The 72,089-nt window shown below is 46.5% G+C and overlaps 2 protein-coding genes and 1 pseudogene across 4 annotated transcripts in view; 1 reads left to right on the forward strand and 2 right to left on the reverse strand.

The window, feature by feature from the left end:
- Nucleotides 1-832: 832 nt before the first annotated feature.
- On the forward strand, nt 833-2,571 carry LOC144155390 (uncharacterized; annotated as a pseudogene).
- Nucleotides 2,572-18,953: 16,382 nt separating this feature from the next.
- On the reverse strand, nt 18,954-48,990 carry LOC144138454 (uncharacterized). 3 transcript variants are annotated; one of them, XM_077670740.1, is made up of 4 exons: nt 48,669-48,990; nt 43,515-43,723; nt 33,884-33,934; nt 18,954-20,356 (listed from the first exon to the last, which is right to left on the reverse strand). In XM_077670740.1, exons 1-4 carry the CDS (start codon nt 48,820-48,822, stop codon nt 19,937-19,939), a joined length of 834 nt encoding a protein of 277 aa, XP_077526866.1. In that variant the 5' UTR covers nt 48,823-48,990; the 3' UTR covers nt 18,954-19,936. The 3 variants fall into 3 exon arrangements, with proteins under 3 accessions (XP_077526866.1, XP_077526874.1, XP_077526883.1); XM_077670748.1 differs by lacking the exon at nt 48,669-48,990 and adding an exon at nt 48,071-48,500; XM_077670757.1 differs by lacking the exon at nt 33,884-33,934.
- Nucleotides 48,991-70,691: 21,701 nt separating this feature from the next.
- Nucleotides 70,692-72,089, reverse strand: part of LOC144166851 (uncharacterized) — a 3,290-nt gene continuing 1,892 nt past the window's right edge. Inside the window, exon 2 of the mRNA XM_077696322.1 lies at nt 70,692-71,816. Within this exon, the coding sequence (XP_077552448.1) occupies nt 71,496-71,816 (321 nt within the window). The 3' untranslated portion in view covers nt 70,692-71,495. The remainder of the gene's footprint in view (nt 71,817-72,089) is intronic.

Consider the following 72,089-nt stretch of genomic DNA (forward strand, 5'->3'; position numbering starts at 1 on the left):
CACAAGAAAGAGCTACACCACGAGGTGGAGAAGGAAGTCGCTGACTTTACTCAGCATCAAAGAGAGGGTGGAATGCCTGTGACTACGGAGATAATACAGGCGAAGGCTAGGAAGATCGCAGACATCCGAGGCGTCGCGCGGGCTCAGTTTAAAGCAGAGGCTGAATTAAGCGCAGCTTATTTAGTGACACTCGGCTGGGTCACTCTTTTTATGAAGGGGTTCCGGTTCAGCCTGCGAGTGAGCACTGAACATGCTGCGACAAGCACCGCAAGAAATAAAGCGCATTTTCTAATTTCGGTCCAGTGCCTTTTTTCATTCTACTTCCATTTGAGGTAAGTTTTTTTTATTTTGTGACCTTCTGAGTTTTGGGGGCCGGCCTAGATTCAAGTAAATATGGTAGTCTTTCATTATTTGAAGTCCGCGACTCAGAAGCTCGGATGTAACATGTAGATTCCCGATGCAGCTTCAGGGAAGAAAGAAATTATGGAGGTCCTTGAGGCTATTGAGAAATGGGACCGCAACCTGATTTCGACAGCTACCACCTCGAAGGGAGAAACTGTGGAAACTGTGCGTGCACTGCTTGCCAAGTTGTGTGAAAAGGAAGCAGAGGACGATGCCGACACAATCAAGTTTCTGATCAGGCAGCTCAACCTTTTGTCCGCAAAAAAGGTGCGAAGACCCTACCCACCATCGTGTTCGCTTGCCTACTTTTTACCAGTACATCCGCAGCTCTGCAGACACCATACTGCCACATCCTGTAACCATCCAGCTGATATGCTCGTCATACAAAATAAATCCTCAGCTTGAGCACCAGCCGTCTACCTTTCTGAGATACATGGCGAAGAGAATATTGGACCTGGACTATCACCAATGCCGTTGTTATGCTAATGGTGGACAAAATCCACAAAGGCGGAAACATCACTGGCATTGCACACAACCCACCACAGGCAGAAATAGCACTATCGTTTTTATGGTCCAGAGCCTCGCATTGAAATTCAAAGTAGCAGCCCACATAGCCCCTTTTCACTTCCGCAGACGGGAAGTTTTTACACGAGGTGCCAAAAGAAGTCATTTTTTGGTTTGGGGAAAATTGGCTACAAAGTTTTATGCATTGTAACCGACAACAACAAAATCAACAGGAAAGCTCGATCGACCTTCTCCACCTGGCTTGTCTTCAGAGACTAGCTTTGTTTATGAGCATCCTTGTGATCCTGCAAGGCCATGTGTCTTTTGTGATAGTGATATTTTGAAGTGCATCCGAAACAACTGGCTGAAGCGAAGAAATGACCAGTGGTGCTTTTGTTTTCCCGAGATGGATTCAGATCAGACAACCGAATGGCGCATGTTGACCACATCATTTCATATCATCAGAAATGTGTACAATGCTGAGGTTGGTCAGCTGCTGAGGCATGCTCACACGCCGACTCGGCAAGGGCTTTTTCCATCGGACATCAAAAAGCAAAATGTAAAACTTCCGCTGCAGATATTTCATAACTCCATCCCTTCTTCCCGCCCTGCGAGCCTTTGAATTGAAGCAGAACCTTCATTTTGTTGAGGGAACTCTGAATTTCATTGATATTGTATTGATGTGGCGGAGGATTGTAAATGTACAGACACCATGCAAGGGTAAAAGGCTGAGGCATCAGCTCCAAAACCCGGTGTCTTCTCTAGATGACCCACAAGAGGAAGAATCGAACTGTGCAGTACGACAGCGGGAAGTTGACCAAGGAAACTCACGCTGCTCTCCACCAAACAACTCATGGACTCGTGGAAATCGCTAGATACTGCCTCAACGAGTCCAACATGCTCTACGTCTTGTTTGAGAAGATTCAAACCGACAGCCTGGAAGACCGCTTTGGGAAATACAGGCAACTGGCGGGCTCGCAGTACTACGTGTCCATATGACAAATCTACGAGTGCGAAAACAAACTGCGTTTGCAAAGTACGCTGCCGACTGTCAATAAACCTTCCCAGCACGAGTCACAGAGACGGACAGTGGGAAGGACTTGACAGAGACGAGGGTGCGTCACGCACTGACGCAATGTAGTTGTCACGCAAGACACCTCGTCCAAAATGACGGACGTCATTCCGGCATTGGTGCACGTGGCAGGATACTCCGTTTGTGCCACTTTGAGAAGGCTGAAATGCGAGAAGTGCATGGACATTTTAACCATTGACAAGGAAGTCACTGTCTCTGTGAAGGATCCGAACTACAACCTTGTGAAGGAGCTTCACAGGGGAGGACTCGTACATCCCTCAATATTTGCTGTCAACGCCGTTGCACACAGCTACACAGTTGTTGAGGAATTGTCAAAATGAGACAACTTCTGAACGATTCCCAATCAGCATCGAGTGACGACAGGACTCACTGTGGATCTACTCACTGATGATGACCCATCTGATTTCGATGGCTGTGATGCTGGGCACACGAAGGAGATTGTCCTTAAGTACATTTTGCGGTCCAGTACGAACATTTTGCTGAAAAACTTCTGCTCCAGAATGAATGATGAGATTCGTGACGCGAGTGCAAAATCGAAGAAAAGGAAGCTTCAAACACTGAGTAACAAGTAGAATGGGTGTGGTTTTCTCCCCTGAATAAATCGTACTTGATAACCAGGTTGTTGATATCATCCGTTTGATTCCCTTGATCTCTGTGGCGGTAAAGCTAGAACATCAAACCTTTCGCAAGCCGGATGCTAAATGAGATTTTTCCCCAGATTGTTTAGTATTCGGTCTAACCTTACACGGTGAAAAATTGCAGCAACCACGAACGCAGGTGCGTTGTTTCTCCTAAAACGTGCACGAAACAGTGGTTTTCCACCGCATTCACCAGCACAACTGAGCCCCCACCCTCTGACATCACTGCGGCAGCCCTACGGCCTTGAAATCTAGGTGGTGTTGCCTGTGGTCTCAGGCGACCGTGTGCCTCCTCTGCTTGCAACGAAGCAGGCTTGATCGGGAACCTCAGCATTGCGCCCAATGATTCTGAATTTGAAGTGCTAAATCTTGCTTTTGTAACATTCACTGAATACGCTGATGCCGACGACTACGTCGCCGTCTGCAAAAAGATCTCTTCGGATCAATCCATCATGTTCTTAGCCCACCCGTTGTGTGAGACTGTCTACTAGGGCAGCATTTACCCGTACCCTGACCATGCGACACCCCAGTCATGCGACGCTTTAGCGCAGTCCCTTGAAAGTCATATTATCGGGGTTTCACTGTAATATGTTCATATATGACCACTACCAGATCTGCCTCTCTGCATTCTTGAAAAAGAAAACGAAACTGAAAGCATGATGGCTGACTGAATAGTGAGGGAAGCAGCCTGCCTCGCAGCCTGTAAAAGCTGTAGCCTGTGTTTTTAGATACGGTGAGTTCACGGAAAGCTTTGGTTTACGTTTATTTCATGCGCCCAACCACTCCAAAACTGTTCATTTCAGGAAACCATCCATAGATACTTCTCCAACGAGCCCTTGCGTTTCACGACTTTTGTGACGCCACAAACCGTAGTACCCAAAAGCGTACGAGGCGCCGTCCCCTGTCTTCACGTTTATGGCGTTTTTTCTTATTAAACAACTGCTCATCACGAGAATGGTGTATCTAGATTCTCGGCACCGTAATCTATTGATACAGGCCAACTTGTTTTTACCCTTCAGCGTCCCTTTAATGAACCAAACTTGCATTTTTTCTAAATGGCCACTTTAAACGAAAAAAAAAAAAAATGTTAACAAACTATTCCTATGCGGTGATTATAAGAGTTTTCAGTATATATAAACTAGGGAAACACGACCTGTTCAGCGTTTTTTTTTTTTTTTCCAGCTCATTTGGTGACATTTTGGGCATATAGCAGGTTCAAAAAGTGCTGTTTTGTTTTTGTGATCTTCCCCCCAGCCTGGTGACATAAGGTGCGGTGAACTGACTACGAGACCGAACCAGGTTCTCTTATCCCCACAAAGATCAGCACAGCCCACTTGCTGCCCCTGGCCTTTTCTCCACGCGGCCATCAAGAAATACTGGCTAACGAGCGTTGATGCTCTCCACACTGAAGCTGGATTTTATTAAAGTGCATTTAAAGGTGACAAAGTGCTAGCTGGCTGACCTGAAACATCAACCTTGCATTAAGGAGTGCTAATACGTATGCTAAAAATTGCTGAGAATGGCCGGAGAATTTCTAGAAACGGCGTAACTGACAAGTCACTAGCGCCACTGGAATGTCATACAAGTGGGTGACGAGAGGGCGACAGGACTAGAATGTGAGGCAAACAGAGGAATGAAGATGAAATCGGAAATGGTGCAGTAGTATTTTCAAGCATAGCCCAAGTGACTGACCAGGTGTAGTTGTAATAGCGAGTGAAGTGGACATTTGATGTGCTTACAGAAGTAAATCAAAACAGACGTGAGAGTGCAAAGTGTCACAATTAGCCAATCAGTGCGCTTTAAATGTGAAACTGCAGGACATCTGAAGAAAGCGAGGTCACTCACTTTGCTTTCGTTCATCAGTAAAGGTAGCAGACGGGAACCTATTTGACGGTTTCCCCGAGCATTACACAGAAAGGGTGCTACAAATTGCTTTCAGTGTACAGAATTTTCCATTCTTCAACTTTGCCGTATCCGTCATCTTTCTTATGTGTACATCATGTGCGATCTGATGTCTGCCAAATGAGGGTATCCTGTAGGCGGCCACAGCCGTCTTTTATCTCTTTTTTCATAAGCAAATCGATGCTTCAGCTCACTTGACCCGCAAGCGGCCAGTGGGCTAATTGACCACTGCAGAGCAGGATTGAAGATGTGTCTTTGTACATAAAGCCTGCCCACTTCAAATAAATGTCTGCAGAGAGAGCACTCTTTCAAAGAGTGCCCAAGTGAGCAAAGGCTGCTTGGTTAACTTACAGCATGCTCCAACTGAAAGCACACTCGAGCACATCAGCCTAATGCCCTCGCTGGGACATCCTACCGGACCATTTGGCTACCATACGGTATTTTGCACCTCATGCATACAGGCAGTAATGGGTGAGCCACAGTTATTGACAATCAATAAGGGGGTTGGAGCTTTGTCAAGCTGCAGTACTGCAGCTTTTCTCCAACCCCCTGATGTACTTGTACATGAAATAAACTGAATCTGAATCTGAATCTGAATGCTGAAATGGTGTCAGCGTGCCCAAAGTCACAAGTTAGAATATCCACTATTATCTGGCAAAGAACTTAAAATCCCTTACAAGTAATTTTAACATAGCCCCCCCCACCCCCCCCTCCCCACTGTTACCCTGATGATGAAAGATGTACTAAAAATCAAACTTTATGAGTTGAGTGATCCATGCGGTGAAGAGTGAAGAGTTTTGTTTGGGAAAATGACTAGCTTCGGTATCACATTTACATTGTCTTATCCTTCACGTGACAAATTGGCTGCTCAAGGCGGGGACATGGGGGGGGGGAATTGGTCAAGTTCTGGATGTGGCAGGGCTGGGGCTGGCCAACCCTCAACCATTGCGTCCAAGGTTGGGGACAATGCCGCAACCTCCACCAAACCGGTTACGCAGCGACATGAGAAGTGAGGTGATCAATGTCAGAAAATGATGTGATATATTTCCAAGTTGGCCATGGCAGCTTGATCCCCATATGTACCATACCCCACTTCTTCATTCACCCCAAAGGTAACTGAATCAAATTTCAGCACTGCTGCAGCAAGTGCTTGTGTACACTAAAAGTTGGTCCGATGCATTGTGTGTGAACACGGTAACAAACTATAGTGTTAGTTGCATTGTTTAACCCTTTGAAGGTCAAATTTTTTTGTCGAATGTGACCCCCAAGGGTCGATTTCTTTTTTTTTTTTTGTAGCTGATTTGAATTCTTCGGACGAATCCATTTTTAAGGAAAAATAATTTTTTTAGGGTGACCATAAAGTGACAAAAAATCGGTTGTCTTGTTAAATATACGTGGTTTCTTCATGAGTAATGCATAAGAAATTATACAAATTCTCCTACGACTTTTAAACAACCAATCAGTTTAGTGGGCGCAAGAAGCGGGAAGCACCCGGATGGCGCAAGAAAAAAATTTCCCGTATTTCCACAGTGTGGCAGCACATGCCAACTGAGAGAAATGATCGAAAAAGCCAGGCTTTTTAAAAAACATACAAGCGATGACGTACAGGGCCGTCCACTCTAGGTGCGAACACGGCGCAGCGTGGCCGTGCTCCACGGGGCGTCAGCGCACAAGCCGCGGCCGTGCATCAAAGCTCACCAGTGCAGGCGCACAGGGGCTCGGAGGCGGGGCTTCGTGTCGTCTGCTATACGCCTCGAGCTTCGCGATCGCTGCGCCGCCTGCCGCCGCTTCTCCGCGGCGTTGACGGGATGTGCGCTACATGGCTGATAGGGGCTCGTGCAGTGTTTTGGTTCTATTTCGCTTCTTTTCGCCTTTCTGCGCCCTCAAAAAAACTTGCTATGGTGACGTCTATAAGCAAAGAGTACGTTTAGGTCCCTTAAAGAGCAACTGCGTCTTCGTAGAGCACGCGATCGCCTGCAAAAGCTACCCGAGGAAGCGGTTCTGTGCGCATCGTCGCCGCTCTTCCGGGCGTCGGCGACGGTAGCAGCATATCACCCCTGTCACCTCCAAATGCGTGAGGCACAAATGAATTCTACTGTCGCCTCGTTTAGACCTGATACTGGCACATTGAGAGGTTGGCTTAATTTTGCGACGTGGACAACGAATGCAGCTTCGTTTCGGATATATGCGTCGCAGAAAAATGTTTCGGGGATGAGATTAGCCAATCCTGGACAATAACTGATGCCTTTTATAAGAATGTAAACCATGCGAAAATGTTAAGTATATTCCAAGCCTGTACGCCGTTAAATATGTGCCAAAACATGCCTTGTAGCAAGAACCAAGGTGATCTAATATGAAACCACGGAAAAATACATGCTGTGCAAGTGCGGAAGAAACATAATAGCTCTAACGGAAATGGAAAAAAAATACAGTGCAGCTTCTAACATGCTAAAGACGTTCGTCGAAACTTAAGCCAGGTAGGGCTCACCAGACCAACTATGCACTGCTATTTCGCGAGACATAGGTGGGGGGTAGAGGAGGCGGACGCTGTATACATATGCGGAGCGGAATCAAGCAATGAAAGTTTTAGTAATCACACACACAAATCACGCGTTTACTGTTGTTTTGTTTTTACTCTTCAACGAACAGCTGATCGTTCGGCGGTCGCATTTTTGGAAGTATACAGGGTAGGCAGTTCACAAGCGATAAAAGGTGTCGTTGGAAGAGTGTGGTATGTGATAAGGACCTCTGATTTCAGTTTCTCCTTTATTCTGCAGGCTCCCTGTGCCATGTGACGATATTTCGAAGAAGTGTTTAGTCGCGGACGCCGACTATAATCTATTCTAAGCCTGTCTGCTCGCTGCTCGCACAGGATACATGTAGCAGATGAATGTTTGCGGGCGCTCACCTCACGACAAGACAACTCTTTGTCGTGTGCTGATCCCCGAGTATAATTCTGCATTATCCATCGTACTTACGTTGAATATTAACAAATTAACACACACTGGCTAGTAAATGGTGGTGATCAATACCTGAGGTATATTAATGGCAAAAGTAACTGGCGTACTGTCAGGTATGAGTGTTCCGCTGGATATGTAAGCCCACAAAACTGATTTACATCGTATTGTATACCCGTAGTATGAATATCTGAAGAACCGGTCGTTACGGAGACACTGCTAGTAAATTCAGGGCAGTGTAACTACAATCAGGTCCATGCATACGCCGGTTCCGCGACGCTGGCCTGTGACACACACCTGGCGCTTTTACAGACCGAATATACCCCACTAAGATCGCGTCAGAAACATTTACACTCTCGTAAAAACACCCCGTTTGCGAACAGAGTGACTGCTCCACATAAACATGGATTTCCAACGCCCGCAAACGCTTGATCTCAGTCGTGAACATGCCGCAAAAGCAGCGGCGACAGTGAGGAGAGGGACGGAGACTCCCGCGCCTGCTTTCGAAACGGGCCGCTAGGGGGATTTCAGTGGCGCCCCTACAGGCCGCGCTCGAGGCGTATAGCACGGGAGCGTGCCGTGCTTGCTTTGCTGTGAAGCTCGCCTAACTCTTGGCATGCTTGTAGCGTCTCAGCGCGCCACAACGCATTGCGGGAAAGCGCACTTCGCTCCCTGCGGCGTGTTTGTAGTTTCTGCATTAGACAACTGAGCGCTTCCTTTTTTCCGTGCCACCATCCCAGTTCAATGCATGTATTGTTACAAACATTTCAGGACTGGTTTGGTTTGGTTTAATGTAGAGGAGAGCTGCGGATAATTTCGACCACCAGGATTCATTTAATGTGCACTGGCATTATGCAGCACACGAGGGTCCGTGTATTCCGCGTCCATGGAATTTCGGCAACATGTGGCTGGGTTTCGATCCTGCGACTTTGGTCTTGATATCTGTTGGCTTGTTTCAACAGCGGTGCTGTTGTTGCAGGCCATAAATGTGTGCGGTGTGCGGCGTCATCAGAAAACCTCGGGTCATGGTTACTCCCGCAGTTTACCGCTCATGTGAGCCCGCGCCTCACGATGAGCGCTCGGAGAAGTACTAAGAAAACAGTTCGCGTGCGTCCGCACCTCAACGGGGGGGAGAGGGGGACAATACAGCTTGTGCTACAGACACCCAGTTCGCGAAGGCGGTTGCCGCCGGTTTTAGCGCGTCCTGACGCATTCCACTTTGGGCGAAATGTGCAAACCTGCCGAGAAAACGTTCCGGGCCCGCCAGTCATGCATGAGGAAGAAGATGGATATGACGATGACTGCTACTACCGAAGTGAAAAGCGGCGACAGGCCATGTAAATAAACAATTTCAAAGCTAATGCAGTGCGTGGTGGTGTGTCTTTCAGTGCCTACATAGAAAGAAATCCTCCAGCTTCGCTATGGTTCAAGCCTTGTGTAACGTTGTGCAAGCTTTTTCAATTTTTTTACAAGATTATCGCCCATTGTCGAGATAGTTCAAGCAGCCGCCCAGCAAGCGGGCCTCACGCATCCAGCACGATCATCCTACTCTCCGGTAGAGTCTTGGGCTGGTCCCACTGTAGTCTGCTGCGTTATAGTTCATTAGTTGCGAAGCATATACCTGGGTAATTTTTGAGACACAGGGGCCCTACCTACCCTTTGTTGCCACCTGCTATGCACCCTTTTTTCTGTTCTGATCAGTACTTCCCCGCAATGGGCCTACGCGAGTAATGAAGCTCTGGTCACTAGTTCCATGCCCCACCATTGTGTAACAGCTTCTCCGTTCTTGCGGTCCATAACTTCTGCGTCCTTCTCTTTACCATCCCAAAACGCATGGCCTAGCCGAACGCCACGAACAGAAAAATAACCAGCATGCTTCAATATGTCTTCAATCCAATCGCAAGGATTGTGACAGCTTACTGTAGTTCATCCCCCTTCCATTCCGGCACTGCACGACACGAAATGACTGCTTTAAATCAATCCTTCTTTATGCTCAACCTACGCTCAACCTTAGCCACTATGCTTCAAATTTCTGGTGTCCCCCCTCCCCCCCACTCACCCACCCAGAAGAAGCCTGTCGCCTCACCTGCCTTCGCATTCTTGCTTCCCTAGATCGTTCTAAAGCGCGCTATGGCGGCTTGTGCTATCATGGGCATGGCAGTGTCTTATCTGCTGGCAGGTTGAAAATGATTTCTAAGCTAACTGTTGGCTTTGTCAAAGGGAAATATTGTCCCATTCTATGTGAACGCTGAAGCCACCCGACGTTTTACTCGCAGTATTTTTATTGCCTATCGTCATGCTATGAGCATTTCAGTTAAGGATTGCGCTTTTTTATTTCTTTTTGTTTCCCACACTCGTTCAGTAATAAAACGGCTGCAACCTAGCAGAGCTACACCACTTTTCCACGAACGTTTGGGAGGACAGCGATGTCGCGTGTTCCAGATGACCAAAGAAGGAAAATTGTGGATCTCAGCTTGCAAGCCTACACTCAGAGGCCGATATCCGAAATGACGAATCGGCCGCTTTCAACAGTAAACTGGATAGTCCAAGCCTACCGAAAACAGCGGCCAATTAAGGATGCTCCTCGTGCAGCACGATAACTCTCCAATACACAAGTCAAAGAAAGTTGCTGCTTTGCTGGAGAGTCGCGAAGTGGCAGTCCTCGAATGGCCTCCACAGTCGCCTGACCTCAATGTAATTGAAAAGGCCTGGGGCAACATGCATACTGCTCTGGCCCACCGACAGCTCCGTGCCCTCACAGCGGACGCGCTGTGGGCTATTGTCCAGGAGGAATGGGAGCGGCTGAGATCTAACAGCAACTACTTCCGGTCCCTGCCGAACAGAATACAGGCCGTTCTGAATGCTGGGGGGGGGGGGGAGAACCGACCCGCTACTGAGCATCGGGTACTTCCGGAAGCTCGCCCCAAACGCGATAGACATCGCACCAGTAAAGCCTCAGCAATAAAAGTTTTATAGCTAGTTGGCAGCTGTTCTTGTGGTTCTTTACGATTGTTTCCTGTGCTTTGCGCTAAATTCCGCCTGACACGAGATAGATGTGTGCTGGCGGAAAAACCTCAGCGGAGACCATGAGATTTAGCGACCCATTATAAGGTGTTTCAGCACAACGATTATAACTTCGTCGTACAGCCTGCTTAATAATGCGCGCAATGCCTTAAATATACACAAGCACGCGCATTTGCATATTTACGACAATTGTCGATTTTGATGAGTTCGTTGGGCACATTCAAAGTGACCTCGAGCCACCCACGAGCGCCTCCGAGCTGCACTGAGCATGTAAACACTCTGACAAAAAAAAGTTACCCAGACGCCATATCCAGGTAAATATGGCCATCTGCTTTGGAGGGCACATGAAGAAAGTAAAGCTTTGCTCTGTGACCCACTTCAGTTCCAGAATGTAGTCAAAACCCGAGAATGCCCCGCCGCCGCGGCTCACTGGTTATGGTGCTTGGCTGTACTGAGTCGGGAGATCCATGTTCAATCCCGGTAGCAGGAGCAGCGTTTCGTCACAGGCGAAATGCAAGAACGCGCGTTTGCTGAGCTATATCACTGCAGAGCTTCGGGTGGTTATCTGGAGTGCTACTCTACAGCGTCTCATAGCCAGAGTCGTTTTGCGGCATTAAACCCCATAATCCCAACCAAACCAGTCCTGAAATGTTTGTTGCAATACATGCATTGAACTGGGATGGTGGCACGGAAAAAAGGAAGCGCTCAGTTGTCTTACGCAGAAACTAAAAACGCGCCGCAGTGAGCGAAGTGCGCTTTCCCGCAACGCGTCGCGGCGCGCTGAGACGCCACAAGGATGCCGAGAGTTAGGCGAGCTTCACAGCGAAGCAAGCACGGCGCGCTCCCGCGCTATAGCAGACGACACGAAGCCCCACCTCCGAGCCCCTGTGTGCCTGCGCTGCTGAGCTTCGATGCGCGGCTGCGGCTTGTGTGCAGGCGCTCCGTGGAACATGGCCACGCTGCGCCGTGTTCGCACCTAGAGTGGACGGCCCTGTACATGTATGTCATTGACCATTGTTTGCTGGGAACCAACACCCTTTGTCAAAATTTTCTAGGCCAACCCTAAGCCTTCTGGACCACAAATAATTCAAAGAATAAGCTGTACCTTTAAATGAGACAAAATTATTTTATGACAGTAAGAAAGAAAGATGTTTTCTCTAGCTTTTCGGCATAAAACATTTCAGCCTCGCTCTAAACGTAAGCTTGTACATTGAATTTTTTGCGGCCTGCGCACTTTCGGCTTTGCCTAGAAAATTTTGACAAAGACTGTACATGTACGTAATTGACCCTGAAAGGGTTAAAGGGGCCATGCAGACCAAATACAAATTTGTTTTATTCAAAATATTTTGTGCTTTATAGTGCTCCCAGCACTTTTCCAGCAGCAGGTGATGCTTTATTCACTGAGAAATTAAGTTAAAATTTTGATTCTCCCGCCAAACTGTTTCTTGACGTCTGCTGCGATATCACATGTACGAATCTTCAAGCAAACTTGAAGTGCGCTTTTCAGTCTGCAGCGGACTGCGGAGCTTTGTTTACCGTCAGTCCTCCTAGATGGCGCCACCATACTGCTCCGCCCCACTATTCACCTTTGCATTGTTTTTGACTGTATTTGCATCTGGCTTGTCTTTGTTACGGTAGGTAGTACAGTTGAACCCCTTTATAAGAGACACGTACCGGGGAGCAGTTTCTGTCTCTTATACGAGATGTCTCTTATAAGCAGGGTACCAAGTTTTCACCTACTATTCAGACCCTAGTTAAGGGGGGACACTGGTCTTAAAACAACTTCTTTTATTTTCAAATAAACTCTGTGAAACTTGTCAGTCTTGCTGCTTTTTTCCCACTGATTTCAAATATGCCAGTATTTTTTCAGTTGGTCAATTAGTTACCAAGATAATTAGACATAATTAGCCATTTTGCCCCAACAATTAACAAAACAGTGTTGCTCACAAAACTGTAATCTTTATATTTTCCATTACTATGAACCCTGCTGAATGCAATCTTGGAAACAGTTTTTTGATGCACCGCTTGGAACTAATTTTACAGCTCATTAAACTTCGGTAGCACCAGTGGCAAGGAACCATTTTCAGTGCCCATTTCAAACACCGAAGTTTAATGAGCTGTAAAATTAGTTCCAAGCGATGCATCAAAAAACTGTTTCCAAGATTGCATTCAGCAGGGTTCATAGTAATGGAAAATATAAAGATTACAGTTTTGTGAGCAACACTGTTTTGTTAATTGTGGGGGCAAAAATGGCTAATTATCTCTAATTATCTTGGGAACTAATTGACCAACTGAAAAAATACTGGCATATTTGAAATCAGTGGGAAAAAAGCAGCAAGACTGACAAGTTTCACAGAGTTCACTTGAAAATTAAAAGAAATTGTTTTAAGACCAGTGTCCCCCCTTAAATGTGGGCACCGTATGACTAAAATAAGCTCAAAAGAACGCTACAGCATGTTGCAAAAGATTCATTCTAATTAATGTTTGGCCCCAGAATTTATGAAACGTTGTTTGCTTCATGACTGTATTTACACTGTTTTTTACAACCAATTCTACAAGCTTTTTTTCCTTTCCTTGTTTGTGGAAGATGAATCGTAGATGTTGAGTTCACAAGCCTGATGAATAGCCAGAGCGCACAGCTTCTTCTGCTGTGTGCTCAGGCTATTCATTACGCTTGCAGGACTCAACATCTGCGATGCTTCTTGATTGGGAGCTACGCGAGTGGGAGAGCCCGCATGTGCGATCGCGCTCCATCCAAAGATGGCAGTAAGCTTCAACCACTTCTGTCAGTTGCATTTCCATTGGCAGGGCTTCTCATTGTCATTTCATAGCTGACTGAACCACTTTGTGTTTGCTGAAGTTATAATAAATAGCGACTGCAGGTGTCTGTCGTCCACCTGTGTTTCCACAATGGAAGCAACTGCAATTAGTGACTGGTGGCACCGCATCTGAAGTTAAAATGTCTGTTACAAGCGAGATTGTTGATTGAAGTTCAAGGATGACTTGTCTCTTATAACCAATCTTCTACATCCAATGTCTGTTATAAAAGAGGTTGATTTAATGGGAAAGATAGGGCAGCCAACCATGTGGGTGAATAGTGTCTCTTATACCCATTTGTCTCTTACATCAGTGTCTCTTATAACGAGGTTCAACTGTAATCGTTTCGTGAAACGTGGCGTATGTTCAACAAATAGGGTCACGTACGATGATGCCGCTCACGCCAATAGGCCAGTGTCATCTGAGACAATCTCAAAGCGCCGCACTGCTGTGCAGCTATAACAAGCATAGTGCATGCAGGACCAACAGCAGTATGCACTGGTACTTCTATGTTTATGTGTACTTTCGTAACTTCCATTGTTTCACCCCACCATTCTTACTGCTATAAAATGTATATATATGCATTACACTCGAGCAAAAATAGCTCGTTCTGCAAGCGTATAAGCCCTGCCAACTTGCGTTTGCTTTTGCCAGCCTCAGCCAATCGCTTGGCTGCGCATATGACATCGTATATTATAGCGCGGGAAATGAGCTAGTAAGTCGCATGGCCATTCACTTTTTTCCTAATTATGTAGCTTATTTGAGCGAAGTTTACGTTAAAAGTGGAGTCAGTACGATTCTAACGAGGCAATCTTTCAAATGAACCAAACTTTTGTTTTGTCTGCATGGCCCCTATAAGTATCCACAGCTAATTCGCAGCATTTGCTCTGGGACGTCACCGCTACTGCCTAGCAAATTTCAAATTGTACTTTCAAGTATAACAAGAGAGAGTGTTTGGGCTGAGACAAAGCCACAGTGAAACCTGTCGGGCCACTGAAAATTTCCTTTTCATTTCGGATTATCTGTAACTTTGGTTTAGCATTTAAGTTTAGCAGACAGTACAAAACCACCGAACATATACAGTTGAACCCCTTTATGAGACATGTACCAGGGAGCAGTTTCTGTCTGTTATAAGCAGAGTACATACCATGTTTTCACTTACTGAACGTCCCCCAGTTAAATGTAGGTGCCCTAAGACTAAAATAAGCACAAAAATTGCTACTGCGTGTTAAAAAACATTTATCTAATTCATGTTTTGCCCCCAGAATTTATAAGTGTGACTCTTTGTTTGCTTCATGACTGTATTTACACTGTTTTTCACAGCAGCTTTTTCAAGGTTTCTCTTTTTACACTGTCTGCAGGCGAAGCATCGTAGACGTTGAGTCTGCAAGCCTGATGAGCGCACAGCTTCTTCCGATGTGTGCTTTGGCTTTTCATCATGCTTGCAGGACTCAACATCTACGATGCTTCTTGCTCGGGAGCTACGCGAGCAGGAGAGCCCATTGCGTGCTCCAGGTAGTCTTGGCTCGCGCAGAACCCCACATGTGCGGTCACAATTGTACGCTTGGCGGTAGGCTTTAACCACTTTAACCGGTAGGCTTTAACCAATGCAAATTTACCCAAAGTTGCATTTCTATTGCCGGGGCTTCTCATCGTCGTTTCATAGCTTAATAAACCACTCTGCGTTTGCTCAAGTTATAATAAATAGCGAATGCACGCATCTGTCGTCCTCCTCTATTTCCACAATGGACGCAACTGCAGTAAAGTGACTGGTGGCACCTCATAAAGTTAAAATATCTGTTACAAGGAAGATTGTTGACCAAGATTCAAGGACAACTTGTCCTTTATCACCAACTACCTTCTACATCCCATGTCTGTTATAAAAGAGGTCAATTTAATGGGAAAGATAGGGCAGCCAACCATGTGGGTGAATAGTGTCTCTTATACCCATTTATCTCTTACATCATGTCTCTTATAACGAGGTTCAGCTGTAGCACACTCTCTGTGTGGTAACACATTATACCATACAGATTGATGGTTTCACACCAAATTGTGTCCATCTGCTGATCTGAAGACACAACAGTTTGTGTCTCAACGATACCATGCGTGCCAACAGTTATCTGCACAAGTGTCTCATCTCGTTTGATTAAAATGAAACGGATGCATACTAACTCATCTATCATGAATAATCTTGTTCGTACCAGCACTAAGTGCAACCTATTCCTTAAAGCTCTAACCAGAAGCCTGCTAAAGACAACAAATTTAATAAACTCTAAGAGAATTATCCTCATGCCGTGACCAGTGCCCAAGGCTCCCCAGATGTGTAAAATGTTTTTTCAACGCGATAGCATTATTAGGCTCATTTTTCCATTTTCCCGTAGCTGCTAGCCGTCCGCTATCAGCCGTGCTCATCAGGCGTCCGCGAAAATATGTCAGCACTACCAACCAGAAGCTACGATTGAGGCAGGCAGATGTGAAAGCTCGTCTGCATCTGGAATACGCGCAGCACCAACTGATATGCGGAAAGAAGGACAACGATAATACGTCCGAGACGAAATAAAATATCCGTGCACTCCGCAAATGTCGCGCCTACGCAGAGAAGTTTGTTTTCCGCTCGGTCGGTGGTAGAATGCTCGGCGACCGACGTCAGCCGTTCCTGCAACTGACGCCACCACATCAAAGCGGCTCTCCCATCACAACTAATGCCAGCACCAACTTTGTGTCACCAGTTAAAAAAGAGGGGCAGGGTATTATCGCCAGTGTCTCACAAAACCCAGGAAGGTCTGGATTTTGAAAGCAGAAACGAACTAAAATGTCTCCTAGCAGGAAAAAGAAACCAATATATAGCGCTCAATCACAGTAATTAATTTACTTTTCGAATTTTTTGAGGTTCAGTCATCTCCGCAATGTGTGTGGGGCAAATGAGTGATGGCACCACGCGGTTAAAATAAAAAAAAAAAACACCCAAAAATATTTGAGGACGCCATCGCAGAGAAAAGTACCGCAAGAATACTTGGCATGGCCCTACTGAAAAGCAGAAAAACTGTTCTCACAATCGCCAAAATACAGAAAATCTTTAACTAATTTAATTAGGCCACATTGTAAAACGCCTAACCACGGGAACAGCAAGAGTGACACAAGGAATGATGAGACTCATGCAGGCACTGATTACGAGCCCGATATCGTATGGGCTGCCGCACCACAAACTTTTCCCGCACTGAAGAAAACCAAATAACTCATCAGCACAGAAATATACGGCAGCCCTCAACCTCCCAATTTTCATAGTCGCCGAAAAAATCCTCAAATTTGGTTTTTATAACACTTTTGAAGACAGCAGGGAAGCCACTCTCCTAGGGAAAGGAAGCAGCTGTTCAAAAAAATCGGGACGGGCTATCGGAGAAGATTCTGGGTGCCATGATTGACATGCCACTAATGGGGTGACCCCTCACAAAAGCCTCCCCAACCGAAATCATTGGATCCAAACCTACACAAGGTCAGGCAAGGAGCCAGGACAAAATTGAGGACAAACACAGTACACACCGATGCCGGAATGTGCAAAAGTACTGAGGCAACAATCGTCGCAGTGGATTACCTTGCAATCTTCAGGACTCCATGACCCTCCCCCATACACAGGAATGGAAGAAGTGGAAATTGGCGCCATCCTCTTGGCAATCCATTTAGCGAAACTACCAAATAGAAACGCAAAAATCATAGACTCTCCTTACAGCATTTCAAACATCATTACAGGAGGAATACCTAAACGCTCCGGAAAGATTCTTCCATTCACAATGAAGGAAGTTCACATTACGCAGACACCCGGACGCGAGGGTCTGGTAGAGAACGAAGCTGCTGACCAAGAAGCCCACCAACCCACATACCCTTCTTCTTGCGACCAAGACTGCCATACTCCCGTCCCCGAAAAATATGGAGAACGTCTCCTCTTTCTATGCCTAAGAACATGATCCTTCGCGTGCCACAAGGGGTTCTCAAGACTGAAAAATCACAAACTCTGCGCAGAAAAGAAAAAAAAAAAAACCTATATATCCCGAAATCTAGATGGGCGAAGACGTTTGGTAGGAAACATCCGACAGTAGCTGAGAACTGCTAAATGCGGAAGACATGCACCCTCTTCCACACAACCTAGCCATGTCCAAGGGTACTACGCTCAGGGGAGAGCAACTAAAACATTACATTTTCCACTTCTGGGAAGAAATGGGAGGCAGCTTTGAGTAGCTTATCACCTCAAGATCAGTGTGAGCTGATTGAGATGACAGAGAACGAGCGACTGCGTCCGGAGCTCTGGACTTCCGACCCTACTCAGCCCAAACTTGAGCGTGTGCAGCCACACCCAAACTTGTGAGCAGTGGGAGAGAAGGCTGTCGACCTCCGGCCTTGAAGACCACCTTCGGCTGGTGAAGAGAGCCGTTGCAGTGGTAAAATCTCAAGGAGTGTTGGACTAAGGACCCCACCCGTCTGTGTTGATTATAATGAATGTTTACACACTCTCTCTCTCTCTCTCTCTCTCTCTCTCTGAACTTCAGCCCCCCCCCCCCCCCCAAACTCCCACTATTTTTCACTGAACAAGGTATTCGCCTTTTCTCTCTCTCTCTCCAAGCAAAAACGAAAATGTTTATATTTGCCAAGACATGCGGGAATAAGCACTTTGAACCACTGAAAGCGTCGCCTTCTCGCTGAAACTGACTAACATGAAGCGGCAGGAACCTTTCACGTCCACATCTTAAGCCACACAAGCGTACAGATAGCATCTGTCTTTACTGTGCCACGGCAATTTAAAACTGGTGAGGCTAGTCTTGCTCTCTTGGCTGACCTTCGGTGCTTGGGAAGCAGAAATTGTAAACACGGCAACTCCGTTCCAAAACGCTCCTTCAGCGCCGAAGTAAAGCTATCTCGTCGTACATCTTCAGATGAAACTTAACAAGGTATAGGTTTGGGCAAGTTGGTATATCATACTTGAACATTCAATGCACAAACTACACAAAGACGAAGAAAGAAGACGAGACAATGCGCGAACTTGCAACTAAGTTTATTAGGAATAAACACGTTTTTACATACACCAAATCATCACGTCACCTTACACTATCTTCCACCCGACACTATTAGGGAACGTGTTCAGAACGTTCAGTAATTACAAACTATCCCCTTGTCTTAAAAAGAACACTCCTTTCTCGATGAGCGTGAGGGAGGGCATACTCACGCAATCATCACCAGAACGTGTGATCTCATGTGCCTCAATAACCTCCCAACGGCACAACTGGTCATTTGGCCGCCCACTGTCATGACCATGGTTGTACGACTTTGTTTGATAAGGGCAGCATTATCGCCAAACACAGGAGTCAACGGACTCGGGAGATTATTGAGGCACATGAGATCACACGTGCCGGTGATAATTGTGTGAATATGCCATCCCTCACGGTCATCGAGAAAGAAGTGTACTTTTTAAGACAAGGAGATGCTTTGTAATGACTGAATGGTCTGAACACGTTGCCCAGCAGTGTTGTGTGGAAGATAGTGTAAGGTGACGTGATGATTTGGTGTATGTAAAAACGCGTTTCTTCCTAATAAAGCTAGTTGCAAGCTTGCGCATTGTCTCGTCTTCTTTCTTCGTCTTGTGTAGTTTGCGCATTGAATGTTCAAGTCAACATCAGACCTAAGCGTAGATGTCACTAAAATTTTTTTTTTTTTTGCAACAAGAAACTTTCAAGAGTTGCACAAACTCTGAAACTGCGACACCTGGCCAAATTCACAAGGTGTGCAATTAGGTGTGAAAAATGTTTCCCACCACGCTACAAGCACAGTGAAAATGCGCAGTGCCCACTCCATTGTTAGGACTCGGAGCAACATTGCCTGGAAAGTACTCTTCCCCGTGCGACACAGACCGTACACTGCTCTTCCCTGCACAAAGACCCCGGCTCATAAAAAAAGTACAACACAACCTTCAACGAGCAAGAGGTAGAGGCCATGACAAAAGCAAAGACATGCACTCACCTCACCCACTTGCACTGAGCGAGCACTCATGACTACAGTGCTGCTGTGAAACAGCTCTTCCACTCTGGCTACAGAGCCTTTCTTTAACGCGATTAGAATTCTCGCGACAGTTTCTGGCCTGTCAGTATGTGTCTAACCGTTTTTCCGCGGCAGAGCATGGACTCAACTTTAAAACTGAAAATGTGGCGGGAACGAGGGTGCCGGGAGCAGGAGGGAGGTTTGACCTACATACTGAGGCGGGCGGAGGGAGTGGTGGGGTGGCGGAAAGGACTAGAGAGAGGGTGGGTGCGTTTAATTTAGTTCGAAACACAAACTCATCCCGCCATAACAAGAATGCTAATTGCACCACAGTGACTGCCATCCAAGACAGGTCCTGCCTTCATTTCTTTGTGCAAAGCTTTTTTTTATTCAGAAAACTCAAAATTACACTCAGAAAGAACCACCGCCCTTGCGCCTAAACTCTTATAAACTCTCATATACAAAAAACTGACCCCCCGCCTTTGGTGACCACTCCCTATGCCTCAGGTAAGCTCGCACATCACATTGGCACCCTGCATCCCGCAAACGGCGCGGCAGGAATTTTCAAATACTGCTCAGCTCCTAAACAGCTCGGACAGGGTGATGTCCACGGCATCGCTTCCGTGGCCATTGAGCGTGAGTTTGAATCGCACAAGAGCCTGGTAGGCGACCAACATGGCCAAGTCCCGGTTGGGGCCCTCGGGGATCTCACTCACACAGTTCTCCATCATGAGGCCAAAGGCCCGGCACGCACCGACTGCAGGCACGGCTGCTGCCATGCTCGAGCTGTCCTCCATTGGTGACTCGCGCCGGAAGCGGCTTCCCGCAAAGCTGCCCGAACCCGTGGAGCCGCCGACGCTCGCGCTCATGCTGGGTCCCGCACCGTTGTCGGTGAAGCACTTGCGCTTGAGGGGCACGCAGCCGCCGCCGCCGCTGGAAGGCGTGTGTGGCATCGCTGGGGATATGTCATTCTCACGCGCCTCTGGAATGTGGTCCTGCAGAGGAGACAGGAGAAGGCGGCAATGTATGCGTATACAGTAAGCACAGTTCGTCCTGTGGCCAACCTGGACAGACTCCTGGTTCTTGCCCTCTGCTTCGAAACTTGAAGAATAAATAAATAAATAATAAACTATAATTAACTAAGGGAACACTACGAAAAAGTTCAGGAATAAAATTTACTCAAACTGTGAGCAGATGGCTGGTATGTACAGGGTGTTGTGACAATAATTGGAACACTTTAATTGACACTGGGAACAATGACGGTACTGACCTGTTTATCCTGAAAATAAATAAAAACGATTTTCGCCTATGGGAAAATGGCGGCTGATTTGGACGTGCAAGCCAGTGCAAGTGGATGTTGGAACAACGGACCACCTGCAGAGTGAAACGTACGTTGGGGATTCACGTACGGAGCCAAATGGTGCAGCAGACGATTGGAAAATGCACCTAGAAATGAGCTAGCAGACGATCAGAAAACACGGTTTTCGGGCTCGCACGTCCAAATCGTTGCCATTTTCCCATAGGCAAAAATAGTTTTTATTTATTTTCAGGATAAACAGGTCAGTACCGTCATTGTTGCCGGTGTCAAACAAAATAGACCGCAAAATGCGACCTTCGTGTGGAGTTTGAGCGCGAACAGAGCGGCGGTTCGCTCAGGAAAAATTTTTAAAGTGTTCCAATTACCGTCGCAACGCACTGTATACAATAGACAAGGAGTGAAGATGACACTGCGATTCTCTGAGGCTGTTGGGGATGCAGATCAGCTGCCATCGAAGCCACCCATTGCAACCATTTATAGCAGGAGGGGGTGGATTTAGGGCGAGGAAGGACACAAAACACAGTTTGTGCTAAACACAAAAAAAAAAAACTGCATCAAATTAGTGTGCATTTCCTTAGCGCTTGTTTCCTCACCGGTCACACATGGTTACAAAGATGCCCAGTTTAGATATTTTACATGAACAAATTATGGATAACAACTGAAATGCATTTCAGTCGTTAATTGTATTGTTTGCAAACTATTTTCACTGTAATGAAGGTATTAATGATGGGCCCATCGAAATCCTCCAGGGGTGTGGGAGTGGCTGCCCCTCCCTGAGACAGGGAAAGGTGAATCAAATAGCTCTTTTAATGTCAATGGTTCATGGTAACTACACTATGCTGTACCAAGAAATGCATGTAAAAATGTGCAGCTAATGCATTCTTCAGTCTGTAATTAGATTTTCTGGGCACTTTTCAATTTTTTCTCCTACATGCCGGTTAAATATGCTCCCCGCCTATTTGCAAAAATCATACAGACACCAACGCAAAGGCCCCTATTTGCATAAAAAAACTCCTAAATCGTGACACGAAATTTACAGAGCTGCTTTTTTCACAAATGAGCAATGTGGCAAAAGCTCACGCCACTATGGCATTCTCAGGTTTCGAAGCCAAGTAGTATGCCAAACACTTAATTGAAACTTCGGGTGTCACATGAGAAATCTGGCAACAATATCACTTCCACTTCACAGTTTTCCATGCTGCAAAAAAATTTAGTCATTTCAGTGCAATGCGAGTGGCACCGCTTAGTTAATATGGGTAATGTTTTTCTTTTTTTTTTAATTTTACATGCCCGATGCCCCTGGGCATTGCCAAGTAATGCTCTTGCTCGCTCACACAGCAGTCTTTCACTCTGCGATGTTGGTTGACCGACTTCACAGTTTGACAGAACGACAGCCGCAAATCTGGGACTCCCCTCTCGCACTACCCGGTTAGAGAGTACAGCAGGGCATCTTAAATATACAACTCTCACCAAAAGAGCTTCTAACGCAACTAGTTGGTGCATACTACTTGCAAAACACTGCCCTTCCCGGCACAAAAAAAAAGAGGACCACAGAATGGAGAAACGACATGAGATGAGGAAGAGCAAGCTGTCTTCTAATTTTCATTGCACACTGACTTCCATATACGCACTGTCAGACACAAATGAAATGCAAACAAGAAAACAGGGCCAAAAAAATGTAAATACAAAGGTTGTTTCAGAAAACCAAAATGGTGCTGTATGCACGCTACCAAAAGTAGACTTCCCCTCCCCTTCACAATTAGCAATGAGCTAAGTTTACGAGTTAAAAAAAAAACAAATTTGATAGCAACTTTGGGGGAAGTACCTTTTTGAATCCGTTTGGAATACACATAACACTGAAAAAACCTTTAGAGGAATTGTTTTTAGCAGAGAATCACAAGGTACGAACTGCACTACCTTCTGGCAAACTTCTTAAAGTGTATAGAGGCTGTATGTATAGACAGTGTAAAATGCCGTAAAAAGCTTTAAAACTGAAATACACTGCAATTTGTTACCATTTGAATGTTGAAAATATCATTGTTGCATTTCATCACTGCACTGTACCAACGAGCGCAATGGCAAAAGTTGCACAAAGCGAGGTGGCGATCGTTGCACCATTTCAATCCCCAGAAAACCCGTTCACCATGATCGTAATTTGAGCAACGTGGCTATGTTAGCCACCTCGCTTTTGGCATTGTTTCTTTTCATACACACTAATTATTACTACTCGCGCAACCAGTTCTACGATCAGGCGTGCATGCCCAAACACGTCGCAGCGATGCAGCGCGCGCCGCAACCTTATTCTGAAGTGCTGATCATTCAATTCCCGAGACTCACAAGCTCACTGTCTAACACGGCAATATCTGAACGTTTTATAACATTGAATGAGTCCAAAGTTTCACTTCACGAACCCCGATCGTAGACGTACGCACCGCATTTCCCACTCAGGTATAAGCCGCGGCGAAGTCATTGACACCACATTGTTTTCAATGGACTCCTTCCGAGACGAGCAACTTCCTGTAATCTGGCCCACGTTCTCAACATTATTCCTGCGTTAGTGTCACTGTTCAGTCAGTCCGAGGTGACTTTTTGCTAGTTCCTCTTTGATTTACGCGCTCCAAGTCGCAGCGGTGCTGGGCAAGCAAACCACTCCTCCTCCTCCTCTCACTGTTTTTCCCACTGCCTCTTCCCGGCACGACTTCAGGCACGCATGCGCGACAGCGGGATAACGGTCGCCGCAGCTGCCGGAGCAACAGCGGCGGCAGTGCGCGAGAGAAGAAGCGGGGCTCGCGTGCGAGTCGTAGCATAGTGTAAATATTGTGTCAGCATTCTGAAGACCACAGAAGAGCAGTTATATGCCCCATGCACAGGGAGGAAGCGCAGCAAGAAGTGATTTTGCTTCGTGTTAGCAAAAGGTGAGACACTCCTTCGTAAAGCTTGAATTTAATCTGAACGATAGCGCTGGTGTCGTAAGCTGTACAACTATGTGTACCGTGTTCGATGTCAACTTATCCTATGCCATGTCGAACATCAGTGCTCATCACGGCACGTTGTGTTTGTGCTCGGTTGTATTTTCGTAACATGAATAAAGTGTTGAAGTGCAATTTCGGCTGCCGTCTTACTGTCTCAGCTGCGTACGTACGCCTGCATGGAGGCACGCCGGTCTCGGCGAGGCCTAGTGGTTGGCGCGAAGGGCGCGGGGCTAGCGGGGCCAGCACCGGAGCAGCGGGAAGAAGCGAGGGCAGGGTTTGTACGGGCTTCAAAAGCAAAAATTCAAGGGTTTTCAAGGACTTTCAAGGACCAGAAAACATATTTTCAAGGCCCCCATCTAATGTTTTATCTGGGATTATTTATAACTTTTTTCAACACAATGCAAAATTTTCTTATTGCCCAATACCTAGGTATTGGGCAATAGTGCACATTTAGATAGGCGCTAACGGGTTCGTGAATGCTCCCCCAGCTTTATTTTTTATTTCACAGTTGGTATTTAGAGGTCTTCCTTTTTTCTTGGTGTTTTGCTGAGGCTGTTTGATTTCAAAACTTAGTTAATGTTGCCTGCATCTCCTGCTTTGTCAGCAAGAGTATGAGCTGAAATTAAATCAGCAAGTGTTGCTGCAAGGCAGGATGAACTATGTACATGTCCACCATTTGCACATAAAAGCAAACGCAGATGGAGCGTACGAGGCACAGAAAACATGCAAGGAGCGGCCGTTCACAGACTAGATGGAACATGCAAGATAAAGCAGAGAAGCCGGCTTTCACTGGATTGTATCATGACATAGATTCTATTGAGGGGTGCTGCTCCCAATGTTGCCTCGTAATAATGACAATCCACCAAACTCATAATTTCACGCAATGCTCTGAAACTTGATTTTTACAATGTTTCTTTACATTTTTAACACCTAAAATCCACGACAAACACTTTAAATTCTTGTGAAAAGACAGGGCCATTGGTTCTCTCCAGAAAAATCAAGGGTTTTCAAGGACCATTTAAAAATTCCAGGACTTTCCAGGCCTTGAAATTGACACTTCTAAATTCAAGGGTTTTCAAAGTTTTCAAGGACCTGTGCGAACCCTGGAGGGGAGGAAAGCATCAGCACCCCCCCATTTTGCGCCTCCTCGCAGTGTTGCCATGACAATTAGTACGCCTCCAAGCTCAATACAGCGGCGACGTTGCTATGGCAATTACAACTCACTTTTGCCCGCCCAGGCTCGCCAGGGGAGGATTTGGCGCTACGACCACAATTAGCTGGGACGCTGGGTTGAAGGCTAAGATGCCGCCAACTGGTTCAGTACCACAACTTATAAAATGGCTCAACGAGAATCTAACTGACCACATAAGCTAAAACAGAGAAATGATCGGCAAAGCGCACCTAGCGCTTGAACTACGCGACAGCTGCTAAATCCAGCAGCCATGCTTTTGTTGCCCCAGCAACGCCCTGTTCTGTAGGCCTTCCTTATTCTGCCGTTTTGTGCGTTTGCAGGTGAGCAACAATCATAGCGGTGACCTGAAGGCACAAGACAAAGGTTCAGCTGACCAAGTGCTACCAAGACAATCACCCCGTCCTCGCAAAAAATAGCCCAACTTGGGCTGCTTGGAAAACCGTTGTCAATTCGGCCTTCTGCCCCTCTCCCCCGAAACTGCCTGGAGCATTGAAATCCTTGTGTCAAGGCTGTTCCAGAGCAGTTTGGCGCAATTTTCGCGAGTTTCATGCTTTTGGAGCAGCCTGGAGCAGGAAAACGGAATTGTATCAAAACTAAGCAATATGCGCAGCTGTCTCCCCCCTGACAATCTGTAACTTGTATCTCCTATTTGCAGCCCTATCGCTATTGCTGTGCAGGATTCCTACACAAACCCTGCTACTCTTCGTGCATCACGAATCCTATGCCAAGCTCCTTCCTTTCTTCATGCCTTCTATGGCACACAATATGCCCGCTATTCAACACCTTAAGGAAGTACTGACATGAAATTTTCGTGTTAAGTTTTTTCGCTCCTATGGGTGCCTACCAGCCCACTAGTCATAAATAGCACATTAGTTGGTCGCTCGCAGCACAAATAATTATTTATAGCCTCGTTTATTCGTGTCAGTTTCAGTTTCCACAAAACAAACCCTGACGGCCCCGCCATGATAGGAGGGCACTCGTGAGGTCAACATTCTTGTTGAACCACTGCCAGCCTGGACGCCCACGCGTCCAGACCGGTCGTGGACGCGTGGGCGTCCATGCACCCGTGCAGCATGACGTCAGTCCCAAAAACGCACACGGCGGAGCACCGCATGCCAACCACAACCAGTGCACTGGCCACATCACAGAAGCTCTGACGTCGTCAGTTTGAAGCCAGGAGCAAATGGTGTCATGCTGATGCTGATGTTGAACGGGTATCTGTTCTGAGGTTTCTCGTGCACGCAAAGATGAAAATGGGTTTCTAACACGTTATGCTGAACAGTTACTGTTGAAACTTGCTGAGAGATATCTCCATTTATAAAGGAAGCCTTTTACATAGTTATCTCAGCTTTCAAATTTCGTGTCAGTACTCCTTTGAAGGGACCCTGCAACACGCTTTGAGCAGTGCAAACAAACCTGCGCGATGTTTAGATTACACTGGCAGGAATAGCTGAGCCAAATATTACACAGGCTTGTGAAGCGAAAAGCTCACAATCACTGCGAAAGGCGTGGAAAAACCAACTGCGCTCTTTTCAGTTTGTCTCTTTGTCTCATTATGCACCACTGTAATTATGCCATTGCAGCGCTGGCTGTCCTATTGGCTGTTGCTGGTCAACTTCATAGTTTATTTTGCATTTCTTGTGACAATCCATTGTCATCGGCACTGTGCACCAACCCTTTGTATGCCTGAACTTGTACGAACAATTTTGGCATTTCTTTTGTGTTTTGAGTGCGCGTGGAGTTTGAGTGACACACTCAATACTTCCCTTCCAACTAGACCACTCAACAAACGTTTATTGCCCCAAAAAAACCCCACCAGCCTGAGCGCGCACTTGCGAGCTGGCATCAACGCCTGCTTTTTTGTTGCACCAGACCGGAAATAGACCCCTCCACAATGCGGATAAAAAGAGAAAATTTTTCAGCCTGTGATACATTGAAGGCCCTCAAAGAGAACCCTATGAGCCGCCCCCCTCCCCCTCTCTGGGAGAGAACGTTCAGCTTTCACATAGTCTGCGGTCGAGTTGAGAGGGAACGATTATGCATGATTTTTCATCTCGCATAGATTCGGTGATAGTGAACGAATTTTTATCATTCTTGCGGGAGGATAATGCTGGGACAATAGACTTTACCTCAAAATACATTCCGAGTAGTCGGTGGTAAGTGCTGCAGGGCCCCTTTAAAGCCCTCACCTGCTCTTCTGACCTCGCTGAATCCTATGGTACCCCAGTTAATGTCAAAGAGCTCCTCTAATAGCAGTGGCTATGCTGTCCTCGCTCGACAAAGTCATAGTGTTAAGCACTGCCAGGTTAACATTCCGGAGGCACCTTGTACGGAGCCAGAGATTCTTAGCACTGACCGCTGCATCACTGGCCTGACAGCCGCCGTAGTCACACGCTCTACAGCTGCTCGGGACTGAGGGCCAAGAGTTCAGTTTTCAGTTGACTGAGAGGCTGCCGGGGGCCAGATCCTGTGCTGGTGTGGGAGTGCTATTTGTGTCCCAGTGAGCCTGCCTAGTATGGCTGCACCTATCTAGTGTAGCCTCACTGTTATCCGGGGTGCTATTTCCTACCAAACCAGGCAGCTCACAATCCAGACATAAATAACATATTTTCGCACATATAACCCGTCCAAACAGTTGACCAACCTTAGATGGGGTGCCGGTAATAAGCAAAGGTAATTAATTTCGTCCCAAAGTACAGCTTCACCCCAATGGAAGCATCGTCATAGTCGCCATTTTATTCGTCCCTCTGCATTTTGCTTGTGAGCCTATTGCAAAAAATCAAAAATAAAGTGAAGTTATGCTGTTGAGTCCTGGAGTTTCAAGGTCAGGTGTTGCCCTGGGTAAGTGGGAGCGTTAGGATCAGATAACAGGCCCCACCCCTGGGGCTTCGTACAACCTAGTAGCTATCTATAAGTTATCAGCTCAGCTGAAGTGCCTAGCTGAACAGCAGTATGACTTTGCTTTTTCTTCTATCGAAACATAAGGGGGTTGGGGGTGTAGTGGGCTCTCAGGCACAAGTAAAAACAATTTAGGTTTTTTTGATCACTGGCACATTCCATATATGAGTAAATCGATTTAACTGTGTGGTACTCATTTTTATAAAGACTTGCAGGTTTTATTATGCAGTCAGTTCTGCGGGAATATGCAGGGACATTTTTGTTTTTCTCTTAGGGTGCAACATGGGGGTGCAGGTTATAATGAGGGGCCGGTTATGTGTGAGAAATACGGCATGTGCTATCAGCACTCAGTGTTCCTCAGGCGGTCTTCCTCGTAAGTACTACTCATAATACGAAAAGATGTTGAAGGTTTTCACGCAAAAAATACCGGATGAATTATGCCATATTTTCACACAGCAAGAGCCAACGTTCTTAGACTAGTTCAGTTTCGCAGCTCCGCTTGAAAGGCGGCCGGAACGGCGGTCGCGTGAACTAGTGGCGCTGCTGTCGAATCTTGCTCCCCAGCCTTTGGCGCGGTCGCAGTGGTCGCAGCGTGGGGCGACTGGTCGCCGGGTTGTTTGTGTTGCTACTGAGGACTGAGAACTGAGGACTGAGAACTGAGGACTGAGGACTTACTGACTGACTAACTGAGGACTGACGTCGGCTTAGGGACTCGCGCCGCTGTCGTCTGCTCCACTCCGCTTGTGAGGGGCAGCAGTGCCTGCGCTAGAAATCGCCCGCTTTGATGCTTTAGGGCATCAAAAAGCGTGTTCCTAGTAATTCAGTTATCTTTGCCAGCTTCTGACACATCTGAATAACTTCAGCCTGTATCCCCCCCAAGTTTGCAACACTTGAAGAGAGAGAGAGAGAACAACCTTCTTGAGAGCCTCGGTCAGAAGATCGTTTATAACTCGTCCTTCCTTGCTTATTCGCGGGCGGGGTTCAGCGCTCAGCGCTCAGATAAGTATCCGAAATGCATAGGCTTCCCTAATTGTTTTTGAGATGCTCTTATGAAGTGTTCCCAACTCATTAGTTTTTCTGCACCATCACAAATGTCTTAATATAGTAGGTTTGGGAATGTTTGGTAGGTGCACGAAGATTGTGTGTATATTTTCTTAAGGCTGTATGGCATACATTCCCTTTTTCACAAATTGGCTTTCGTTATGAATGCGTGCAAGAAGATTCATATCCGCAGCGTGCGTTGCCTATTCACATGCAAATACAAAGAGAAGATTTGTGCTACGCCACCGCGATCGCGCCCCAGGCAACGTTGTCCAGAGTACTCAAAGGCAGCTTTTGTGCTCCGAATTTCTCTCGTAACCATCGTTATCATAACGAACTGTCTCTCAACCCGACCAATTATGACATGATTACGGTGTTGAAGGCTTGATATACATGCTAACAAACACAATAAATAGCATGCGTGCATATATTACAAGAATCGAAACCGATGAATATTTCCTAGCAGCTCTTTATCGTTTTCCAACCCTTCCAGGTGTAAAAAATAAATCTTGGTCTACTCGGGATGACGTCCGATGGATTGAAGAGAATTACTCTTACTCTCTTGTCCTGGACTGATGACCCAGCCCACTAATCAACTCGATTTTAAAGTTAAATAAAGTTTCTCCCTCCTCCTGCTCCTCCTCTTCCACATCATCTTGAGTGCAGTTTTCCTATAACGCATATCTGAATATTGGGAAGATATGGCTGCGGGAAATGTACAGAAATAGCCCCCCCCCCCCCCCCTCCAGGTCTGAACAATAGTGTTACTGTATCTTTACCGTAGACGTGACTTGTTTTGATCAATAAACCTCCATACTGGTTGGAAGTCTGGTATAAAGCAAGCACGCGCCTGTACTTACAGAAGGTTATTTGGGACTCAATTTACATTTTTTGCGTGCCATAGCGCATGTCGGCATACTTTCATGTCATGACAACGTAAAGTGATGTGATGCAACACTTTCGAGCGTTCGGCAAGGTTGCAAAAACTGTTCTACCTTACATATGATTACCTGGAATCGCAATGCCTTCTGCCAAAGCCGACAGCCCCAAAGGCCTGGAATTTGTTTTGGTCTTGTATTTTTGTTGTTGCTGGTTACTAGCACCTGGCTGTTTTCTTTGTTAGAAAGATTGCTCAATACAGAAGCTGACGCCTAGCTCCTACTCTTCGCGCTCCGCACAGGACCGGCTTCGCAAGGAATGGGGCGACGCCGACAATGTTTCTTCCGTAGCGGTATCCAAAAGTATACTTAAACTCACGCCCTGAGCTAGTTTATGTGATTTTAAGTCTATTCTTATGATAAAAAGTTACGCACTCGTAAAATCTGGTGCGCACAAGCATCACACGTCAACTGAGCACAAAGAAATAGCGGGGAGAGCGAGCCCGAGTGAAGCAGACGATATATGCAAGAATCCCTAAGCTGACATCATGGAGGAGTGCTTCGCAGCGCCGCCCGTGGTCCAGCTCACCGCCAATACTGACAGCTTCCCCCGAGCAACTCAGTTCGCATCACTCTGACTTGCCTCAGAGGCATCTGACTGAACTTCACTCATACAAGGCAGGGTGTCTTCGAGAACCGTCATTGAGGCTTTACACAGTAGTAAAGAAGATGGAGAAAACTGTTTCCCAGACACTGAACAAGTCTTCTATGTTTGGTGACCTTTTTTGGTAAATGATAGATGAATTGGAAAAGGCTTCTCTGCCTGCTTTGGGATGTGATGAGCACTGCCAGGAAGTTAGTGCCATGATCATTAAGTTTTATGTTGTCATGCGAATGCACTTCTTTTCAAGGAAGGAAAACAGTGAAATGCTGGTCACTCAGCAAGTACAGCAAGCAAGGAAAAAGGCAAAGCTACTTTAAGCTATCTTGTTGGACTAGTGCTTCATACTCAATGATCAATATTCCTGTCGTGGATCTATTTTGTTTTATTCAAGTTGCGTGCTCAATAAAAATATTCCTGCCGTGAATCTGTTTTGTTTTATTCACTTGATAAGAACCGTACTCAGTAAAAGCTTATCAGCTTTAACGTGAGTTTTGGGTGCTGGCACTGAAATAGCGAGTGTTCAGCTACAAATACATGTAACAACGTTGCACTGCGTGGCGCTCGATTCTGGGAAGGAAGGTGGAAATCCGTACGAAAGTGCGCCAGCCAGCCTGCCACCTAATGCATCGAAAAGAAAGTAAAACAATGAGTGGGAGAAGCGAGCGTATACGACACTCAACCCCACATAATCATACACTCGGTTTTGTGAATATTCGGTTCCTGAGCCTTATTTCGCCTCGTAATCCTGTTATATCATGCGAAAAAACGCTCACATTAACCACAACGCAAAGTCACATTAGACGCATGCATTTGCAAATTTTGTAAGTTATGTTTCGACGGCGAACGCCCATTAAGCGGTCATTTTAGTCACGAACGACCTCCAGGACGCAAGAAAAAGCAATGGAAACTAATGTGACAGTTGCGAGTCAGCGCCCGTCTTGTGCACTCTTTTCTGTACTTTGTCTGTTTGCGATCTAACGCTTCCACATGGACACCCATTTGATAAATACAAAGGTGCGTCTTGATTTGTGCGACTTGAGAAGGGCGGGAGCTATCAGATGCACTCCGCACGCACTGGGGTACGTCGGCGCTTTCCCATCCTAGCAGACGACGCGCGAGCTATGAAGCAAGACTCGACGGCAGCGCCGTTAGTTCCAGCGACGACCGTCCCGGCCACGCCGAACACAGGGCGCGTATGGGAAGCTGCGAAACTGAAGTAGTCTAAGAACGTTGGCAAGAGCAACCTTGCTGCCAGAATCCCAGCTAACTCTATCATTACTGCAGGAAGTCGAACCGATTTTTAGGGGTCTCAGAAAGCATTTTTGTTTGTGCTAAACATATTGGTTAGGCATATATTGCAGGGACATAAAATTCAGATGATTAAATGCCCTTTCCAACAACACCAGTTTCAATAATGTTTTAAAAAATAATAGTCGCAAAAACTAAAAAATTTTGTCCAGACATCCAAGAAAAAAAGAAGTTGTGTATAACAAGCCATTAGTAGTACAAAAAAATAAAAAATATGCATTTTATAGGCAAACATTTTCAAAACCCGTCCTAGAAAAAAAGATTGAGTTGTGCAGAACAATTTCTCAGATATAAAAAAAATGTTAGCACGCGTGATGCCACGCCTTGTGGCTCAACCTCCATTTCAAAATGCGCTATTTTGGATGGTTCTCTGGAAAAAAGTCTGGTGGTTTGACATTATTAGAGGCACCAATCAGCCTCTACGTGATATAAAAATACCTTGTCAATGACTACGGACAGCAAAAAGATTCAGGGCACGCAAGCAATGTGAAGAAATCTGCTTGGAGTTGAAAACCAAACTCGGTGGTGGATGCTTGTTGACGTTCCGATCATCACTTCCAGAACTTTCACTTGCGGTTTGTTATAACCTTCTCACTCACTATGGTAGCCCTGCTTGCAGGAATAACGTGCGATGCACTAGAATCAGGCCCAGCAAGCTTTCACCAATCAGCTGTCACGCAACGAAAACAGTTCAGCACTACGAGCCTCCTACATTGCAGCGCCACGTTATATTTCGAAAATAAACAATATCAGTCCTCTTGGAGAATTTGTTAGACAGTCCTACTAAGAAGCGACACTAGACCTCCCGAAATACCCTCGTATGGAAACGAAACTGGCCGGTGGACAGCTGGCGGTGTTCAAGGCTGATTGGAAGCGCTCTCCTTGACACTGAACTGATATCCAGCCACTTGTTACTATCTTTTGACTTTCAGCTGGAGCTTTTATCGCAGAAGTAAAGCCTGAAGGAAGCGAAACCACGAGTGGTGCACTTTTTCAAGGAACAATGGCAGGTGAAAGAAGCGCCCTGGCAAGCTGGCTTGAAGTTGGGTAACTGCATATTAGCGCCAAATATAAATTTCACAGCGCAAAAACGAAACTGAAACTATTGGAAACTGGCTGGAAATGCCAGGTCCACTTGTGAGATATATGGGGGACCTCAAGAAATAAGCTTTGGCAGCATAAAACTACCCTTTCTCCAAACCAAAGCTCACTAGTGGATAGCTGGTGTCATTTTTGGGTAATTAAAACCTCTCAACGCTGTTGGATTACAAAGCTGACAACACAATTTGGTATTTGACTTGCTGGGAGCCTTCTGATCAAGAAAATTTGATGGTAATGCAGCATAACCATGAGCAGCACATGTTTTTGCCGAGCGCAGCAGCCACTCCTCCCTTCGCAAAAGAACGTGCACCTCAGCTCACAAAAAATGCCATAGAAAACCTTAACGTTGCCAGAATGAGAAAATTTCAACTGATTCAAAATCTGCAGTGCCTACACTAACCACGGGGGTGCATTACGTGCGCAGGAAATGACTACAACGTGTCAAAATCGGCAATATAAAGCATCGATCACCAGTGATCGATTTGAATAGGTGTGGTAACGAAAGAGTTAAACCAGCAGGTACATATCTGGCTCAACTAGGACCTCTCACTCACTGCTGCGGACAGACAGGAAGACAGTAGAAAACTATCGACAAAACTCCACACAGAATGGGACAATCAGTTAAGTAAAAAAAAATGTGATGAATTAGGTCATATTTTTACACAGATCAGAAAGAGGGTCTTTCATTGCCAGCACACAACACATGCAGATCGCTTTACTGTCCTTTCCTGCACTCAGTCGTAAAGCAATCATTATGTGCATGTTGCCATCATTGAGCAGCAAGTGCCGGACACGCAAGAAAAAGATTTTGAGACGAACAGTGCCAAAAATATTTTCAACAGTTTAAGCTTCTGCAATTCTTGATCACGTACATGACTTAAATTTAGCAGACTGATGAACCTCTGCTAAAGGATGGGCCAAAGTACTGAACATATCTAGGGAACACGCTGACTTTACAATTCACACACAGTTAGTAATTGTGACATTTCCCTTATTGTAGTGGGCTCCCAACTCACTTTAGAGATCTGAGAGAAGAAAGTGGCAAGGATTTCCCCATGTGATCAGCAAATCTAGGACTCCACAGCAAAACGCGTTAACCGCAGAACCCCATCAAACAAACAAGGCCACCGCATAAGCGTGATTACCTTACCTGCTCTGCCACTTTTTCTTGCTTCCAAGCAACGACAGGTGCACTTGTTATCTGCAAGAGTTTTTACGACTTTTGAAGCTCTGATCGATGCAAAGATCACATCCAACCATGCATTAAGTTCCCCCCTTCCTGATATGTAAACATATTCTTTGCAATGAGCTGGAACTGGTTGGGCACCGGATGTATTGCACTCGGAGCGCTTACGATTGACCACCGCAAACATGCAAGGACTCTCTCCTCCAGCGGTGACATGCTCTCCCGCAGTGCACTGGTGACATGCAACTAAACGGGAAGGGGAGGGCGCTTTCTGAGGAGAACCTCTTATCTCCTCGCCATTGGGCCAACTACAGCCTCCTCCTCGCAGGATAACGAAGACACCCTCAACCTGCCTTGGTCAACACACTCTAGATAAGAAAGCCCAGCTGCGCGCTGATATAGCCCCCCTTTTTTTTAATCAAATGATACGCAAAGGTGTGTTTTTTTTACCTTAATTATTCCTTTTCCCCTATGTAAAGTACATCGGAAAGATGGTAACTGTACCAAGCTTCTTACTCCTAGGAGGCACAATAAAGCTCTCTTCAAAAAGATTTACAGCCAATCGACGACTCTATGGAGTTGGATGACCTGCAGCCAAGCTGTATAAAATCCGCATCTCACACATGGATAGAGAATGCACTCGTATTTATATTTCTCACTATTCAGTAACGGTAGCAGCTAGTGGCTTTCTGTTTACTTAATAAAAATTGGAAGAACTACAGTTTTATCTGAGCAGACAAACACAGGGCTATCTTAGTGGACACGCTTCCCCCCTGTACAAGCCCATGTATCAGCAGCAGACTGGAATTCTGTTACGTTTACAGCTTTACTGTGAACTACTAAAGGCAAACAAGTAAACGAAACTCGGAGTAATAATAGAGTCGTCTTAGTGGTCAATTGTCATATAAATGTTTTTAGACAGTTGCATCGTTTTCTGCTCAGCAATCATGATAAAGTTGGCTTTTTTTGCAAAGATTTTTGGCACACGAGCAGAAAAAAATGCATGAAACTTTCGCCATATAAAGGTCCTCTTTTAAAGCACTGGCAAAGCTAGTTTGCGGACCTTGCACATTTGTTATCAAGCACTTGCATCAATTTCGGTCTCAACTCTTTTTATACTTGTATATCAGGCACTAGTAAATGGCTTTTGAGGAACCGATATTTCAGATTCTTGTGCATGTGGTGCAGGTATCTTTTGAGAGTGACGTTCACGAGTGATCAGTAGAGGGAAAAAGGCCTGCGAGCCAGGAGCTAAAAAGCGGGCATGCTGGCGAGGGTTTTTAAAATCAAACTAATTTTTAATGTCTTGTGCTAGAACCGACATGAACATTCATGGAACTGCCATTCACATTTATTTTCCATTAGAAAATTGTGGCAAACATATATGGCTTCTCAGACAATACAATTACACACTGAAGAACTTGCGGTTGCGGTCACCACATGAGATGAAAGTTGCCCCATATAAAGCACAATACCATCCATACTACTAAATGCAGCAGGATAGCTTTTTTTTTGTTTTATGCCACAGGAAAAATTTTTAAACTCTTTTAAATGAGCATCTTATTTCTCTATGGGCTAGTTAATTGAAATATGCTTAAAAAATTGTAAATTTAACTTTTGTTCGCAGAAATCTCTAAATATTTGCTTTGATTCCCAACCATAGAAAATCGTTGTTAGCTTCGTATTTGCTTCAAAAGAAAAACTCACTATTTGTACACCCTAAGTATTTGCACACATGGCGGGCAAGCAGCATGCTCTCTTCCCCTGTCACATGTTAAAACAAACAAACAAACAAACAAACAAACAAAAAACAACGGAACTACGCGTGTCTTTTTGTGAGAGCACCTACCGAGTCCTAAATACGTACACTTAGAAACAAAGGTACTCATGGGCTTAGACTTTGCAAGCATAGTAAACCACAAATATGCTTGAGCCAATTACACAATGCACCTCAACCTATGGGAGCCTTAAGAAAGAATGCCCTTTTGTGGTGGTTGTCTGAGCAGCAGACCGCAAATAATGCATAGCAGCCACGTTATTGGTTGTGCAGGTGTGCCTCATACACACAGCCGTCTTGTCCAATCAAGTTCCACCAGGGGCTTTAGTTCTTATAATTCAGTTCTTTCTAATCATTTGTTTCTGCCTGCAGTTTCTTCTCTGGCAGCTTCTGTACCACAGAGGCCCTGCAATGCCAGTTTGCTCTGGGTCACCATGCAACACCATGATGACGAGGAGCACATCAGCCAGGGGACTTAAGGCACCTCATCCTCATTAGAAACATTTCTTACTACAGCGAGAGCTACATGAAAGGTTCTTGAAAGGTTTACGGGGATGTTTTGAGTGACCTGAGAATGAGACATACCATGAGCTTGTATGGGAGGAGTACAGACTCTGAAAATAGCTGTAGCTCATATTCTCATGCACTACCTCGAGGCAAATTATACCCCATTTGTCCATTATGAAACCTTTATAACCGCGTCATGTTCTAGACTTCCAGATTAATGATTATTTTATAAAGGAGTTCTGATAACATTTAGGAATCCTGTTCATTTCTTAGTCTTAATCATACATGCGCTTTATCGAAGGAGTATAGCACACAAAAACTGCTGTGCCTAGCCTTTTAACTTCTGATACATGTATGTAGTTCAAAACAAATTATACAGTGGAACCCCGGTACTAATATGATTTTCAAGGGACCGCGCGAAAGCGTCGTATGACCGGCGTGTGGTATGGTCAGGGTACAGGTAAATGCTGTCCTAATACACGGTCTCACGAGGTGCTGGGCTAAGAACTTATTTAAATTACTACATTTAGCGTGTTCTCATGTAAGTTGCAAACCCCTAAATGAAATACCAAGCGTCTAAAACAAACATGCCTACTTTATGCCCCCCCCCCGTCTGCCCCTGCAGTGTCTCGCCGCCAGCCCAGTGCCTCGTGCGCACGAGATAAGCTGGGAAGGCTGTCGCAACTGACCAATACGAGAGGAAAAAGGCAACAGTGTGGGCAAGCCACAGACAAGTGATACGAGGGAGGGCAAGCGGGAGAGGAAAGTGGGAGTTCGGTCATCGCCATGGCGTACTACATGTTATCATGTTTGTCAGCTCGATGGGAGTGTCAAATTCCGGTACACCGGCCACCTGGACTTTGACTTCACACAGCTGGTACGTTGGCACTCTGCTGCTGCATGGGGCCTTCGAAGGCTCCCACCCTGCCAGCCCCCACCGCAGACTGTTCTCCTTTTTACATCAAGCAGCGTCAAACGGGGGTTAAGAAATAAAGGTCAGGATGAAGGCAGCGTAAAAAGTGGGAAAAACACCAGTTTATCCCCACCAGCATCCGTCGTATGAAGCGGACCGCATGCACCGAAGTGTTGTATCATCAGGGTTTGTAATGCATTGTTTCTATGGGGGGTTCGCTGGGACCTCAATGATCCGTCATAAGAAGCGGGTCAGTGTAAAACCGGGGGTTCCATCAGGGTTCCACTGTACCATGTTCGGCCACTAAGATAGCCCTGTAACCATACTAAATTTCGCCTTGATAGCAATCGCGGTTCTAAAATTAATTATGTAACAACACCGCTCATGCAGCTATTCTGAGAGTTCAGGAAGACAGCTAGAAAACGAGTCATAGTACAAATTTTCTAAAACAAATCCCAGCATGTTGGTCCACCAGTTGTTTAATTAACTCTTTCGGGACCGCTCCATAGGCCATCGATCACATATGATCGATGGTTTCACGAGCCTGCAGAATACAAATTTTCGCTTGATGGAACACCTAGCGACATCTAGGAGATAGTTTGAAAACTATAGTTTTCTCTTTTGTGAAGTTTCTTTTTTTTATCGCCAGGCGGCAACGCATCAGATATTTTATTCTGACGGGCAGTGGTTTCGAATGTAAACAAACATGGCGTCATACTCGCGCGAGCGCGATAAGAAAGCCGCCTCATCTCGTCTCGCATATCTTCGCCTTCTACTGTGGATTTTAACGATGAGAGTGGCAGTGAAGAGTCGGAATGCGGCTTTAGAGATCGGATTTCAGCTCGAGTGAGGATTCAGGTGTCGGTCAGCCTGGAACATCAAATCACGCTCAAAGGTGGGTGTTGGTTTCGGTTTCAATTGTCTCTGGAGTAGGTATGTGCGCTTGAAATATGTTCTGGCTGGTTTATATTTGTTCGCTAGGGTGTTAACTACCTATGGTGGTGATCTCCTGCCACCATCTCAGAAAGGGATCAAGTTTTCGCCGAGACGAAAGCCCGGCGTGTACCTGGGCGACAACGTAGCCATGGCCCTAGTGCCAAAGAGATCACGCACAAAACAAAAAACCAGTTACACCTAGCCGCATCAAACTTTCGCGATGAAGAAACAAAGCATTGTGTTAGATTTTGTATATCCTGAAATAATTTTATTCTTTTTAATATTTTTATATGTATTTACGCTTTTTTCTATCTTTTTCTGTAGTTTTTTTACAAAGTTCTTACTTTAAGATTTTTTCATGGTTCTATCGTCAGTGTTGAAGTAAAACTTGGTATTGTATGTCAAAGAACATATAATTAGCTGCATTTTGGTATATGCTAAGGTAGGATGGTGCCTTTGCTTTATGTAATAAAAAATTTGTGGCGAGACCTCACTTTTTCGGACGGTCCCGAAAGAGCTCAAAGTGTACTTGAGATGGTTATTGCGCTGCCACCATCCTGGTAGCTGATTTTAATCTTTTTTTACTTTTTTAATTTTTTGCTGTGTTGCTATGCCACTATCTGACCTTCCATAACATGTTAGTTTGAATGTACACTTAAAGGGACACTAAAGGCTGAATAAATTTTTGTTTTAACTAGAATATAACACGTTTTGTAGCTCTCCAGGCTTTTGTTCATTGGCCGATGCCTTGCTTCCTAAGAAATAAATAATTAATGCTGGCATTTCTCTCTGTCATTTCCCTTCCATTTTTTTCAAGATGTTTCACAGGACGTCACTGAAAGCCGAGAGCAAGCCGAGCTAGATATCACTCGATCATCGCCATCTTCCTGAAAGCCTGTTCTCATTGGCTTCCACTTTTGTCGCAGCCATTCAGGAAGGATCTTTTTAATGCGATTTGAATGTGGCGGCGTACAGGCAAATTTGGCCCCCAGGTTCGGCGCTGTACCGGAACTTTATGACCGGGGCTTGGCGACACCAGCAGAGCCTCACAGGAATGTCCAGGATGCACTGTCACCTGGGAGCAGGTGTCGAAAATGAATGTGCAGTTGAACAAATAAGTTGAAGGCTGTCTCGTTTCAAGTCCATTCCACTAATAGTATCTGCTTTAACCACAGGCGGTTGCATATATACGCGCTAGTGGTCAGTAGGTACAGTAGGCTCTCGCAATCACCCATATGCACGCATCTTTTGACTACGCAAATACGCAAGACAAAGTATTTCAACAAAGTTGAAATACTTTGCCATTCGAAATTGTAGGAATAGCAGCGACCAAATATCTGCCTCGATGCTAAGCCTAAAGTTCCCAACATCTGAGCAAACTAAGCCGGCTGCGACCTGTTGTGGAAGACGCTCTTCTAAAAGTTGCCACGCGCGAGCGTGTTGCGTTTGGGTTCCCCTAACTTTTGGGGGGACCCCCAATGCTCGGTTCCTCTATTTTAAAACTGCGTATATGCCGCGATCAGAAGCCTAACGTGTTCTCTACACTGACCGGCCCCGGAGCAACCCAGCACCTCCACTCGACACGGAAACCGGCTACCGCATTGCTGCAGCGTGCAAGCATGAATCAATGCAGGCCGCTGCACACAGCTTATTGCCACCTGCCCTAATGTAAAAACAAAGTTACATACGCGAGAAAGGGGATGATGAAGTGTTGAAAAATTCTGCTAGGAACTGTGAGTACCGCTCGTGGTAAAAGCGACGATCCAATATCTGCATAAGTTTCCTGCATCCAAGAAACCGAAGTTGGCTGCACCCATCTCCAATGCGAGGCGAGTTTGTGCGATCAACCTCATTCACTTATTTCTGAAGGATGAAGAAAAGGTCCCATCTCCGCTGCAAACGCCCAGAACTCTTTCCCATACCCAACATGCTCAAGGGGAACCTGTGTACATGTGACTTGTTCTCCTGTTTGGATGCACTCAATGCAACACTTTCATCGTGTTATAGAAAATATAGACTTTGCCAGGACACACCTCAGAATCTGAGAAATGGAGGACCGGCAATTACATGAGCAGAACTTCAACATCTGTACTTGGTGTTGAGAACACACTCTGTAGCTAAAGGTGTGAGTGAAAAATTGAGCACTGCAAGATGGTTGCTTTCACTCAAAACCAAGCAACAATGATTTTTTGAAGTGCAAAGCACTTCAGGGGCCTGCCTTGTCGTACCTCGTCCGCTGTCATGGTTAATACTATGACAGAGGAAAACGGGGCCACACGGCGTCACACACCAAAGCAGAGGCTTCGAAAAGATGCCCACCTGTCCCACGATTCAGCCTCCTGGCCAAGAGTTAACGGCATATCTGAACAAGTGATTTATATAGTCATAACCGTTTGAAACTCCTGAACCGCTGGCCCTGGTCATACATGTCCCTATTATTTATCACAAAGAAAATTGTAGGTACACTGGACGCAAAATATATGTAATTAACTGGCAGCCCCCGCATCCATTTAGTTTGGAACACTCGTTAGGTTGATTTTTACGATAATAAGCAAAAAAAGTGGCTGAGGAAGACAAAAATCGATGCGTTCTCAAAACTGCGCAGTAAGGCTCTGGCACATGCGAGATGAAAACAAGCACAAAAAGGACAGAACTCCCGCTCGTGCTGTTCCAGGTCAAGGGCGCGCGAGCACTGTGAAAGCGGGAAATTCGAATTTCATTGGACGAAACCTCTGTTCAATTCACCAAGAGATAAGTGAGACCAGGAGGGGAAGAGCATAAGGGGTGGTAGACAACAGCACACAGCCCCTCTGGCAAATCACTGCTCTGCACTTCCTACAGCTTTCACGTTGAGTGGAACTGCTTTAATTTTTAAGCTGCTATTAATGAAGCCTCTTGCCAATTTTTTCCTAACATCTACCGATGGAAAAACAAAAGCTCCACGGCAAAGCCAACTTCCAAGCAAACGCTAACTTCAAAGCAAAGCTAATAATTTACACTGATGCAAGTGATACTGCCCAACCAACATTTCCCTGTACGCCCCACCATGACGCGACTCCATGGCCTGGCACCAAATGTGCAAGTCGCCACGTACACAAAACAGAGCGGCACCGCATGGAAGCTGCAGGGTTATGTCAAAACGTAGCAGGAAATGAAGTCACAACTAGGGCGATGCCTCCAGTAGTGCAAAGACTGGAAGCGAATGCCCCTTACAACTATGACATCACTTCTGCTTCGAAAGAAGTTCCTGCCTGTGATCAGTGTAGAATAGTGCCATGTAGTAGCAGTGAACGGCATATAGAAAAAAGGTGCTGCTTGCAATTTAGCTCACTGCGTGCAATACACCTTCACTTGTAAGATACGAATGCAACCAGGTAGTGGTCCCAGTATTTGCTTGGCAGAGGGCGGAATAAGGACTGGGTTTAGGTGTGTGAAAAGGTGTGAGAAGCAAGGGTAATTATGCGGCAAAAAAGAAATTAACAACAAATCTCGGCTGACTACTTACGTCACCTATGAAGAGTGCATTGGTTAAACATGTGAATACGATGTCAAGGTGCATTTTTTTGCATCTTTCGCAATGCATGCTCAGTAGTCTCAAGACGCCGACGTGGCCAGGCTACAGCGGCGGTGTCCACCGCTAAGCCCGGCCGTGGCCGACACCGACAGTGTGACCAAACCCCCTCTCCCCATGCAACTAAATGGGTCTCTTTCCTTTTGTCAGACCCTGATGGCAGCACAAAACTTCGTTGGAAATGTGCTTTTTTTGTCTCCTTGGCAAAGAATAGCCATAAAGTTGGCTTTCCTGCTCCAATCAGGAGCTATGCAGTAAAGCCACACCTTAAAAAGATATCCATGAAACATCCTTCACAAGAACAAATCACTCCGCCATTACGACACGAATCAGCCCCCTCCTTTGCCCCAGCCTCTGTTCAAATGCCTCTTCCAACCATAATTAGGTGTCCAGAATGGTTCCTGGATGCATGCATTATCGAGAACAACTGGTCTATCATAATTGACCCTTATAATGACGCCACGTTCATTTTGCCAACATAAACATAATAATTCACTAGTTTTCTCAAGTTCATTTATTAAATGATTATTTCTTTAATTATACCACTACTTTTTTTTTGCCCTTCTACGTGGTCTTCCAAACTCTGGGCTGCCAGTTTATGACTGCCTGTGCTAAGCTCGTGCCACTGCCATTAGATAAAGCCAGAAAAATGCTGCGACTCGCACACAGAAATAAACATTGCTATTTAAGGTGTCCTACGAAGCTTAAAGTGACTCTGCAACGCACTTTAAGCAGCGCAAATAAACCTTCGCACCGTTTAGATTACGCTGCCAGAAATACCTCAGCCAAATATTACCCGTGCACGTGAAGCGGTAAGCTCGCAAATTGCCGTGAAAGACGTGGAAAAACCAACCACGCTTTCTTCAGCTTTCCTCATTATGTAATTACGTCACTTGTGTGGTGGCTGTCCTATTGGCTGTGGCTGGTCAACTTCACGGTTTATTTCTTGCATTTCCTGTGAAAATCCACCGTCGTCAGCGCTTTGCACCAACCTCTTCTATGCTTGAACCTGTATAAACAGTTTTGGTGTTTCCTTTGTGTTTTGAGTGCACTTAGAGTTTGAGCGATGAACTCAATACTCCCCTTTCAACCGGACCACTCAACAACAACTGTTTATTGCTTCAAAAATGCCCTACCAGCCTGAGCACGTGCTCGCGAGCAGGCATCAATGCCCGCTGTTTTGTTGCACCAGACCGGAAATAGACCACTCCACATTGCGGAGAAAAAGAGAAAACTCCCCGGTCTGTGGTATATCAAAGGCTGCCAAAGAAAACATCACGAGCCAGCCTCCCCTCCTCGAGAGAGAGCGCACACAGCTCTTCCATCACGTAGTCGCGATCGAGTTGCGAGGGAATGATTACGTGCGACTTTTTATCTCGCGTAACGCCAGTGATAGTGAAAGGGTTTTTATAATTCTTGCGGGAGGAGATTGCTGGGACAATAGACTTTATCCCCAAATTGCATTCTGAGTACTAGTCGGTGGTAAGTGCTGCAGGGGGCCCCTTTAAATATGTCCAAATCAGAAAGACAGTTTACTACACTCGGGGATTCACGTACATTAACCCTGCAACCTTTTGGCCTTCGCAAACAATACGAACGTGGAGTTTTTTGGAACGTGAAGCTGCCTCGTCCTTATTACAAGCTCTCCTTTCAAAGGCCACACGTCGTTCTGCGCATAACCAGCACCATGCCTGGTGGTACCAAGGGGGACGATCATTTACCAGGCCTCTGCAAGCAACGTATGCAGCGGCATACACCAAAGCTAAGATCGATGCTAGTCCTAGTAAGGTCAAAGCCATAGCAACTTCCGAGTGCAAATAAGACATCAAGATCCCAAACCGTGAGCCAGTCCCCTTCTGGCCCCAGCGTTTGGAAAACGACATGCACCCACCATGCTGTTGTCCGGCAAGAGTTCGGTGGACGGGTATCCGGCCGCATCCGGGGGCTCCTCCTGTCGCAGGAACTGCAGCTGCTGGTAGTGGGCCCACTTGGGCACGTACCGGTCCAGAGGGTGGCCGTTCTGTGAGGACTCCTTGATCTTGCGCACCTCACGCTGGAACTGCGACCGCAGGTTGGCCCACTTGGACTTCACCATGGACTCTGAGAAGCAGTCGGACCATGGCAAAAAACACTCAGCGCCCGGCAAAAGACGACTCCACAACAATTAAACCACTTAAACGGTTTTCTAATGAAAGAAGAAATCAAATATTCATAGGTAATACTTCCACGTTTGTGTACTTTTCTAGAACCATTTTTTATAAGCCAGCTCACCAGTATTGCTTTTTTGAACACGCCGCCATGACCTTCGAAACATCGGCATGGACAAAAAAGGCCAAAATTAAAAAAGAAAGAGACATGAAGGTTGCAAGTTCGGATCCCAGCTGGAGTGCATATTTCTAAGCTTAATTTTTCTGTTCATAACATTACGGAAATTCCCACTTCACCGACACAAAAGAAACAATCTACTTGCTATACGCCTTCCTTGGCAATCCATTCTAAGCCAACATGACATCTTTAAATGAGGCATGTGCACGGCATGCCCAAAAGGGCATGCCGTGCGCTAGAGCTTGACAGTTTGCAAGTCGTGCAGCAAAGCCAACTTTTGTTGCTCTATTATTATTCGTAAGTTTAAAATATCAGAAAACTTTGAATAGTATTTCAAACGGTAAAACTGTTCTCTAAACGAAATTGCAAACACCACTTGCTAAGTATTCCAAATTTCGAATATTCGCACACCTTTACTGAAAATGTTCTTAAAGGGGCACTGACACAAAAATTTTGCATTTTTTTTTGTTGCGATAAGTAGCTAATGACCTATTTATTACAAGTGGACACCTCATTTGCTTCAGCGCGCAACTGTTTAATTATAGACGTTTTTAATGCCAGTTCTGTGAACATAACTTCATAATTTGCGGTGCCACAAATTGCTGACTAGTGGATAATGGATTAAAGTGGCGCACCTATAATTGTACTTCCATCATTTTCTGTCTCATTAATAGTTGTTGTTGCCGAGTTCAGCGCATTTGTAAAATAGGTACACAAACCTGTCAATACAAACCAAAACAACCTGTTCCATGGGTTTAGTGTGCCTTTACAAACAAGAAAAACAAACAAAATGGGACCAAACCACTGTCATAGCCTGTGCCGAACAGGCTGATGCAACGGTTCAAAAGGTAGACTAACAGCCTTCACTGAAGTGATTAGCTTATCTGGCACTTGGCCTTGGTGTTCAGAAGCCGTGGAAGTATGATAAAGACACTCTAACACTCAACATGTGCCTAGCCTTCGGCTGCAGCGGAGTTAATACTGTAACTCAACTACCCATCCACTGCAGCTGCAGCAGAAACATGTATTTATTGCTGAGGCTCGGTTATGCGACAATATCCATGCTCTGAAATAACCCACTCTCGTGTCAAGTCGCCACAGCTTCCGCACTGCACTAATGAATTGTTCAACTAGATAAAGGAGCACAGTTGCTTTTTTCATAGCACAACGCTAAACTAGTGCAGCAGTAGAATGCACGTGCTTTTAAATGCTGTTTTTCAACCCTGGGCCAACAGGGAGTGGGAATTCTCTTTCTTTCTTTTCTTTTCCCCCAACCTTTTTCCCATCCCTCCAGCTATGAACGGATATTTCCGAGTCTCCTGAACAGGAATTGCTGGCTACACAACTCTGGGGCTGTAATGTTTGAGAGAGCTGCAGAAAAGAGAACTGCCAGAAAGCTAAACTGCCACAAGTAGACAATCAGTCAGAAAAGTCATTCAGCGAGTTGAACGGAGTTTCGAATTGCATACGTTCAATCAAGCATTCATTTGTGCATCGGTTAATTGGGCGAATGCAACAGCCACTACAGGAAAGGAGAACCCCTTTTATAAAAGTAGACAAAACTGGCAAACCCGCAGAGTGCCGAGTGCATAGTTTCTCACAATCCAGCTTTCTTTCACCTTCACCAACCTTCCCATAAAGCCTCACCAGTTTGCTGCGAGCAGTACAAACAACCTTTACGCTAGTTTTGCTTGCAATCCTTTTGATGCCATGCAAAGGATTGTGGACACAAGGGATTGCAGCCCCCCTTTTTTTTGTTGGCTGCAGCTGCCCTATTTCCTTCCTGGACCAGACTGCTACCCTTCCTACCCCTACAGGCCAACTGCTTGATATTCGCTGACTCATCAGTGAGGTTTGGGATAATAAAAGAGGGGAGGCTCAATGAATCACCTTAACCAGACATTGCAAGCCTAGTGATTCATGCTAGGGCATGTCATTTCATGCTAGGGTATGTCAACTTGGATGACTAGGCGTCTACTGCAGGGATACACTGTGCCCATAAAAAAAAAAAAAAAACCTAAGCACAAGCAAAGGCATTTTCATGGAACAACTGCAAAAAAACGAGACTTATTCTTGTTGGATACGTCCACTATAGTCGAAACTGAATCCAGTTTAGGTCACACCATGAACACCATGGGATAACATTGCTGCTTGCCCTGCCAGGACATTTATTTGAGGCCGGCAATGCCACATGCCCTCTTTGCTCCCATAGCTTGCTTGATAGGAGCATTAACATCCAATGTTTAAGCGATCATTTCAGAGAACGGTAGGCCATGCAACAAAACACAGTGCTGTACTTTTGTGTCCAATGCTTTAAAAATGACAATAAACTGGATGTTTCTCCAGTCCTCTGCGTTATCATAGCTAGTAGCTCATTTAGACAAGCACAGAAAGCTGGGCGAGAGGGTTCCAGTTGATAGCGAATACCAAACACACGACCCCTTCTTTCATCTATGTTCCTCTTGCACAGTTAATGCCCATCCACAGCTGTTCGTAGCTGCAGTACTTGCCTCATTACTTCATACATTTCATCAAGCCAACTGATGTTCATAAGCTCAAGTTCAACCACAAATTTTACTTCCCACCTGAAAACATATCTTGTGATTGTTTCATAACTGGCACCTTCATTTTTCACTTTGTTCCCGAAACACACTAGACAATAACTGGCAGCGACGGTGCTCGCTACTACCGAAACCATGCACCGTGCCTAAAGCAAACAGACTAAAGAAACTGGCACCTGCAAGGCATATGCAGTTGTGAACAACCCTACTTATTTCATCAGTTTGCCAAGTTGGCGGTCTGTTCTGTCGATGTTCTCTTTTAGTGTTGGAAGATTCACTCACCACTAGGTTACTTGTACAAGATTCCAGTATGTGTGCGTATGTCCCCAGCTCTTACCAGGAGAAAAATCATGATTCCCCTCGTCCTCTCACTTCACATGTCACTAAGGAGGATGCAGTGCTACTATCGCTACACGGGAGCCACTCATTCCTTTCTTGTGTCCCTCAAACAACTCGAGACAGGATAAAAGTGCCCTCATTCTAGTGAGGATCACCATGAAATGTTAACGTCCCTCAGATGAAAAAACATCATGCTCTTCTCCCCAAACAAACTATGACTCAGAAGGACACAAAATACTGTCATTTTCTTTCTGCCATTGCCTATAGTTCTCAAACTTGGAAACTCGTCTTAACTTGTCCGGAACCAACTAAACAAGTAGGCAATAATTATAGCTGACATGTTGGATACATGCACAATAACGGCTACATCTATACCTTCCTGAACACCTTCATTCAACTAAAAACCTATGCACGTAGCTTTGGGACCTGGGTATTTGTGACTGAGAAGTGTTTGAAGCTAGAAGGACATGATAGGAGAACAGACGAGCAGTTAGCACAGGCAATGTGGTGTGGAAAATCCACAAATTTTCTCATAAGAAAACAAATTAATTATGCTGGTGGCATGGGTTCATGAGATCTAGCACGCACAATCTATGACCATCAGTGACTATTGCCAACTTGTGCAAGCACTAACTAGACAATGTTTACAACAAAAAACAAACTGCATAGCAGTGTTATCTCTCCAACATTTCCAGGTTCTTCAGTTCATGGTTTCATATTTTTGAGGAAATTCAGGTGGAGACATATAGTATTATCTTGAAGCTGCTTTCAAGAACAAAACTTTTTTTCTATTGACTTTCAGAAATTGTGGTAGTATTTTCAGTTGAGAAAATATTCTCCGGCATCATTAATATCTGATTAAAAGCTTTGACACCGTTAATGTACACAACATAAGAACTAGTTGATGGCTAGCACAAAGATGACATCAAAATTGCACCAATGTCAGCACAGGCATTTATTTCTACATGCCGTCGCCTTCCTAATTATGACTAACAGCAACTTTCATCTGTAATTAAGAAAAACGCTAAGTGGGTACATTTACTGTACACCAATGCAACGATGCATCTAGTACACAAATTGCCCGGATGTCGGCTGTTTTTCAGCAATTCTCTTAGAACATGCACAGAAAACACTTCGAGGCAAGTTTTTGTAGCCGGCCATGAAAGGAGAAAGAATTTTGTAGTGGCTAGACAAATCACATACTGAAATAATTGGTACTAACTTGTAAGCATCCTGTCTTCGGCCCAGTCACACTCTGCTGTAGTAACTTCGTTAAGGGCAACAACCCCAGTTTGTGACCATAAATACACGATTTGAAATCGTTGCGCTGTTTTTGTTGCCCTCCAAGCCATTGTGATACAAAGACAGCTGGAGTTTTCACGAATAAATTGAGTGCGCTACAAAACAGCACACTTCGACAGCTGGTATTTAAGAAGTTTGTACTGAACAGTTACGCCAGCAGCTGCGCTATTTGTAAATAAAGACGCAGCAGTTTTTTTTTTTCTTTGTTTGTTGTTGTTTCTCAGCTGTTCCTCTCCGCTCGTCCTAAATCGATGGTTTTAAGCAATTCGACGTTCGATTTGATAATTAAGTTCATCGCAGCATAGCTTATTTTTCCACATTTGTCGGCACCGTACCGCAAAAATGCGTTCTTTCCTTACTGAGTTTAGATATTCCGCGCGAGGGTGAAGTCTACGCCGAAGACATAGATGGCGGCAGCAGTACCAGCGCCGACTTACGGCACAGTTCTTTTTTTGGTTTTCGTCACTTTGGTAACCAGTGTTACGCAAGCACATTCGGAGATGCTTGGGCATTCTCACCTGAAAATCCACCTCCCAAGTTTTCCGTAATTTCTCGCATGGCCATCTCCTTGACATGCCTGTTGTGATAGTGAACATCTTTCGAATTCCACAGGCACGGACGCTCCTCGACGAGAGCAATCAGTTCGGACTCGACGTCGTGGGTGAACTCCATCGCGACTCGCCCGATACGAGCCTATCGGTCCCTCGGCTTGGCTCTAACGGCCCCTGAATAATGGTACAGGACGCCAAACACAAAAGTTAACTACGAATATTAACAACACCGGAGAAAAAGACGACGATGTTCCGTCTCTCGTTGTCGGCAGTGGCGATAACGATTGCAGTTTGGAACATTACAGCGCTGTTGGAAAACACGTTTGATCGGTTTGCGACTTCGACCGATCGTAAAGTTGGCCTGCAAAGCTACTTTAAAGCAAGAAAAAGAAAAATCACGACCACACTTACAAGTTTTAAGCTAAATAGAGACTTGCTTGTAGAGCACACGGATTTGAGCTTCTAATCGTGCGTGTTTCTGGTTGTCCGCGATGTTGCACTGTGTGTCTGGCAACCGCGTCTGCCGACGTTGTCTGCCAGCTGTGTCTGCGTCGTCTGCTACGGAGGCGCCGTTCGCGCGCCTGCTCGACGGTGCTCGGGAGAGCTCCAGTGGCGTTTTTGAGGTGTACGCACTGCCGCGCAGGCGGCCTGACTCGCTAGTGGCATAGAGTTTCTCAGGTAATATTGAGAAACTCTATGGCTAGTGGTAAGCTGTAGGTATGCGCTGCTCTGAGAGTGTGAACACTGGGGCTATTCGATTTACAGTTTTGGACTCGTCGGTCGGGGATAGTCCGCGGGTAGTGCGAGGATTCCCCACACCATAGGGATCTATGGGAAAAACGAATGCCGGTCTGCTTCTCGGGAAATCTGCGGTGAGTGCGAGACTGTAAATCGAAGAGCCCCAATTACGAAAGCTTCCAGTACATGGCGCGCTAGAAGTGGAATGCGGGAAATTTGAACTGACTTGAGCAAAGCTCCACCTTGTTGATCGTGGGAGGAGCGAAATGGGAGGAGAGGAGCATGAGAGGTGGGCGGGAAAGACAACAGAGGGAATTTACGTGCAGGGGCGGCAAAAGAATATCGTATTTCACAACATTAGCAGCGAAGTGAGAAGATTTACACGGCCAATTTTTTTATGACAGGAGTCAAGCTAGGTGCGATAACAAATATTACTTTTGGGCCTTACAGTTGCGTACTCTAGCTTTCACATAATTCCATGATGGAAGCCATGTAAGAATTGCGGACTTTCAATCGGCACTGAAAAACCGCAGAAAATGGCGCGCGTTTTCAGATTTTTTTTTTTTTTTTTTTTTTTGCAAGGACGACGTTAACGCGCCAGCTTCAATATTTTTTTCGTGCTTTTACTACCCGTCGCTATAAGTTAAAAAAATAACTTCATATTATTTGAACTTACAGTTTAAAAGGATAGACAAGAGATTTCTGTCGAGTATATGTTATCTAGCTCACATGAAAGCCAGCGTTACTAGTGGGGTAACCAGAAGCAATACGCAAATTGGCGGAAAAACATTTTAATTTTGCGCTAATGTTTCCGAAATATGAAAGGTGGCGGTTCGTAGTGTACAAGCGTGACTGCACGTTACTGGGGACCTATTCTTTTTCGCTTTCGTCATTTGACGTTTCGTGACGTTTACTGGCAACAGCTCTAAAGTTTGCCTTATTTCTCTCAACTGAAAACGCGCGTAATTCTTGGCGGGCAATGAAAAACTAGACGAAATGCAGCGGACATGACAACGTATACCGTATTTACCCGATTCTAACACGCACTTTTTTTTTCCGAAAAAATAGGCCGAAAAATCGCATGCGCGTTAGAATCGGATGCAAAACCGAAACTGCCGAAACAGCGGAAATTTCGTCCCACCCATCGCCATCGCCATCTCAAGATGGCGCCAAAGCTTTTAGCAACGATTTTTCTGACGCAGCAAGCCTAGGCGCCTAGGCTTTTCTATCGGAGTTCACACAAATTGTCAAATCGTTTCACTTGCGCGCTTGATAACAGCAATGGCAGCAGGGGCTCCCACGCGTTCAAAACGAGTGGTCAGCTGAAGCGTGCACCTCTGGAGAAGCTCTCGGAATGGGTGTGCGAGGCGTGGGCCACGATCCCAAAGACCATGGTTGAACGTTCGTTCAAAAGTGTGGCATCGCGAACGCGCTTGGAGGCACCGAGGCCGAGATGTTGTGGGCAGCGGAGAGCGACGAGGAGTGAGATGAGTGAGATTACTTCGGGAAATAAATCGCCCATTTCTCTCGCATTCGTTTGTCTGAGTCACAAAGTCCCGTGCGCGTTACACTCAGAGGTGCAAGTTTTTTCGTTTTTTTTTTTTTTTTGCCAGGAAAATCGGGTGCGCGTTAGAATCGGGTAAATACGGTAACTAAAGTGACCAGATGCCTCAGAACCCAAAGTGGGACGGGATGAGGGGAGGGGGGGGGGGGGGGGGGGGGGGCTAAGGAAGAACGTGGCACATAGCTTGATTGATGTAGTTTTGTTTTATCTGAAAGATCATACGTTTCGTAGTTTTCTCGGCCTTTGTCCGACGAGCATGATGCGCGTTACTGGCTGAATAAGTAAATAAGTCCACCCACCACTCGTCAAACGCAAAAGCGTGTGCTGAACGGTTTGTTGGTACACTGTGGCTTCAAGAAAACAGCTCAGACATCGGAACTAAGCAAGAAACACACGACAGTTTTTTGCTTATAGTCCCGTCACGTGCGCTCTTTTCTTGAAGTTCCTCAAGCTGTTTCTTTTGGCTTTTTCATTCCTCCAGCTTTTCATTAGTAACTTGGGCTTGATACCCATTTTCCACATTTCTGGCCGAAGGCGGGACAAAACACCGCCCGCAACCTGCGGGACAGCGGAACCACAGCCGGAAAAGCGGGAAGTGTCTCGCCTAAATCGGGACGTCTGGTCACTTTACGTATACCTGTCTTTGCTATTCAACAACAATATGGTTTGTATGCACGATAGAGTTTCTCAATAACTCTATGGTATGCACGCCCTTTATTGACTAAGAAGTGCGTAATTAAAATAGTTGGCGGGAACGCTTACGTCACACAGAATGCGTAAAAGTGACGCGATGTTACGTAACAGCTTGCAAATGGGGCAAAAAATTTCACCGACCATGGTCGCCGACCTTCGGCGCCGTGAAATCCCCGTGGATTTTCAGCAGGCGCAGTTTCGCATGACGCGCGGTTTAAGGCTGTTTTAAAGAAATAATAGTTTTGACTGTTTCCAACACCGCAATCCCGGAGCATACGCATAAAGTGCCGTATTTTTTTTTTAATATTTGGCCATAAAATAAAAATTACGCCCACCTCCCCTCGCGGGAACCCTGGTGTGATGCAACGCATCTCATGGGGGTTCCATTGGCGTTTTCCATCGTATTGATTACGCTTATAGCAGGGATTCCCACGCGAAGGGGAGGTGGGCGGACGACCGTCGACTGAAGCCTGTACTACATGGAGCGATTTCGCCTGCGAATTCGCTGATGCGGCGCCGCTCGTGCGGCAAAACCACCTTTTTTCGTTGCTGCGGCAAAGTGCCAAACATTTGAAGCGGTCGAGCAAACGCCGCTCGTGCGGCGTGTGCGGCGTAGAGGGGCCGGACCTGCGGCCAATAGGAGCACAGCTCGGCACCACTTGCACGCTCGGAAACCAGATGGCGTTGCTTGTATGAGCGCGACAAAAGCGCGGGCACACCAGAACGTTTGTCTTTTCTGCTGTGTGTGCGTATATTGATAAAGAATTGGCGATTCTCATATAAAACCGCAAATAAACTTATATTTACCGCAAACCAGGCAGAAACAACTTTCCAAGAAAGTAAAATAAAACCACCCTTGTTAAAATCACAACAACTTTTGCTGGTGGCAAACTTAATTCAGTCTGCAAACAAGGCGCATCTGAAATGCGAAAATCGCGGCGTTCGCAGGCCCCATGAAGACGACAATTCCAGGCATTGCGAACTTCGCAAGTGCGAATGTTCGTTCCAGCGGATTCGCAGGCGAAATTCGCTCCATGTAGAACGGGCTTGAGACCGCCGGAGCGCGGCATGCCGCTTTATATTCACAGCGCCCGAAGGAGAGGAGAGCACGGAGAGAGAGAGAGAGAGAGAGAGTACTGCACATGCGCAGCGCGCGCAGCACCGAGCGCAGCGCCGCCCACCGGCGCCTAGCAACGGAGTGAGAGCGCGCTGCGCCAAACCGCAGCTGTTTGGGAGAGAGTGCTCGCTATCGGAGAGAGGAGAGGAGGAGAGGCGCAGCTGTGCGGACAACGCCGGACAGACGCAGGAAGGACAGAGGGGCGAGCATGAGATGCGTTGCCTCTAAAATTATTTGTTTAGCGTAACAGCAACATTAGAGGCCTAGTACACGCCTCTCCATGATAAAGAAAACCCAACGCGTGGCATTTGTCCACACTCTTCCTAGTAAGCTGGTATATCACATGATCTAACTCAAGAGAAATATAACAAAGAAAGCTTACTGTTTCATTCATTACTGCGCTGATTGAGTTCGAGCTTGACGAGTGAGTAAATCGGCGGCATCGGCACGCTCTGCCGTTATCGAGCTGTTTTGCTGTTCTTACCGCGCGTCATGCAGCTGACAGTCACAGCTGTTTTTTTTTGTTTTTTTTTTCTGTGATCACGCCATTAATTTGTAACATGGCAGCATACGATAGCGTGTCGGTGGGCGGCCGGGAAAGTGCTAAGACTACAAAGCTTGCATTGAAGCAGAGAGCTAGCTCAACTATGTTACTAAAAGGGAGTGAAAGAAATAATTAAATAGAGACGGTAAAAAAAAATTGTGTGATATTCTTTAGCTCAACACCCGCCTGTAGCTCGCTTTTGGATCACTGTCACTGGATCACCTTATGGTGTTGCCGTTGTAATTTTTATAGTACACGGGAAGCATTTTTACATCTTTTATGCACTATATTTGATAGCTTGGTTGTGATCATTATAAGCTAGGCGTCAAATTACCCTGGATGTTGTCATAGCATCACGTCACTGATTGCTTGCGTTTGCCTTACGCAAAAAAACATGGCGAATTCACCGTGAATTTATGCAGTCGAGAATAAGGCCCCTTGTCCTGTGACCTGCAAACCTTGCCGCTACTGAAACTTCTGAAACGTTTATTCACTTATTGAAAACCATTTACCACAACTATTTGTATAAATTGTATGTGTATTTTTAAACATTCTTTTGAATTTTAAAGACACGCCGCCCATCGCAGCTGAGTTAATTTCTCTCAGTGTGGCTAACTGAGCCTCCATGCCCAGAATCAACGGCAGCGTTCAGTAAACAGACCCAGTGAGGGAGCTTCCTGCTTGTGCTGTACGGTGTTTGGCGATTTTGCCTGAGTCAGTGGTGTTTCTTTCACCGAAATATTCGTTTTCAGTTTCCAAAAAACACCAACGGCAACTTAAAAAACAGAACGCGCCCGCGGAGAATCGAGCTGCCGACGTCCACAACATGAAGCCAGCATTCTACCTCTCGTCCGTCCCAATACACGGCGTCTCCGTTCAAAATAGAATGTTTCATGCTACCTAGCCATCAATACGTACAGCTGGCTGCGTCCAGTGAATAAAAATACATAAAGGAATAAGAAGGCCTGCAATTCACAGTTTTTTAGCTGGGAACAAGTCTTTAAACACCGCTTTTCATCTGGCATACAGACAAAAGTATGTCTTTTTATTTATTTACTCGTACCCACAGTGCCATTCAGGCATTACAGTGTGGGTGTGTGTGTGTGTGTGTGTGTGGGGGGGGGGTTATACAGCAAAGTTTGAACAACCTGGTAGTCTACAATATTAATCATTGTAATAACAGTAATGAAAAAATACGCCTACATTACAACAAACACCAGTGTACAATCAAGAGCACTAAGAAGCAAAAGTAGCGTATATGTGTGTTAATGTACATCACCAACATAAATTTCCTAGGTAACGACGCTGTACAAATATAAAAAAAGTTAAACTATGTAATACTAAATAAACTTTGCGTGAAATCCAAGTACGGCCGAGACAGAACGAGATTTCAAGTGGCGGATGTAAAAGCTTCGTTATCTAATATGCTAACTGTGGCAGCAGGCCACCCTGAAACTGTTTTGGGGGAAAAAGTGCTTTTAAAAAGATTAGTTCTGCAAGTATATTCTCTAACCTTGGGTTCATGGTCTGTTCGTCTGCATATATAATGTGGCTGAAAAATGCGCTGATTGCGGTCTAATCCAGCGTGGCCATAAAATATATTGTTAAAGAGCTTCAAGCGCAAAGTCTGCCTTCTTTTTTCTAAAGGCTCCCATTTTGACGTTTCTTTTGTAGCAGTAATGCTAAGGTTTCTGTCATAGTTACCGATAACGTACCTTGCTGCTATGTTCTGAACCCTCTCAAGTTTGTCGCAATCGGTACTCGTGCTAGGGTCCCATGCAGTGCATCCGTACTCTAAAATTGGGTCTCACGTAGCTCTTGTAGAGAATATCGCGGGCTTGCTGAGGAAACAGCTTAGTGTTACGCCGTAAGAATCCCAGCACCTTGCATGCCTTTGCTGTAATGAAATCAACGTGCCTGTGCCAACACATGCATGGTGTGAGGGATATCCCCAAGTACTTATATTCGGAAACCGCCTGCAACGGATAACCAGACAGAGTATAAACTGTTGGTGGCATACGCTTTTTTGTGAAACGCACGTGGACAGTTTTTTGTACGTTTATTTGCATTTGTGATTTACAGCACCAGTTTTCTATTTCAGCTGGATCGTTGAAGGTAACGGTATCATCAACGCTTGTAATTTCCCTATGTATGATCAGGTCATCAGCAAATATTCTGAAGGAAGGAGCGATGGTGTCGGGAAGGTCATTTATGAATATTAAAAAGAGCAAAGGGCCCAACACTGAGCCCTGAGGGACACCAGATGTTACGTGTACCGTACCCGATTCCACGCCATTTACTACCACATACTGAGAACGCAAGGATAAGTACTCCTGAATCCATGTAATTACCTGTTCATTGATATTAAACCAACGTAGCTTACATACAAGCAACCTGTGATCTACAAGATCGAACGCTTTCCTGAAATCTACAAATACGGAGTCAACACAGGAGCGATCATCGAGTTTACTACACTTTGTGAACGAATTCCGTTAATTGGGTTACACGGGAAAGCCCCAGTCTGAAACCGTGCTGTTTTGGATTAAGAAGGTTTTGATTGCTTATGTGTTCCATTATGTTGCCGCACAAGACCTGATCTAATATTTTACAGACTATACTTGTTACAGATATTGGTTGACCAGTTCACGAGGATTGATTGATTGATTGTAGGAACGCGCCGACGTAACGCAGGGGATGACGCGCGCCGTAGTGGAGGGCTCGGGATTAATTTTGACCACCTGGGGATCTTTAACGTGTGCTGAAATCTCGTACGCACGGGCGTTTTTGCTTTTCGCCTCCATCAGAAAAGCGGCCGCCGCGGCCGGGAATCGAACCAGCGCCCTCGTGCTCAGCAGCCACGGAGCAAGAATAAGACAGGAGGGGAAACGAGGCTTCCTAGCGCGGCCAGATAATGTCACAAGCGCTCGTCATAGGTTTAACTAGCGGCATCTGCCGTGGGTGAAGAAACTACGCGGCCGCCGCGATAGGCATTTTGCTGCGCAGCCACGGGTTGAATTACGGCTGCTATCGCTTCGTCCATCAGGTATACCGCTACCCTCTCCTTCACCGTCGCAGCTACGAAGCTTTGCAATCCGCCTTGGTTTTCATTGTGACATTATCTGCATGGTCACTCACCCGCGCACGCCGCAATGGGCCGTTTCACCTCCTAGATATTCTTGCTCCGTGTCACCAGCACAACGCCTTAGCGTGCACTGAGCCACCGCGGCGGGTCAGTTCACGAGGACCTGATTTACACACACACACAACACGTGCTACCTTGTCAAAACCGCTTGTCAATTCGTCCGGCCCTCCGGCTTTGTTGGAATCTATAGCGTTCGAGAAGTGACTGAATGCTATTTTCATCAATAACCAAATCATCCCTGTTTGCCATGCTACTGTAGGAGGGCGAAGGCAGAATCCTATTCGACGAACGCGATGACAAAATGGAGGCAAAAAATGTGTTGAAGCATCTGGCTTCATCTACGCTATTTGCCTATTTCTTTTCCCCTGTGCTGAAGTGAGGGAATACACACTGTCTTTTTTTACATTTCACAAGATTCCGAATAGCTTTTCCGTTATTTTGAATCGAGAAGACAAATTCTTGAAAAATTCTTTTTTCGTCTGGCGGATTTTTGTTTGCGGGAGTTTTGTAATGCTTCCAAGTTGCTCTTAATTCGGGGAGGGGAGGTTCTTCTAAATTTTGTATATTTAGAAGAATATTTGTATATTTGTAATTTGTATATTTAGCTCATTATTAAAACATGGCTTAGATTTAGTACGATGTCTAGTCTGCACCCACGAGGGCACGTACTTTTCTTCTAGCTCAAGCATCTTAAACCAAAGCTTTATTACTTTCGTCCATCGGTCTCGCGGAGGGTGCGCAAGTTAACCTATTGACCGTAGACGCACCCCCGGCGACACACCCCTCGAAGCGCATCGCGCGATTCGCCGTGACCACTGATCTGCACTTAGTTGCTGGATGGCGCTTCGCCGCCGTCGCGGCCGGGCGCGCGCACGGCCACCGGAAGTTCGACGGCTCGTCCGGAAGTCAGGCGTCTGCTACGCTTCTCAACCGCTGATAAGCGTCCCCCGTTGGCGCATTTTGGCATTTTGTTCTCACTTTATTGCATTTTGGCTATACACATGGCGTTCAGATCGCAACTTATGCTATACCGAAATATGCGACGTTAATATGAAGCAGAATTTAATTGCAAAGGAAAACGAAAATGTCACTTGGGTCTTGGTTTGAGAGACGACGCAGCTCTAACGGGATTTATGTTAGAAATTTATGCTAGAAAGAAAACAACGTGGGCACGGCGTCAGGCTGCAGCCGAGTTCGTGCGCCCGTTCTGTCAAAACAGTTGTCAGTAAAGTGGTCACTGCAGAGCCTGCTGCCTGGGGATGGAGCCCATTTGTCCCTTCCCAATACCCTGGTTACACGGGCACAGTTAACCACGCTTAAGCGAACCGCGGTTAGACAAAACCGCAGTTTGCTGCGTTACACTACAGACGAAACTGCGGTTACGTCGCTAACCATGGTTAGCGCAAACTGAGCTTGGCCACCTAAGTTCGGTCACGCTAACCGCAGTTTCCGCAGCCGCTGTGCTCAAAATCGCACAATTCAGTTCGGACGCAAGTGGCGGCGCATCAGCGGAGGCGAAAAAAAAAAAAAATCACCTGGCGTTCGGAAGAGACAAAGGTTCTCAAATAGCGTCGCCCAAAAGCTGTCCCCAAGACGCGCTTGCGTTCTTTGCATCGCTCTCGCAATCAGCGCGAATGCCCGTCAGCAGCGGCTGGTTTCCCGATCCGCCCGATCAACTACGACAAAAGCCGGGCTAAATTTGTAAATTCCACGCGTCGTCCGCCAAAAATGGATATAGCAGGCAATCTTGAAGCGTTTCCAGCACTCGGAAACAATCGGCGCGCGCGTCGGCCGTGCCTGTAAACACGCCGGCGCGCCTGCCCGCACGGCACTGTTGCGGCCCGAACCGGCACAGACCACGGCAGCAACAGCTTATCGCATCGCCGCTCTTCGAAATCAATCTGATCGCGGAAAAGAACTTCCGCATTCGAGAAAATGGATGTTAGTGCGGTGAAAAATTGTGCTATGGATTGTAATTCGCAGTTGTAGAGACAGCGGTGGTGAAATATCTACCGCGATGCTAAGCTGAAAGTTCCCAACACCGAACAGACCTAAGCAAACCAAGCCGGTTGCGAGCTATTGGGGAAGCCCCTCTTCTCGCCGCGCACGAGTGCGTTGCGTTTGTGTCAGAAGCGAATGCTTATTATGCATTAACGATATTTCTTTTTGTCTACACTGCTTCTCTTGTTTTTTATCGAGAAGTTAAGTGTGGTAATTTATTTTTGTTGCGCTCATAATCAAGTGACTGCGGTTACCAAACTTGCAATATCGCGTGTAACATCCAAAGCCGCAGTTGGCGATAACCGCGGTTAAAGTTCAGTAACCACGGTTAAACTTAACTGCGGTTACTTTCGCCGTGTAACTAGGCTATAAGTTTGCCACCGAACGCCGGTATAAATCCGGCTTAGAGCGAGGGAATCTGCGTAACGAGAGCCGCAGCTTAAAAGCGAAACTGATATGACATTTGCGTTTCGCTGCGTATCACGCACGTCGTGCAGAATATTGTAATACTTCCAAGTAGAACGTCTTCCCAGACGACTTCTCTGGTCTGCTTGTGCAGTTGACGGCGCAACAAGCAGGCATTTTTGGCGGAATGCGTGCGAAACCAGCCCATGCCTAGCATGCGCTATGCTGGAACGGCCCGACTTCCGGGACGAGCGCTCGAACTTCCGGCGGCCGTGCGCCGGAGAGCTCGAAGCGCCATCCAGCAACCCTAGTGGAGATCAGTGGCCGTGACCGCTATCGCCGCTGCGCACAAGGCCTCGTTTTCAGTCGCACCGGGACATATGAGCGGCGGCCGCCGCCGCGGTAGCGGCCGATCAGCTGATCGGCAGCCGACCACCCCCGCAGCCTCCCACGTATGCGCTGCTGGGTCGTCTCGGGCTATACGTGGCTCGTCTCGCGCCCGGCGAAAAGGAACGGCGCGTTCGCCGTGAATGAACGCAGTGTTCGCCAGGCCTCCTTCCGTGAGCGTTGCATGGGATTGAACGGCTGTGCAGCCGTGGTCGGCAATACAGCTATATCAAAGGTTAACCAAGCGAAACCAAGACTCAAACAGACAAAGCCCAGCTTTTGATTTGCCTATCCAAAGTTGGCTGAGCTAAGCCGCAGCCATTTTTTGCTCTAAAAACGAACCATAACTCTTGGAATGGTGCTTGCTCCGAAAAGTTGTTCGAATTCTGGAAAGAATTCCTGTAATGCAAAGCGTATTTGATTTACGTTCCCCTGGCTGAAATTATTTCTTGATGCCGATGTTTGCGTCTTTTCGTGCGTTAGCTTCATTTCACACGACATAGCTTCATGGTCTCAATACCAGGTACCACCAAAACCGTCTTTACCAAATTTGGTTGATTAGTTAAAATTAAGTCTAAGATATTATTTTGTCTCGTGCCCTTTGTCACCATCTGAGTTAGGAAAAAAAATTAAGCATGTTCAACATTTCCTTCGCTACCGCAGATGTAGCCCTCGCATTGAGGAATTGCTCATTCCAAGATAGGCCTGGGATATTGAAGTCCCCACCTATCACAAGATAATCTGTAATCACGGTCTCTATAGTGTCTTTGAAGAATCAGTCATTACAGCGGTAGAACTTGTAGGGGGCCTATAAAAGGAAGACATTGATAATGTTTTTCCGTTTGGCAACTTGATCTTGCACGCTACATCCTCGCAAGTGCCACCACCAATATCAAGTGCGGAACAAGGAAGTGAACTGTCAAGAAGGATGAACACCCCGCCACCCTGACGATTTCTCTCATTCTTAAAGCAAGTGTGACAACTTGGAAAAACCTCTACGTTTGTTACGTCATCATTTAGCCATGCTTCCGTTCCAAGCACAACGCTTGGTTTTATCATGCATACTAAGTTACGGAAATCTTCCACTTTGTTTTTGATGCTACGGCAATTGACAACGAGGAAAGATACATCTGCTTTGGAGCTGCGCATGCGTGATGTTGTTTGCACAACCTGGCCTCTACTTTCATCGTATACATATATTTTCCCGTCTAAAAATAGCTTATCGTATTTAAGATTAACGCAAGCACCGTCAGAAGCATTCCTGCGCACTGCCTCTGAGAAATCTTCTGATATACTAATACTGGTGCCTTTTAGCTTCTTAGCGTTGGCTAAAATTGATTGTTTGTCTTTATACGTTGAAATATTTCAATTAGCGGCCGAGATTTATTGTTAGGGTACCGTCCAAGCCTATGTTCCCGCTCAATCTTGACTGACGACAGTCCTAAACCGGATACGATTTCATGTACTTCTTTCTCAGAAGCAGTGAGCAGTTCACGACTTTCATTGTCAGCAACGCCATAAAATATCAAGTTACATCGCCTGCTGCAGTTTTCCAAGTCATATACTTTAGCAGATAAATCCTCCACCATACTATGCCCATCTTCAGTTTTCTTTCAACACGCTGTCATAGCGTCTTTTATGCTTGTGAACTGTGCTATTGCTTTTTTCATTGAATCTATTCGTGACTTCAGTTCCTGTATAGCAGTTTTACTTTGATTCTGCGATGTCTCAATGGCCTTTAATTGGGCTTTTATTTCATTTTGACCATCCAAAATTTGATTCGGTGTCTCTGCAGTAGATGGGCAGGGTTTAACTCAACGTCAGCGCACAAATAAAAGCAAAAAAACAAGAAGCATATCTGCGCAGCAAAACGAAGCGACGCCTGGTATGACCAGAAACAGCACGGTATACTTTGAATGCACACTTAAACCACGGGGCGTAGCCGGCACCATGAATACACACACACACAAAAACTGGGCCCATCTCCCCGCGAGGGGGACTCGAGTAAATGCGTCGCATAGGGGGTGGGTGTATTGCGTTAACGTTTAGTGTTTGGGGAGTTGGTGGTAGTGAATGCGCTGTATCAGCAGCTTCTTGACGTAGTTTGAATGAGTCAAGGATATAAGGCGCCTTCGTAGCCTCGCATTCTGTGTCGGCTTTGTGGCGCAGTGGGTAGAGCACCATGTACATTGCGTTCCGCCCGCAGGTTCGAGGGATCGAAACCAGGCGCCGGATAGTATTTTTTTTTTATATAGTGTAGGGGGAGGGGTGCGGACAACGACGGTGCGGACTACGACGGACGTCAACGCGGGTGACACGGGGGTTACTGAAATGTTCTGCATTTAAAAGCTGAAACCCTCATTGGAACAATCACCAACCTGCGTTAGCAGACCAAAATGCGTGAGTGGCACGGTCATGTTGGGGCCGGCCTCACGCCCCAACAGTTGCCGCGCTACTGTATGCCATTTCTGGGAGGACACGCAGATCTAAAAAATTCGATTTACAAAGTTCTAGGGCACTATCAGCAAAACCGTTTTGCGTTAAGGTATTTTAAGGGATGCCCTTTCATTTGGTATAGAGAACATATGCTCGACAAAAATCGGTTGTCTGTCCCTTTAACAAAATATTACTACCAAAGTGGCTAAAAAACAAGTTTTTGCCGAAATTTGGACCTAAATTCCGTATCAAGGCCACCCAGAAAAATACGTGAGTCTCCTCAATATACACACCAACATTTTTGCTTCTAATCTGAAGTGAGTGAAAAATGTTTTATTGGTCCGGTGAAGTGGGAGTGGTCCCCTATTCCAGAAAGTCATGTGATGAGAGGGCAGCCTTCGTTCTGGAGGCCTAAAGTGTCTGGACGTGCAGATTGCTGCTGGTCACCAGGTTCTTCTTCCACAGCTCAGGGGTTGAAAGGGGGATGGAAAGTGGGAGGGGGGAGGTTGGGGTTGTGCTTGCACTCTAATGTGGGTTGCAAACAGAACTTGCATTCGGCAGGAGATTGCGTTGGGGACATGCGATGGAGGTGGACTGGGTGAGGGAAGGTATTGCTCTGCAATCGGCCAAGTAGATATGCTTCTTCTTTCGAGAGTTTCGGCCAAGTAGATATGCTTCTTCTTTCGAGAGTTTAGGATGTGGAGGAGGGAAGTGCTGTCGTTCGGACCGATAATATTGAGGGATATCTTGGAAAGTGACTAGAGGGACGGACGGTGCGCTATCCTCAGTAGCCTGGAGGGACAGGGCGCAAGCTTGCTGGTGAGCAAAATTATTGCCCGTCAGTGAGAAATGGCCAGGTTCCAGATGAGGGTGACTTTCCGGCAGGGTTGATGCTGCGACAGAAGTTTCAAAGTTGAGCGGGCCACCCTCCCGGCTAGGAAGCTTCTGCAGGCTGCTTGAGAATCTGTGATGATGACGGGGTTCTTCGTATGAATGAGGGCTAATGCGATGGCGAACTCTTCGGCAATCCATGTTGACGAAATCTCGATTGTTGCACAAGTTACGAGGGTGGTCTTGGTGGTGACTACGGCTACTTGATGCTGTCCGTTGGGGTAGGTGCTAGCGTCCGTATAGGAGACATCTGCACGCTTTCCATAGATGGTATCGTGTGCTTGGCTTCGCGCTATTCGGCGGCCGGGATGTAGGTCAGGGTGCATACTTTTGGGTAAAGGGCGAACCCGGATAACACTTCTCCAGTGATCAGGGATGGGCTGCGAGGTGGTGGGCTGAAATGGGACGTGAAGCCTTTTCAGGAGGGCTAGGCCCGCAGGTGTTTGGGTGAGACGGCGACGTTGACTAGATAAGTGGCCTTCACTAAGCTCTGAGAGAGAGATGAAACGTTTATTTGAAATGAAAGGTGTCTGACATCGTGTTGTGAAGGCCCAGTTGTAAAAGACGGGCCAGTGGGCGCGCCCAATCAGCATCTCAATCACCGCTCCGAGACCATGCATTTTGGCGGCCATTCTAGGCACGCCGCGTTCGTTATATCAGATGTGAACTTCGTTATAAGGAATATGTTTCGCGTGTATTTCCGTAACTGATTTATTTTTGTTCGATATATAGCATAATTCGCTCTATTCGGGTTCGTTATAGTCGGGTTTGACTGTACCTGTCCAACACCAACCGAGGACCAGCCCGCTTCAACCGTCGCCTTACCCGTAGCAGTCGTCGAGCCACCGTAGCACCGGTGACTTCTTACGTGGAAGGTCCCCCAGCCCACGCGGGGAAAACTAAAAGCAGCAACTTCTGGAGGTGAAGTTGCACAACGGCGGAAAAAAGAAAACCCTCCAACGACGCATGGACGCATCCAACACCGTACTCGCAGCCCGACGACCCGATCTAACCCGGACGTGACTCCCGAACACGACGGCAACGACACGACGTGACGCGTACCCGAAATGACAAGAGCCTGCCACTGAGAAGACGACGACAATGACGACGCATAGTGCCCGACCGTCAACACGCACAAGCCGAGATACGGCGCCCCGACGCACCCGAAACTCGAGGACAGCGGCGTCCGACGTCCAGTTGTCCATCGATGGCTTTGACGTAGTCGCCCTTATCGACACGGGAGCCGACTACTCGGTAATGAGCGGGTCATTCGCGTCTAAGCTGAAGAAAGTTACGACAAGATGGGACGGTCCGCACATACGCACAGCAGGAGGCCATCTCGTAACGCCAAGTGGAACGTGCACATCACGCGTCACCATAGACGGCACTACGTACCCTGCTGCGTTCTTCCCTTTGCCTAACTGCTCCCGCGATGTAATTCTCGGAATGGACTTTTTGACGGACAACGGCGCAATAATCGATCTGCAGACCAAGTCGATAACTTTTTCCTCCACGACGCCGCAGCGGAACCACGAACACTGTGCTGCTGTAAGGATCGCCGACGATCACATCACCCTGGCACCCCGCGCAAGCTTGATGATCACCGTCTACTGTGAAGATGCTGCTCCTGACATCCAAGCTATCGTAGAGAGTGACCAAAGTTTGCTTCTTGACCACGGTGTCTCTGTCGCAAGAGGCATTGCACACTTTGAGCAATGCAAATCCCACGTTTTGGTCACTAATTTCACCGAGGAGTACCAGCATGTAAACAAGGGTGCTGCAATGGCGTGTCTCAAAGAAACGAAAGAAACAAGTAAAGTGATCGCGGTCACCAACTTTGAACGCGCACGCGCAGATGTTCCAAGCTGCCGCATCCTTTCGACGTGAACCCACCGTTGCCGCAAGAAAAACGGGACCAATTATTGGATCTGCTGCGTCGCTACAGGAAGTGGTTTTCGTCGAACTCAAAATTACGTCAGACACCTCTGGCGAAGCACCGGATAATAACCGAAGATGGAGCCCGACCTATCCGACAGCCACCGTACAGCGTCTCTTCACACGAGCGCGAATCCATCCGGACTCAAGTCGACAACATGCTCAGCGACGACATTATAGTACAGCCATCGAAAAATCCGTGGGCTGCGCCGGTTGTACTAGTGAAGAAAAAAGACGGCACTTTAAGGTTCTGCGTTGACTACCGGCGAATGAACAAAATCACCGAAAAGGACGTGTACCCCCTGCCACGAATCGACGACGCCCTCGACCACCTCTGCCATGCGAAGTACTTGTCATCGATGGATCTGAAGACCGGCTACTGGCAAATTGAAGTGGACGAGAGAGACCGAGAGAAGACTGCATTTATAACCCGGACGGTCTTTATGAGTTCAAGGTGATGCCGTTTGGGCTATGCACGGCGCCAGCAACGTTTCAAAGAGTCATGGACACTGTGCTAGCTGGCCTGAAGTGGCACACCTGCCTCGTATACCTCGACGACGTTGTGGTATTCGCCCGGACTTTCGACGAACACCTTGCAAGGTAGGAGTCTGTACTCGAGGCCACCCGTACGTCGGGGTTGACGCTAAAGCCTGAAAAGTGCCGCTTTGCGTACGAAGAACTAAAGTTTTTGGGCCACGTCGTCAACGCCGCGGGGGTCCTGCCTCACCCGGCGAAAACGTCAGCCATAGCGAACTTCCCAAGACCGAAAGACAAGAAGGGCGTGCGAAGATTTCTCGGACCTTACGCATACTACCGGCGCTTCATCGCAAACTTCGCACGCATTACAGAACCACTCACGCGCTTGACGAAAGATAGCACCCCTTTCACCTGGGAAAATGCCCAAGAGGAAGCAATCTGAGGGCTGCAACAACACCTGCAAAGCCCGCCCGTGGTCGCTCATTTCGACGAAAACGCCGAAACGGAAATGCACACGGATGCCAGTGATATAGGCTTGGGTGCCGTCCTCGTCCAAAAGCAAAGCGGTTGTGAAAAGGTAATTCCCTATGCCAGCCGTGGTCTGTCAAAGGAGCAAAAATACTCTGCCTCCGAGAAAGAGTGCCTTATATGGGCCATTTCGAAATTTCGCCCATACGCGTATGGTAGACCGCTCAAGATTGTGACAGACCACTATGCGCTGTGTTGGCTCGCCAATTTGAAATACCCCTCCGTCCGTCTCGGGCGATGGAGCTTGCACTTACAAGAATTCGACGTTACATTCGTCTATAAATCCGGCAGGAAACACCCCGACGCCGACTGTCTGTCCCGCGCCCCCGTCGACCCACCACCTCAAGACTCCGATGAAGACAGCGCGTTCCTCGGAGTCGTGACGGAGAGCGACCGAGCCGCCCAGCAGCGTGCCGACCCCGAGTTGCGCGTCATGATCGACTACCTTGAAGGACGCAACGTCGCCGTGCCAAGGGCCTTCAAACGCAACTTACCAGCATTCAGCCTCAAAAACTCCGTCCTCGTGTAGAAAAACTTAGTAGTGGCTTAGCTCTGCTATGCCAGGGTATACGTAGCGTGAGCTAAGGTTCAGCAATTCAGTTCAATCCAGTCCAATCCAGTCAAGTCGAGTCCAGTCCAGTCCAGTCCAATTCAATCTAATCCAGTCCAGTCCAGTTGTGTCCAGTCACTGCTCCTCGCGCATGCTCAGCACGGCTCTTCACGAGCCACGTGAAACGGCTATCAAGCGGCTCCGACGCAGCGTCAGACTTGGCTACTGCGCAATTGAGGCGCACACCTGGGCACGCACCGGCGCCAGTGCGTCTGCCGCGGCTACGACGCAACACAATCCAACACATCCACTTTAATTCAATCCAATCCACATCCAAGCCAAGCAAAGCCAATCCAATCCAATCGAATCCAATCCAATGCCCCTCGCGCTTGCGGAGAACGGCCCTTCACTGCACACGCGAAACTGCTCAACCTCGGCCAGTGTAGCTTACGCTACAAAATTTCAACCTCGGAACGAGAACGAATTATCTTTTAGTCATCCCTGCAGACCTTCGTGACGAAATTTCGGAAGCGTCGCACGACGATTCGTCGTCCGGACATCTCGGCAGTGCGCGCACTATTGGAAAAATAAAGGCAAAGTACTACTGGCGCCGCCTTACAACCGATGTGTCCCACTACGTCCGGAGCTGCCGTGACTGCCAGCGACGAAAAACGCCGCTGACAAGACCCGCCGGGCTTCTGCAGCCGATCTCCGTCCCATTGAGGCCCTTCCAAGAGATTGGGATGGACCTTTTTGGCCCGTTCCCTACGTCACGATCCGAGAACAAGTGTATTGTCGTAGCAACAGACTACATGACGCGCTACGCAGAGACCGCGGCTCTTCCGAGGGGGACTGCACAAGAAGTCGCAAAGTTCTTCATTAGCCAAGTTGTGCTGTGACATGGAGCACCTGAAGTCCTAATCATGGACCGCGGAACGGCCTTCACTGCGGAGCTCATGCAAGGAATCTTACGCTACAGCAACACGGATCACCGAAGAACGACGGCGTACCACCCCCAAACGAACGGACCAACGGAAAGTCTGAACAAGACGATCGCGGATATGCTGTCTATGTACGTCGACGTTGAACATAAGACTTGGGGCGAAGTCCTTCCGTATGTAACGTTTGCGTACAACTCGGCTATCCAGGAAACTACGCGGATGACACCGTTCGAGCTTGTCTTCGGAAGACGGCCGGGTACGATGCTTGACGCCATGCTTCCGCACGTAGAAGATGACGACCTCAACGCAGACGTCCAAGGATACTTTCAGCGTGCGGAGGAGGCCCGCCAGCTCGCTCGAGTTCGCACAATGGACCAGCAGCTGGTGGATGCCGGACGCTACAACCTCCGACGCCGAGACGCCGAGTACCGCCCAGGGGATCGTGTGTGGGTTTGGACTCCAATCCAACGACGTGGGCTCGGTGAGAAGCTTCTGCGACGGTATTTCGGACCCTATCGGATTCTACGACGTGTTGGCCAACTTAACTACGAGGTGATTCCCGATGGTGATTCCGGAACATCACGACGACGCACGCAGCCCGAAGTCGTCCACGTGGTTCGCCTGAAACCTTACTATGCACGATGACGAACTTTTTTGTTGTTGTTTGTCCACACTGTCTTTAATTTTAGCATCGGGTCGATGCCCTCTTATAGGGGGGGGGTAATGCCACGAACCATGTTTTGGGTTTGTTTATGTTTTTCTGCCGACCGGCTGCACAGGGCTATGTTATCTGTGTTATGCGTCAGCCAAGTGAAGCGCATGTTTTATTCTTTATGCCGCACGTGTTATCTACTTTGATAGAGAGGGTGTCGCGTACTAACGTCACCAGCCTAGAATAATCTTCGATGATCTACAGTGTTCTGGATGAAATTGGACTGTTCGAGAAGCCCTCGCGCCGAGAGATAAATAACCGCAGGGCAGACGGCGCGGCGTTCGAATCGTCGACGCTCGCCTACGCACGTCACTTTGTTGACTGCTGCTTCGCCGCCTGTGTATCCTTTGAGTGGTTAGGGGAGCACAAGTTCGCTCCAATAAACTTGTTTTGCTTGAAGACAACTGCGTCGTGTTTGGCTTCGTGACAATATATATATATGTATATATATATATATATATATATATATATATATATATATATATATATATATATATATATATATATATATATATATATATATATATATATATATATATATATATATATATATATATATATATATATATATATATATATATATATATATATATCAAGGTTGCAGTCGGCATTGCCAGTGCTATTCGGCTGTTTCCGAAATAGTTAATAGTGCCGAATGACGTGTGTTTGGCATGTTTCTTTGATACAGTGATAAATAAACGAAAATATAAGTCGAGAAAAAATACGCCGTTTGGGTGAGTTGGTATATATATATATATATATATATATATATATATATATATATATATATATATATATATATATATATATATATATATATATATATATATATATATATATATATATATATATATATATATATACAGCAGAACAGAAAGATACGGGACGAGGGACTCGGTAAGGACACGTATCAAGGTTGCAGTCGTCATTGCCAGTGCTTCGGCTGTTTCCGAAATTGGTCAGTGCACCGCACGCGTTATGCGGAGATGTGGGTTCGACACCCGCTCCCAGAAAAAAACGGCAGATTTTTTCTCGACTTATATTTTCGATTATTTATCAATCCATCAAAGAAACATGACAAACACACGTCATTCGGCACTATTAAATATTTCGGAAACAGCCGAATAGCACTGGCAATGACGACTGCAACCTTGATATGTGTCCCTACCGAGTCCCTCGTCCCGTATCTTTCTGTTCTGCTACATGCATTACGAGGGCTCTGGCTCCAGCAGTTCGGATATGCCAATTGCTAACCCCGACCTCCGACCACGTCTTACGTGGCGGCCGCTGGGATAAAAGACGTTCTACGTCTCCCGCGGTTGTCGAGGGGCGGCGCTAGGTGTCCGTCCTCAGAGCACTTGTAAATATAAACCCCCGCTGTAAAGTCGATAGAGAAGCCGCTGCGGGATAGCATAATTGGTCAATGCACCGTACGCGTCATGCGGAGATGTGGGTTTGACTCCCGCTCCCGAAAAAAACGGCGGATTTTTTCTCGACTTATTATCACTGTATCAAAGAAACATGACAAACACACGTCATTCGGCACTATTATAAATTTCGGAAACAGCCGAATAGCACTGGCAATGACGACTGCAACCTTGATATGTGTCCTTACCGAGTCCCTCGTCCCGTATCTTTCTGTTCTGCTATATATATATATATATATATATATATATATATATATATATATATATATATATATATATATATATATATATTATGGAGGTCGTGGGTTTGGATCCCACCTGGCGAGCATTTTTTCTCCGCTTTCTTTCTTTCTTTTCAAATTCTTTATCTGTTTCAGTGACCTACCACACCCTCCCCTTTGCTTTCCGAGGTTTTCTTGATTGCCAACTCTTATTTCTGTGTTATTTTCAACGAGCCCCTCATTTCCTATTTTGATTCGCTACATGCATTGCGAGGGCCTCTGTTCTGGCAGTCTCGGTGCCATAGGAAGCTTAAGAGGGATCAACGCTGGTCGACCACTCTCGACATGTCGTAGACACTCGAGTCACGGCCCGGGGGTTAAAAAGGAGGTCCCCTTCACCCCGAGTAGTCCGAGTGGCGCTGGCTACCACCCACAAGCACAGGAAACAAAAATACCTAAACATAAATACCCTAGAAAGTGGAGGGGAAAATCGCCCCGCCGGTAGCGTAGTGGCTATCGCACCAGACCGGTATTCTGGAGGTTGTGGGTTCGGATCCCACCTGGCGGGCATTTTTTCTCCACTTTCTTTCTTTCTTTTCAAATTCTTTATCTGTTTCAATGACCTACCACATCCTCCCCTTTGCTTTCCCAGGTTTTCTTGACTGCCAACTCTTGTTTCTATATATATATATTGTAGAGGCGTGAAACATTGCGAAGCAAAAGTTGAGAGCACAGTCACCGGCAAATATACTACCAAACCAAGGAGGACGGCCGCCGACTGGAAGCGAAGGAAGAAGAAGCGCGAGGCTCGTTCGGAGAGAATAAACATGGCGTCCTAGGAATCGGTCTTGTACATCACAATATATATATATATATATATATATATATATATATATATATATATATATATATATATATAGCTGATTATAATGGGAAATGAGGGGCTCGTTGAAATGAAGACAGAAATAAAAGTAGGCAGTCAAGAAAGCTAAGGAAAGCAAAGGGGAAAATGTGGTCCTTCCCGCTGCCTCTCCGATACCTCCACGATCCGAAAGCATGACCCTCGCCTTCTTCAAAGCGGGGTGAGTTACGTCATTCCTAAGTATACTTCTTTAGGTAAGAAGTCGCAGACAAGCACCATCCGCGTGGTTCGCAGTTCACCAGTGTCGCAGTAATTTCAGGTATTTTATGGCCAGGTTGACCGCTTATAAAGGTAAATAAATGATACGCTGTGTCACTTGCGGAATACTATGGAAAAAACACGGGACAAGAGTTGTGACGAGCGCTCTTTATTTGGGATCCGGGAAAATGAAAAAGGTTGTGCAATCCACGGCAAACGTGAACAAGTGTTCGGGAACCCAGTTTTTATCACATTTTTTCCTTGCGGTAACGTGCTTTTGTTATTGCAACTGTCCTGTTAGACACTAAACTTTTCTGGGGCTTTACCGCAGTAAAAGCCAGTGTAGAGCACAGTTTAAAAGTAGGAGAGAGAATATAGCTTAGGCATGCTTCGCCCACACTACCCGTGGAAGTGAAAGGATGAAAGTTATTGCGGTGTCTCGTGCAGATTATGATTTGCAGGCTTCGTTATAGAAACACCGCCTCATTTTACGGTTAGGTCAGTCCGTGGGCGGGGAAAGTGGATAAGCCATAATAGAGCCCTAATTCTAAATTAAGACTGTCGAATTCGCCGCCCTACCAAAAGGAGCAGTCGCTGTATCCTAACATAAAGTTATAATCAGCAAATTTTAAATGCTGCTCTGGGGCATTCCTCAGCTAGCCAGAATCTTTTATCCCTGTCCCTGTCACACGCAGTTCAAAAGCGTGACAAAATGATGGGGCCCCCATTTTCCACGGCCTCATGGCGGAGCGCACGCCACGTAGTGCTGCTGCGGCCGCTCCGTGGAGGTGCGGTTGAAGCGCACATGTACTGTACACATATATACACAACAGTGCCTCCGCAAGTCCCCGCCCATGGTGGCCGAAGTTCTTGCAGCCGGATGGGTCCCACATGACGGTACGCTAGAAGCCCCGGAGGGGAGAAGGCGACCTCCACGCCGACCATCCACAGCACTGTGTTTCGGCTCAGTGCTTGAAGCCACCGAAACCACCGAATCCGTAGCCGCCTCCGTAGCCGCCTCCGAAGCCGCCTCCGAAGCCTCCGTAGCCGCCGTAGCCGCCGCCGTGGCCGTGCTGTCCGCCGACCAGGTGAGCTCCGTGGCTAAGCCTGTTGACGTGGTGCACGGTCTTCACCAGGAACGTGGGGCCGGGCACAGTCTTGTGGTAGCCCAGACCGTGGCCGCCTCCGTAGCCTCCACCGAAGCCCCCGCCGAAACCTCCGCCATAACCACCAAGGTGGCCGGCCAGGACCGCGGTGGCGCAGGCGCACAGGAGAAGGGCGACAATCTGCGAACGTAGAGCCGCCGGGGCAAGAGACTAAGCTTCGACTACATGGACCGTGTGTAAATGTGAGAAGCGTAAATGTCCGCCAGGAAGCATATTTCTCTACGTCGACGGGTAATGCCCTCGATACGGAGATGCACTGCACTTGGAGACAAACATAACCAAGCAAATTTTGACAGGCTAACGATGCATTGATCCTGGAATGGATCGAATGCAGACGGATAAATTTGGGCCGTTTTGTTAAGGTAGATTCTGAGCAAAGAAAGCAGTTTTGTT

This window comes from Haemaphysalis longicornis, unplaced genomic scaffold, assembly GCF_048455015.1.
Source record: "Haemaphysalis longicornis isolate Haplotype H1 unplaced genomic scaffold, Haemaphysalis longicornis Haplotype H1 scaffold_1, whole genome shotgun sequence".
In the NCBI taxonomy this organism is placed as follows: Eukaryota; Metazoa; Arthropoda; class Arachnida; order Ixodida; family Ixodidae; genus Haemaphysalis; species Haemaphysalis longicornis.

Bases quoted from the DNA above. Each gene is read 5' to 3' on its own strand.
- LOC144138454 (XM_077670740.1), bottom strand. From the start codon at position 48,822: ATGGAGTTCACCCACGACGTCGAGTCCGAACTGATTGCTCTCGTCGAG. The intron at 33,935-43,514 runs GTGGGTGCATGT...AAACTCTTGCAG, and splicing joins TCTTGCCGGACAACAGCATG to ATAACAAGTGCACCTGTCGT. The intron at 20,357-33,883 runs GTAAGGTAATCA...TCTCCTCTGCAG, and splicing joins AAGAAAAAGTGGCAGAGCAG to GACCACATTCCAGAGGCGCG.